Source organism: Zingiber officinale, chromosome 9B (genome assembly GCF_018446385.1).
Source record: "Zingiber officinale cultivar Zhangliang chromosome 9B, Zo_v1.1, whole genome shotgun sequence".
NCBI classification, from domain to species: Eukaryota; Viridiplantae; Streptophyta; class Magnoliopsida; order Zingiberales; family Zingiberaceae; genus Zingiber; species Zingiber officinale.
This window is the reverse complement of record NC_056003.1, coordinates 35,566,022-35,638,110: the sequence shown is the minus strand read 5'-3', so window position 1 is coordinate 35,638,110 and position 72,089 is coordinate 35,566,022. Positions and strand designations below refer to the sequence as shown.

The following is a 72,089-nucleotide window of genomic DNA, read 5'->3' as shown; positions in this document are numbered from 1 at the left end:
TGACAACTGGCATGAAGACCTGGTGGGTCAAGAGGCTAGTCAAATCGACTGTAAGTTGGTAAGTAAAGGTAAGTTACTAGAGGAGAATGACTCGGTGAGGATGCATCCCAGTTGAGGGACAGTAGGCGTCAGTCCAATTTAGGTTTATTTTGAACCCCTAAATTGAGACCTTGACTAGATCCTGGTTTTGGGGAGACATGGTACGAAGTGCACAAAAAGTCTCGGGTGAACAGTACCTGAGGCGCCTTCCATGGGATGGAAGGTGCCTTCATGGAAGACACCTTGGCACTGTTCATAGAAGGCACCTTCAATGCCTTTGAAGGTGTCTTCCATGCGCAATATAAGGGGTGCTCGTCCAAGCCATCAAAGACAACACTCATACGAACATCTGTGCTTCCGATCGGACTTCCGAACGCTCTGGCTTCTTGCTACAACTCTGCTGCGAATATGCTACACTTGTGTACTACTAAGAAGCCACCCAAACACCGAGCTCAAGCCGACCATGTTGAAAGAGTGTTTGGTAATCTTTTCATTTGTGTACTTAATTACTGCAAAATGACAAGTGTAGTATGTTGCACTTGTTCCGAATTCTTTTGTACTCGATTCCCTCTTTTAGAGATACCAAAAGAGGTATTTTAGTGGATTACCATCGATAGGTCCGCGAGACTTAGGTCTGGAGTAGGAGTCGCCAAATGCTCCAAACTAAGTAAAACTGAACGAGTGTTCTTTTACTTGCTTTTCTATTTCTCTTTCTTACTTAGTTTTCCACTGTGCACTTTATTTTTAAAAATGAAAAGATAAGTTTTTCAAAACCACATGATTCACCACCCCCTCTCACGTGTGACTCGATTAAACAAGTGGTATCAGAGTAGGTTCTTCTCTGAATTGGTGCAACTATCAATCAAGCTAGGGGGAATTGATCTATTTTCTTTTGATTTCAGTTTTTCACATTCTATTTGAATCGGTAAAAGTTTACCTCTTCAAATAACTCTTTTTTGTTCAGTTTTTACTCGAAGTTGGTGTAACACCATTCGAATTCCTCGATATATTTTATTTTATTTTCTTAAAACCCTGCTAATCCAAGACCAAGTCTTGGTACCTTTCTCTAACTTTCTATTTCATTGGCAAATGGCTCAAAATGAAGGATATAGCACTGTTCATCTCCCCCTATTCAATGGGGACGATTTCTTATATTGGAAGAAGTAGATGGAAGTCTTACCTGAAGACCGACTTTGACCAGTGGTTCAATGTCACCAAAGGATACAAGGCGCTAGTCGACCACAACACTAGAATTCTAATGGACCCAGAAAATTAGAATCCGGAAATGAAGAAAAAGACCCAAATTGAATTCAAGGCTCTCAACACAATCTAGTATGGACTAACGAAGGAGGAACTGAACCATATCGGCCCACATGAAAATACAAAGAACTATGGGATAAGCTTATAGAACTACACGAGGGAACCAATGACGCTCAGGTAACAAAAAGAGACTTACTTTTAAATAAATTATTTAATATCAAAATGCAAGAAAGTGAATCTGCTAGTTAGCTGCAAATGAGGATAAAAGACATCCTCAACGGGCTTCACACAATTGACCATCAAATGGAGAACCGAGACCTGATAAGGTATGCCCAAAATGCCTTCCCTCGAAATGCATTATAGGCATCCATCATGGATGCCTACAAAATGTTAAGGAATCTATCCAAACTTAAATTAGATGAACTTTTCTATGAATTAGAGCTACATTAACAGATTAATGCCAAAATCGAAAAAGGTATTGCTCTTATTGTAGAACATCTAAAGAAAATTTTAGAACTAAACCAGAACCTGAATTTGAGTCTGACCATGACTTGGAGGATGAAGAATACCTGGTGAACCTGGTAAGAAAGATGTTCACCAGGAGAAAGAAGAACTTCACCAAAAAGGACTTGCAGAAGATCAACTCCACTTCAAATTCCAACAACAACAAGACCAATGTTACATGCTTTGGATGCAACAAGAAGGGACATTATAAGAATGACTACCCAAATCTCAAGAAAAAGAAAGCCCTTAAAGAAACATTGGATGAATCATCCGTAGAGGAATCAGACGGTGATGAACCAAGGCACACCAACTATCTCGCGCTAATGGCGTATGGACCAAAGTCGGAGAGTGAATCAGAAGATGGGTCCAAACTCGAATCAAGCCATGAGTCTGTACTTGTTTTTGAAGGTTCCGATAAGGTACAGTCTATCTTAAGAAAAAAAAGTTCTTTAAAATTATTGCTTGCTTACATAAGAAATTGACTATATCTGAAGAACAAATAAACGAACTAACCAAAGAATATAAAATACTTAATGAACAACTAAATTCAAACTCAACAATTAAGCCAATTTAACTTGAAATTTTGACTCAAGTTGCAAAACTTGAGGAGGATAATTCCATATTGAAATGTGAAGTACTTAAACTAAACAACTATTAGAAAAATTCATAATAAGATATAAGTATTTGGATATGATACTTGGATCACAAAGAGCTGTGTACAATAAGTCCGGACTCGAATACAAGTCTAGCTCAACTAACAAAATATTTATATCTTTAGTCAACCAAAATAAAAATTAAACCAAAGTCTGGGTTTCGAAAGTGTGCCTAACCAAGCAAATAGGAATCAATCAATACTACGTACCTAAAAATAAAATGCACCATCTAAAAACACATAAACAAAATAAGTCAACCTTAATCTCAGAAACCAAACCTTCTAAGCTAAAGTTAACCAAGGTTATAACTAAACCTAAATTAACTAAAAACAAAATTAATCTAAACTCAAACTATAACCAAGTATATTACAACTATAAACGAACTAACATAAACCCAAAACCTAAAACCCAAATCCAATAATTCAAGGGGAGGCTCTATACTAGTTGGCACCTCCAAAATTAATAACTTACCTGGATGGATAATTAGGACTAGTCTAAAAAGGAACAAAAGTTTAACTTGATAAATGGTACTGGTGAAGTTTTGAATGATAGTAGGTTAGGGAAACTCTGCCTATGCATGTCTAAGAAGATATGGCTTCGACCTGGTGCATTTGGCTTAGTGGAACTAACTAAACCTATCTCTTACGAATCCTAACTGGTTAGACCGGAGTTTTATATTAAGTTCAGTAGATAGAACTATTTGAAAAATTTTAAAGGCGTGGTTACTCTAATGATGTCTAAGTGACTCACCACAACTTAGAAGTTTATCCAAAAAATACCTATTTATTGAATCCAATGCTAAACTTGAATCTAACATAAAGTTAAACCCAACCCTAAAATTCAACTTAACTCCTCTCACAAAACTATAGGGTTCCTTGATTGAAAATGTAAATCGGGTGAGATGATTAAGGATCTAAATTAAAAATTAAAATTAAATTAAAACTTAAAAAATTAAAATTAAATTTAAATTAAAACTTAAAAATTAAATTAAAAATTAAATTAAGACTTGAAAATTAAAATTAAATTAAAATTCAAAGTTAAATTAAAATTTAAAATTAAATTAAAACTTAAATTAAAAAGCAAATTAAAAGTTAAAATTGATGAATTAAATTAATAATGACTTCCATCTTTTGTAGGAAACTAAGTGGATATTGAATAGTGATTATTTTAGACACATGATTGGGGATCACACCAAATTCACGTAACTTACTTACAAAAGCTTAGGAACGATTGTCTTTGGAAACAACGACAAACTTAAGGTAATTTAAATAGGTGATATCAAACTCAAAACTGATTTTATTGTTAAAAAAGTATTACTTGTTAATAATTTTAAATATAATTTGCTTAGCATAAGCCAGTTGTATGATTCAAGATATAAGGTTAGATTCCTATCTTCTAAATGCTTAATTAAGCACATAGATAACCCTAGCATAAATCTAAAAGGGTTTAGAAAAGACAATATCTATGCAATTAACCTAACCATATCTTCAATTAAGTGTCACTTGACACAAAAAGAAAAAAAACCTAGTAATGGCATAGAAGAATGTCCCACACAAACTTTAGAAATCTAACAAAATTAAATGGCTTAGTTAGAGGCTTACCAATACTATCTAACTTAGACTCAACAATTTGTAATGCTTGTCAACAAGGGAAGCAATCTAAATCAACTCACAAGTCGACAAATCAAATTCCAACAAACTCAATACTAGAATTGTTGTATCTGGACTTATTTGACTCCCATGGAATCAAGTCAATAAGTGGAAGTCTTTACTGTATAGTAATAATAGATGATTGCTAAAATTTTACCTGGGTAAAATTCCTAAAAAATAAAGATGAAACATTTATAGTGATAATGAAGGTGAATTTAGATATAATAATTTTAATACATTTTGTCTAGAAAATGACTACCATCATGAATTTTTGTGACCTAAAATACCCCAATAAAATGGAATAGTTGAGAGAAAGAATAGAACCCTACTTGAAGCCTCCTGAACAATGTTAAATGAATATAAACTTCCTAAATACTTTTGGGCAGAAGCTGTTAGTACAGCCTGCTATGTACAAAATAGAACTACGATAAATAAAAATGATAATAAGATGTCATTTGAACTCTACTATAATAAAATGCCAAATATCAAATATTTTAAAGTGTTTGGATGCCCAGCCTACATACTAAATACAAGAAAATACTTAAAAAATTTACCTCAAAAGTAGAAGATAGAATCTTTGTAGGGTACTGATTAAACAGTAGAAGTTACAGAGTATATAAAAAAATACACTAAGAATTGAAGAAATCACAAATGTAAAGTTCGAAGAATCTACCCTTAACTTAGAACAAACTCAGATTCAACCAATTAATCTTATTAGAGATAGTACTAGTCAAGGGGAAGCAAATAAAAATCTGAGTCAAGAACACAAAGAAGAACATCAATCACAAGAAAATGAACCAACTAGGACCATAAAGGTTAATCCAAATCATCCACTTGAACAGATAATTGGTGACCTAGACCTAAGAGTCCAAACTAGGTCAGCCTTAAGAAACCTAAGCCAAATTACCTTAATTTCTAACATTGAACCCAAGACAATAGAAGAATCACTAAGTGACCTAGATTGGATCTTAGCCATGCAAGGGAAACTGACTCAATTTGAAAGAAATGAAGTATGAGACCTAGTTCCACTACAAGAACATAAAAAGTTAATAGAAATGATATGGGTTTTTAGAAATAAACTAAATGAAAAGGGGGAAGTTGTTAGAAACAATGCTAGATTGGTAGCAAAAGGATTCAGCCAGATTGAGGAACTTGACTATGATAAAACCTATGCCCTCATTGCTAGATTCGAATCAATTAGAATGTTGTTAAGCTATGCAGCCCATAAGGAATTCAAATTATACCAAATAGATGTAAAGTCAGCCTTTCTCAATGGATTAATTAAAGAGAGGTATATGTAGTGTTGGATCGAGAAGCGCTAGAGGGGGGGGTGAATAGCCCTCGTGGCTTTCACTCGTTTCGGAATCGTAAAACTTGAATAACGCAGTGGAATAAAATAAACGACAAACACAGAAAGACATAGGTCGTTTACTTAGTTTAGAGTCTGTGGCAACTCCTACTCTAAGGCTCACGCTCGTTGAGCGTTTACATTGGGCAATAACTATAATTTCGTTTAAAGTGTTTACAAGATGAAGTGCAATAAAAAGGAAATAACTAAATTATACCAACGACAATAGAAAACTGAAGATTCTGAGCTCCGGGTCGTCGGTGTCAAGTTGTGGCTTCGTCGGAACGTCTCGTTAGCAGCTCATTGCACAAAGATGGCTTAGAAGGTAATATTTTCAGTGTTGGCTCGAGACATCCTTATAAAGGGTGTTCAAGGGTGTTCAAGGCGCCTTCATTAAGCTCCAAGGCGCCTCCAACCCAAAATTTTATCCCGACTCAGCCGTTGTCGATCAGGCTTTTACCGCTGCTTGTTATCCACCTGAAGGCGCCTCTAGCTCCTTCTCGCAGACAACCTTTACCTTGTACCTGAGGCGCGTCCAAGCTCCATGGAGGTGCCTCGGGTACTATTCATCCGAGGTGAAGTGTGCTCTTTTGTCCCTGCACAATGTGTTAGTCCACAAAATACACATATACCCTGCAAGATAAGGTTAGCACACATAAATATGATAAGAAAGATGTTTGACAGTCTCTGGACTGTCTGGGTCTGACTTCGGATTTTCAATCGGAAACCCTAGGTCGACCCGACGCCTACTGCTCCCTCTACGAGGAATGCGTCCTCACTTACTCCTCTCAGGATAGTTACATGTTGCCAGTGCGATCCTCCAGATCGATTGGACTTTTGCTCAGTGCTCGATGCTTCCGGACTTTCTTCTGGACGCCCGCTCCCTGACCCGTCCAGTCTTCCACCTGGTTCGTGACACCAGGACTTTCCACCTAGGGTTACCGCCCCCTAGGATTTTTACCTGAAGCCCTCGACCTACCAAGACTTTCCGCATAGGGTTACCACCCCCTATGACCTAGGGTTACCACCCCATAGGGTTTTCCACCTGCCCAACCTCAGTTAGGACTTTTACCTAAGTACACTTAGGATTTTCCTGCAAGCTCATTCAAACTGTTAGATCACAACATAACCTTAACTTTGAATCCTTTGCCATTATCAAAACACTGGTTCGATCGTCGGATGCTTCCCGCACCAACAATCTCCCCCTTTTTGATTATGGCAACTTAAATTCAAAGTTAAGTAAAACAAGCATAAGTAAACGAATGTATCAATAAACATAAACAAACTTTTTAAGTAAAAAGTTCAAGTAAGAACGTAAGCAAGCTAAATGTCTAAGGCTCCCCCTTAATAAGAGCTCTCCTTTTCTTATCCTTAATTTGAATTTGTCCTACTCTCCCCCTTTGCCATATATCAAAAAAACTTTTGTAGGGAAAAGACAAGATGAAAGGACTAAGTTTTTAAAACCAATAAATTACGTGTTCAAAAAAGTTACACTTTTAAAACAATATTTTAAAACAACTTTGTAAGTGAAATTTGCTAAGTAAAAATTTGTTTTTGAAGTAAACAAATTAAGGAAGAAGAAATATTTTAAACACGAAGTTGGTTTTAAGAAAAGTTTAATAATTTAGCTAAAATGATTTTTCTTTGAACCGAAAGATAGCTAAATTGAAATTTCTTTAGTTTTGAACAACTCCTTTTACTTAGCCAAAATTTGTGCAAATTGAGGTTAAATTTTGAAAAATTAAAACAAATGATTTTCGAGAGGCAAGTTTTGAAAATAGTAAGTTTAAGTTTTGCAATTAAAAATGACTTAGCTAGTTTCGAAAGGCTTTGTTGAAAAAATTTTCGTTAAAATTTTTAAAGTCTTTTAAAAGACATTAATTTTGAAAAGCTTTTTGAATAATTTTTAAAAGCGTAAAAAATAAACTGAGACTTTTTGTAAAATGCTTGAACAGAATATTTTAAAAAATTAAAACAAAGGAGGAGGAATAATTTAAGAACCTAATGTCCAAGCATGAGTTAAGTTAAATGGATTTTCAAATTAACCAATTTCCTTTAGTGAGGTATCAGAGCCCTAAGGTGCAAGCATGAGTCAACTTGAAATTTTAATATTCTTAACCAACTGTCTAACCTTTAGTTACTGGCTGAATACCTAGAGGGCAACAATTTTCACTTGGTTAGTCAAGTTAAGTTAGTAATCCAGTTAGATTTGACTAGGACTGGATCATTTAACTTGATTAATGTAAAGTTAGTTTTTAACGCACAGACTCACTATGATGCACAGAAATAAATATTCTGGAGTCCAGGCTGTACCCTATGCATCTCATGCCGTTCTAAGTTTCTTTCAAACACAAACAAGTTATGCCTAGTGTGTTTGTGAGATGCTCTGGCTGAAACTAGGGGAACATGATTTCTAGGGGGAAGATCCTAGGCTGAGTCCAAATTTTGAAAAACTAATAAGATTGGGATTTTGAAAACATTATTTTTCCTAGAATTTTAAAATATAATTTTAAGATTAAGCAATTTTGAAGACAAAAAAAAATTTAAAAATAAATATAAGAAATTGGTTTGAAAGTCAAGATCTATTCTACCCAACACATTCCTATGTGTGCAGAATAAAAAACTGGTAAGCAAAAATAAGCAGATTAACTGACTTCTACTAAGCACAAGTTCAACTAGACTAGGAAATGAAAGTGTCTATGTCCAAAATCCAAGGTACAAAAGATAGCATCAATGAGTAGGAGCATCAGCTGGAGGGTCGTTAGTTGGTGGTGGTGTAAGGGGCTGCTCGGGCGCAGGCTATCCCTGCCGACATATCTCATCTCGGAGAGAGGCAAATCCGGTAGCTATCTTGGATCGGAGGGAGCGATAGCTATCTAGAACAACCCGTCATGTCTGAATGGACTAAACCTCGAGACGAGCGAGTTTGTCCTCGACGGAGAGTAGTGCCGAAGTCGAAGGCCCGGCTGAAGTGGAAGGCCCGGCGGAGGTGGAAGGTAATGGATCTCCGAATAACTCCTCGGCTAAGAAGTCGGTCCACTCCTCTCCCTCGCCTGGGACAATGTTGGGAGGTGCATCCTCGGCCTCTGGATCAATCGAAGCAGCGACTGGCTGTGGTCGACGCCTCTAGGCTAGAATCCCCTCAGCAGTGACGTTAACACGGGCTAATCTAAGATTGCGCTGCTCAAACTCGTCATATGGGGTAAGAGGGATAACTGTCCCTCTGGTCGTGTCTATCCTAAGGGTCGAAAAGATGTAGGTCAAAACATGGCAGTAGGGCATATGGACTACATGGGATGTGGCTGTACTAGATGCATAAATAATGTTCTGGAACATATGTAATGTTATGTCTATGTCTAAACGGTGACTCAAGGCATATAAAAGGAATGAATGCCAGGGTCGCATCTTCGGGACGTCCCGAGATGAGATCGGCAAAATACATGCTGTTAGGACTCGATACATAACATAGTCCTAAACCCTAAGAGAGATTGACTTGAACTCAGTCAAGCCAAGTGGTCTCTCCCCCCCGAAATGGTATCTAATGTAATATGGTAGTAGGGATTGCCAAATGGCAGATCCCTACTAGGGTAGCATAGAAAGGGATATGTAGATGCCCTAAGCTCTAAACTAGTACGGATGAGTGAGGGGGTAAACTGGATGTATGTCCCACCAACTCTGGTAGAATAGGTACTATCATCAACCCTCTCGAGATTGTGATAGAACTATGCACATAAATCATGATTTACTGCATTATTGCAGTAAACCAGTCTACCTAGTTGGTAGTACTCTATCATCTGGACTGATGGGTGACAAAACTGAGCAAAAAATGACCTTCTTAGATACCAAGGTTTAATGGGTTCAAATGTGTATCTAGAAAAGTTAATCCTATGCTGTTTTGAGGGAAATTTGAGATCCGTGAATGGGGTTCTAGCCGGAGTAGGATCAACATTGCGACGTTTCCTATTTTTGACAATATACAAAAAAAAAAATAGCAAAACTAGCACTAAAATCATGTAAGAGATGGTTAAGAATAGTTTAGAGTATACCTAGGAGGCATTGCTAGGAGTAGAAAGGGAAGAGTTGGGTTGAAGGTGCCTTAGCTAAAGGATTAGAGGCGAAATCGGCACGGGAAACTTGTGGAGAATTTCAGCAGAAGACGAATAGAAGTCTTTCTGTTTGTGGCAAAAACTTTGGGTTTAAGGCGCCTTATATGCGTGTTAAGGCGCCTTAAACAGGCTCTTCGAGGCACCTCGGAGATGATCCGAGGTGCCTTCGACAGAGTTGGCGGGAGTTTTCCCGCCACTGTCGAGGGCGCCTCCCTTGTGTGGGAGGCGCCTCAGATAGGCTTTTTTTTTTAGGTTAAGTTTTGATTAATAAGTTGATTGCGTTTTGTACCTTAATTTTGAAATATGATTTTAATTTCTCGAGAATCATTAAGTTAAGTTTAAAAGATAATTTTCATTTTGAAAATAGTTAAGTAATTTAAAAGCTCAATTTAATTTTTGAAAACTAATTAAGTAGAATTGATTAATTCGATTAAGTTGTAAAACTAATTTTTGAAAAAATGTTAAGTTATTTTGAAAAAAAAAATGTAAGTTAATCAAATTTAAAAAGTTTAAGTTAATTAATTTTGAAAGAGTTTTTAAGTTAATTAAAAAAGTTAGATTTAAGTTAATTAATTTTGAAAGAGTTTTTAAGTTAAGTAAATTTAAAAAGTTAAATTTAAGTTAATTAATTTTGAAAAGATTTTAAGTTAATTAAATTTAAAAAGTTAAATTTAAGTTAATTAATTTTGAAAAAGTTTTTTAAAAAATTTATATTTAAGTTAATTAATTTTGAAAAAGTTTTTAAGTTAAAAAAGTTAAATTTAAGTTAATTAATTTTGAAAAAGTTTTTAAGTTAATTAAATTTAAAAGAGTATTAATAAAAAATATTAAATTAATTTAAAATAGTATTAATTTAAACGATTTTCAATTTAATTGAATTGAATTAATTTATTTTCAATTTAATTTTAATTTAATCATCTCACCCGATCTAAACTTTTCAATCAGGGGATCCTATAATTTTGTGAGATGAATTAGGTTCAATTTTCGAGTTTGGTTTAACTTTATGTTAGATTCAGGTTTAACTTTGGGCTCAACAAATAGGCATTGTTTGGATAAACTTCTGGGCTATGGTGAGTCACTTGGACATCATTAAAGTAACCATGCCTTCGAGGTTTTCCAAATAGTCATATCCACTGAACTTAGTACAAAACCTTGGTCTAACTAGTTAGGATCCATAAAGGGTAGCTTCGATCAGTTCCACTTTGCCAAATGTACCATGTCGAAGCCATATCATCCTAGACATGCATAGACTAAGTTTTCCTAACGTACTATCATCCAATATTTCACCAGTACCGTGGGTCAAGTTAAACTTAGCCCTTTTTATTCTAACCCTAATTACCTTACCGGGTAGGTTGCGTTTGGTTACCCTGTCGGGTAGATTCATTTTGGAGATGTCAGCTATTCTGGAGCCTCCATTATTGATTTTCCTTTTAACTTGTTTTTAAAGTTTTAATTATATTCCTTTAATTTTATTTGTTAAGATAATTTTTATTTATTTATTTATTTATTTGTTAAGATAATTTTTATTTAATTATTTATTTGTTAAAATAATTTTTCTTTTTGCTCCCCTTGGATCATAGCCTTGATAAGGTTTATCAAGGTAATGTACTTTATCCTTGGGGACCCAATACTTACCAAGTCCAACTTGATTGACCAAGTTGGACTTGGGTACTCATGCTTAGACTAGTTTCCTATTTGGTCTGTTGACTAAGGATAGATAGGATCGATATTTCTTCTTGGTTTTGAAACCTAGCCCAGTTCTATTGTAAACGGCTCTTTGTGTCCCAAGAATTAGGTCAAGGTTCTTGGACCCCAAAGAAAACCGTTCTAAGATTTTCTCCAAATCCTTGACCTGAGTTTTCAGACTAGAATTTTCTTCCTCAAGCTTTTGGACTTGAGTTGAATTCCCAATCTGAACTGGGTCAGACAAGGTTTTGGAGTTAGTCACTTCTTTAAGGATCGTTATTTCCTTTAGAAGTGATTTGACCCGAATGTTTGATTTTGCTAATTTGCGTAATAAATAATTAACTAAATTATTTAATCGAGGAATACTTACAGTGGGGTCAGGCCCTTCGAAAACGGATATGGATCCGTGGCTTCTTTTCGATTCAGCTTCTGATTCACTCTCGCTCTTGGACACGTTGATTTGATCCCGGGCCATCAGTGCGAGGAGGCTTGTCTGGTTGAGCTCGTTGTTGGTATCTTCTTCTAAAGATTCCTCAAAAGTTGCTTTCAGTTCCTTCTTCTTTCTCTGCTTCTTTGCTTCCTTTTGATTTGGGCAGTTGGCCTTGATGTGCCCCTTCTGATTGCACCCGTAGCAAATTACCTCGAACTTGACTTTTGAGCTTGGTTGACTCTCCTTGGATTGTATTGCTTTCTTTAGGTCTCTCTTGTTGAAACCCTTCTTTTTGTTGTAGAGTTTCTTCACAAGGTTCACAAGTTCTGTTGTTAATTCGTCGTCTTCATCGTCTGAGTCGGGTTCTTCTTCCGACTCTGGTTCGGTTCTTCGCCGTGTTCTTGGTTCACGTGTTCTGCTTGTACCTACAATCAAAGCAATGTCCTTCTCGGTTGGCTGTGCATTAGTCTGCTCATGTAGTTCGAATTCAGAAAACAACTCATCTAGTCTAATGGAAGATAAGTCCTTGGAGACTTTGTAAGCATCTACCATTGATGCCCACAATGTACTCCTCAGAAATGCGTTGAGAGTGTACCTTATTACTTCTCTGTTCTCGACCTTTTGCCCGATCGCATGGAGGGAGTTGAGAATGTCTTGAATCCGTGCGTGGATTTGACTTGCTATCTCTCCTTCCTGCATTTTGAGATTATATAATTTATTAAATAATAGATCTCTTTTGCTTACCTTGGTGTCGGAGGTGCCCTCGTGCAGTTCGATCAGCTTCTCACATAGCTCCTTTGCGGTTAAAAATGGACCAACTCTGTTGAGCTCCTCCTTGGTCAGTCCACACTAGAGGGTGCAGGTCGCTCTGGCATTGGCTTCCACCTTCTTGATTAGAGTTGGTTCCCAGTTCTCGTAGGGTGTAGGCTTGTCGTCTTCGTCAGTTGGCAATTGGAATCCAGTCTTGACGATCATCCACATCTCGAACTGGATCTTTAGGAAGTTTTCCATTCGTCCCTTCCAATACCCAAAATCTTCTCCGGTGAAGAGCGGGGAACGAACGGTGTTGTATCCTTCTTGATGGGTCATTTAGTTAATATGCAAGAAAAAAAATAGAACAAGATGTCCCAAGACTAGGTCTTGGATTAGTAGTGCGGAATAAAGTTAGAATACCGAACTCGAGTGGTGTCGCACCAACTTCGAGCAAAAACTGATTTGAACGAAGAAAACTTGATCATAAAATAGCAATTATGCTAGTTCCAATCGACTCTGAAAAATAGAAAATACCATGAAAGAAATGCGTGATTGGTGGTTGCACCAGATCAACTCTACCCCGCTCTGATACCAATTGTTGGATTGAGAAGCGCTAGAGGGGGATGAATAGCGCTCATGGCTTTCACTAGTTTCGAAATCATAAAACTCGAATAACACAGCGGAATAAAATAAATGACAAACACAGAAAGACACAGGTGGTTTACTTGGTTCGGAGCCTGTGGCGATTCCTACTCCAAGGCCCACGCTCATTAAGCGTTTACGTTGGGTAACAATTATAATTTCGTTTAAAGTGTTTATAAGATGAAGTACAATAAAAAGGAAATAACTAAATTATACCAACGACAATAGAAAACTGAAGATTCTGAGCTCCGGATCGTCGGTGTCAAGTTGTGGCTTCGTCGGGACATCTCATTAGCAGCATGTTGCACAAAGATGGCTTAGAAGGTGATATTTTCAGTGCTGGCTCGAGACATCCTTATAAAGGGTGTTCAAGGCGCCTTCATTAAGCTCCAAGGCGCCTCCAACCCAAGATTTTATCCCGACTCAGCCACTGTCGATCAGGCTTTGACCGCTGCTTGTTATCCACCTGAAGGCGCCTTCAACGCCACTCCAAGGCGCCTCTAAGCCGCGGTCCAAGGCGCCTCCAGCTCCTTCTCGCAGACAGCCTTTACCTTGTACTTGAGGCGCCTCCAAGCTCCATGGAGGCGCCTCGGGTACTATTCATCCAAGGTGAAGTGTGCTCTTTTGTCCCTGCACAATGTGTTAGTCCACAAAATACACATATACCCTGCAAGACAAGGTTAGCACACATAAATATGATAAGAAAGGTGTTTGACAGTCTCTGCACTGTCCGGGTCTGACTTCGAATTTCCAACCGGAAACCCTAGGTCGACCCAACGCCTACTGTTCCCTCTATGGGGAATGCGTCCTCACCTACTCCTCTCAGGAGAGTTACCTGTTGCCAGTGCGATCCTCCAGATCAATTAGACTTTTGCTTAGTGCTCGATGCTTCCGGACTTTCTGCTGGACGCCTGCTCCCTGACCCGTCCGGTCTTCCACCTGGTTCACGACACCAAGACTTTCCACCTAGGGTTACCACCCTCTAGGACTTTTGCCTGAAGCCCTCGACCCACCAAGACTTTCCGCATAGGGTTACCACCCCCTAGGGTTTTCCACCTGCCCAACCTCAGTTAGGACTTTTGCCTAAGAACACTTAGGACTTTCCTACAAGCTCATTCAAACTATTAGATCACAACATAACCTTAACTTTGAATCCTTTTCCATTATCAAAATACTGGTTTGATTGTTGGATGCTTCCCGCACCAACACGTAGGTCAACCCCTAGGATTTGAAAGTTTAGAACACCCTAATCATGTATTCAAACTAAATAAAGCCCTTTATGGATTAAAATAGGCTCCTAGACCTTCGTATGAAAGGTTGACAATATACTTAATCTCAAAAAGCTTCAAACAAGGTCAAGTAGACCCAACTCTTTTGGTAGAAACAATCAATCAACATTTCTTTATAGCTCAAGTCTATGTAGATGATATAATATATGGGTCAACTAACTTAAAACTTCTACAAGACTTTATAACATTAATGGAACAAGAATTTCAAATGAGTCTAGTTGGACAATTAACATTCTTCCTAGGTCTACAAATCAAACAAACAAATGAAAGAACTTATGTTTATCAATAAAAATATACACTTGAATTACTCAAGAAATTTAGAATGGAAAACTCTAAACATATTAAAACTTCATTGGCCACCAATGTAACCCTAGACAATGACCCAAATGGAAAACTTGTAGACCTCAAATACTACATATATGCCATAGGAAGCCTACTATACTTAACAACCAGTCGACCTGATATTCTATTTGCAGTCAGTATGTGTGTTAGGTATCAAACTTGTCCCAAGGAATCACACTTGACAAATATTAAAAGAATCTTTAGATACTTAAAAGGTACATCCAACGTAGGAATGTGGTACACTAGAATAACCAGTTTTGAACTTATAGGGTACTCTGACTCAGATTTTGCCGACTGTAAACTAGATAGGAAAAGTACAACTGTCGGTTGTCAACTACTTGGATCATCACTTGTCAACTGGTTTAGTAGAAAGTAACACTGTGTTGCGCTATCTATTACTGAAGCAGAGTATATAACGATAGGAGAATGTGTTGCACAACTACTATGGATGATGCACACCCTAAAAGACTTCAATATGAACTTTAAAATCACAAAAGTGTTAATTGATAATATTAGCTCAATCAACTTAATAAAAAATCTAATACATCATTTAAGAACTAAATACATTAAAATTAAGCATCAGTTTATCAGGGATTATGTCTCTAAAGGAGATATTGAACTCAATTACATTGAATTCAAATCAAACTTAATTGATATATTTACCAAACTACTCCCTAAAAATGAATTTAGCAATTTACGTCGACAACTAGGATTATGTCTCATAGACAAGGCCTTCTATTTTCATAATATTTTCTAAATAATTTGTAAATTCTAGGCAAAATGTCTTACTTTCTAAAAATTCCCCAATTTCTTAGATTTTAAAAAATAATTTTATCCTTAGTCTAGATCAAATCTATAGAAAGCATGATCCTATAAACCCAGGACTTGAGAATCTCACAAACACACTACGACTCTAGCAAAGGATTAGTTATATTATTTGCCTCCTGGATACATTATATCTTGGATTGATATAAAGAAGGATTTTTTGGAGAAATTTTTTCTAGCATCAAGGACTATAACTATCAGGAAGAGTATCTATGGGATTCAGCAAGTGACGGGAGAGACACTTTATGACTATTGAGAGAGATTCAAAAAGTTATGTTCAAGTTATCCTCAGCATCAAATCAGTGAGCAGTTACTTGTCCAATACTTCTATGGGGGTTTTGTTACCTATGGACAGGAGTATGATATATACAGCAACTAGAGGAGCTTTAGTGAACAAGACTTCAAAACAAGCTAGAGAGCTTATTTCTAACATGGCAGAGAATTCACAGCAATTTAGAAGTAGGTCATTAACTACTAGAGGAGTTAGAGAGGTTCAAATGGTTTCTAATGAACAAAAGGAGATAAGGAATATATTGTTGGAATTAACATTTTTGGTGAAGCAATTGGCACTGAATATTGCTAATCAAACTTCTACTTTTCCGAATGCCCATTTTCCATGTCAATCAAGGGTAGTTTGCAGTATTTGTTCAAGTCAAGATCATATTTTAGAATTATGTCCAAATCTTCATCAAGATGCATTATTGGCAGCATTTTCGAGAGCTCAATTCTAACAAAAATATGACCCTTATTCTTCTACATACAACCAAGGTTGGAGAGATCATCCAAATTTTAAGTATGACAACTCATTTTATCAACAACCATACTCAAATCAGAATTTCCAACAAAATCAGAGTTTCCAGCCACCTCAACAAGGATTCCAATAGCAATCACAACCTTTTCAGCATCATTATCATCCTATAAATCAATTTCTACAATCATTTCAGCTTTATCAACAGAATTTTCGAATTTCCAGAATCTACAAAACTAGAATGCACTTCCAGCACCTTCGAGACTAAATTTATCTCAAGAAAGCTCCAGCAATACTTCTAATTTAGATGCACAACAAGTTAGATTGGAGGAGTTGATGCAGCATATGTTGCAGCAGCAACAAAATAAATAAAAAAAATTATGTCATTTTTTTAAAAAAAAAATGTTTTGTGTTTTTGTAAAATTTATTTTTATAATTTATTAAAATTTTATTTCTTTTGCTATTTTAATTTTTATTTAAATTTCAAATTAGTTGGATGGTTCATCATTTTCTTGGAAGTTGGATGGTTCTATTTTAATGTTACCTAAATAACCAAATAGATCCATGAGATAAAAGAACATTTTCAATGGAAGTTGATAACTATGATAATTTCGTATGTAATCTTATAAATTAATTATATTTCCTTATGTATAGTAGTTGATGATGCTAAAATGTTGGATTAAGACAGATAAGAGCACTGAATGGAAGTAATCAACTTAACACGTACTCAGTCATGATACAAGAATATATATATATATATATATATATATATTTTAATTTAGAGACCCAAAATATATATATATATATATATTTTTTAATTTAGATACGTGAGTCTTCGATCCAACTAGTCGATCCGGCCTTGGAGATCAATCACAAAATAAATCTTACGTACTAGCGGCTCCTCGTCTAGCTGTTAACATCCCAAATTTTTTGTTCCATTTAAAAAATATATCCTATAATATATTATACTTGGGATTTATATGTTTAAAAAATTGCTCAATCGCTTTGCCATTGTGTCAGGGAAAAAAACATAGATATACATTCAGTTGGCTTGACCAAAGTAACTCCCATGATGGTACGGCACCTGAATAGATAAATCAGAGACGATCATGTCCAATCGTGTACCATAGGTCTGCTTCATCTGCAGAACCAGAAACTTTTGGAAAGGAGAAATGGACTCAAACCACAACATTATCTTCCATAAATGACCCTTCTTGATAAGAGTTTCTAGGATGTCATCAATTGATGAAGCTAAGTTCAAGCTTATGCTCTCTCAGAGATGATTCTTAAGTGGACGACCAAACCCCGTGATCCTCTACCTCTAAGGACTTTGACTAAGTATTCACTAAAACTCCCTCCTTTCCACTACTCTAATTTCTTATCTCATGGGAATGATGTTCTTTGGAAGGATGTCAACGACACTAGCACCTCCTTAATTCACTACGTGAGGGACGAATTGTGTGAACGATGTAGAGGTTGAACACTTGGATGAGTTTGACCTACGAGGAATTCTTCTAACTTGTTATCTGATCTACAAGGTGACTTGTTTTCCTGATAGGCCACTCTCACAAGTAGTATCACTCTGCAACTTGTTCGCATTAATTGATAGCTTTCACCATCTCACCAGTTACCAGTACTCCACCCGGCCTTAATTTAACATGTATCTACTCGACTCTCAACAATAGCGAAATTATAGATATTGATTTATCACCATCACTTCAATGTGGAGATCGATCGCAAGAGCTTCCACTTATGAAGCACCATTTTGATCTTCACCATTGTTTGTTGCCCGCCATCAATAGGATGAAAAGAAGAAACAGCATCATGACGACGATGAACATCCTCACGGTATAAATTGATGTCAAAAAAAAGTAGTCATCTTTATTGATGAATCCAAAAAAAGGATTGTAAGAAAATAAAGAGTACAAAGTGTTATATAGTGAATTATCAGAAAATCTAAACCCTAAATTTAAAAGGTAAAAGATTAAATTACCCTCAAGGCTATAAACAAATAATTCTAATTATATAATCTAACATCCCCCCTCAAACTCACGATGCTACAGCAAGAAGCATTGAGAATTTGTTATATAAAAATCGGAAGCGCGAAGCCGAATGAGACTTGGTAAACATATCAGCTATATGTAGTGAAGAAGGAACAAAAGGTAATGTGATAGTGTCAATCTTTAGATGATGACGAGTGAAATGACAATCTATCTCAATATGTTTTGTTCTCTCATGAAAAATTGTATTGCGCAATTTGAATGACACTCTGATTATCACAATGAAGAGCAGTAGGTTTCTGAAGCAAAATTCTCATATCTACAAGCAACTAACGTAGTCAAACAATCTCACAAGTAATGGTAGCCATGGCACGATACTCAGCTTCTGTGGAGGATCTCGAAATTGTTAGTTAGAGCCCTAGAGGCAATCATATGATGATTGTTGTATGGACTCGATGTATCATATTCCTATATATTTATAAAGACATTTCTTTATGGTTATTATACTTATTGTTAGCTAGAGCCCTAGAGCCAATCATTTGATGATTGTATTTTGGACTTGTTGTATCATATTCTATATAAATAAAGGCATTTGGTTTATGGCTATTATACTTACTTGTATTGGTGCCAAATAAACTACGTATAATAACGTCCTTGAGTAGACGGTTCTCGCCTATATCAATCGGTTAGTTGAACCGATAGTGAGATGATATAGGGAACACTACTCTTAATCATTCCTAGTCGTGTATTAACATTCAGGGACAATGTTAATGCAATAAGACTAGCATGTAGGTCAACTCGATGACTTGATCTCACAAGTCATAGATATAGAGATATCAAGTTGACACATGGGTATGCATTGGAGAATGTATACTGAATGACCCGCCATGAGAAAGTATCATGGATCGTTATATGAGTGTCATATACTTTCTCATGTGGCTATTAGTATGACTACTAGTCCTTAGACCTGAAGTCACCATGGATCCCTACATAAGCAGTTATGTACTTTGGTTTCGTCAAACGTCACCCGTAACTGGGTGGACTATAAAGGCGATTACTGGGTATGTAACGAATTATGCAGAGGGATGTGAGTGATGTAGATGGGATATATCCCTCCTATATGACGGGAGCGACATCGATATTCTTGATAGAGTGAGACCACGAAGTGCATGGTCATGCCCAAATGAGTCAATATAGGATATTGAGCTCATTTGATTGAGTGAGTCTACTTAGAGTTCAAGATTTAGATTGATTAGAGGATGACACGGTCTATGCCTCACATTGATCAATCTAGATGTCTAGGATAGAAGGACACTTGTCATATTTTGTGAGGAGTCACAATTAGTAGTCACAAGGTGATGTTGGATCTCAACATTCTTGTAACTTGGGTAGTAATGATGTGTTGCTAGATACCGCTCATTACTTATGCTCCTAAATGGGTTTAGGATCATTGCCAACGTTACAAGAACCTATAGGGTCACACACTAAGGGCAATTAGATGGAGATTAGGTTTATTAGATGAACCTAAATGATTACGTTCATATGATGAACCAAATCGGATTAAAAGTAATCCAAAGTAGGCTAATTGAGTTGGACTCAATTTGCTTCATGTGTTAAGTGAGTCTAATTTGGACTTAGACTCATTTAATTAATTTAATTCAATGAATAGAGATTCATTAAATTAAAATTGACTTGAACCAATGGTTAGATTATATCAACCAAGGGAGAGAAGTGGTCAAGTTTGACTTGACTTAAGTAGGAAGATGAAGAGTCAAGTTTTGACTTGACTTTGACTTGACCAATGCCACATCATCAAGGCTTCTTCATTTGGTCAAGTTTGATTTGACCAAATGTCATCTCATGGAGGAGATCAAGAGACTTGACTCTTGATATTCCATGGGGGTTACATGCCTTGAAGTGGCCGGCCACTTTTAGGGGGAATGAAAATTGATTTTTTCATTCAAGTGGTTGTAACAACATCTTCTTCTTCCTCTTGAGTTTTTCTTCTTGCTCTCCCTCTCCTCCCTACTGATCTCTAAGGTTGCTAGCACATCCTTAGAGATTTTTCTCCATCTCTTGCTTGTGTGGATACACATAGAGAAGTGTCTACTTGGACACTTTCGAGATCCGGCGAACCGAGGACAAGCGGGATTGTGAAGGGCTTCGCTCGAACGTATAAATCTTTCTTCATGTAGGTCTAGGAGTAGATCTAAGTTGTAAACTCGTATTCGTAAATTTTTTTCTATATTCTTCGCACGAGATCCGTTGGCTAGGGTGATTCGGGGTTTCCGCGACGCGAAAAAGCGGTTTTTGCGGCCCAAAAAACCCAACAGTGGTATCAGAGCCACGTGCGAAGCGAGTACGAGTTTAGATTCGTATTTTTATGAAAAATATAGATCTGTAAACTTTCTGTAAATTCATGTTTTTATAGTTTTTATTGGTATTTTTCTCGTAGAAGCGAAGCATAAGTATTTCGGCACTTGTAGGCTTCGACTACCGAGAAGAATTTTTCAAAACGGCAAAGTTTCACCCCAAATATTTTTGGGACAGCGGGCTAAGGTGCTCTTGGATCGCTTAGGAGCAACTCGCGATGGTTTGATCACGGGTAGGGATACTGCCCCTAACCCCGCAAGAGGATTTGCTCCGCGATTGCGCCCGAAATCGCTAATCGGGACTACCGGGAAAAATTTACTCATAAAATCTGTAAAATTATAAAAAAAAATTACAGAAAATTATAGAAATATATAATTTTGAATTATATATTAATTTTGTGATAGTCATGGCCCAAACGACCCAAATTGGATTTGAAAATGTGTTGTAATTCATAATACGACCTGCGTGCCGTTATGTGATGTGCGTGCTATATTTATTTTATTTTTATTTTATTTTTACGGCCTGCGCGTCGTGCCTTTCTCTTATATTCTGGTTGTAAATTAGATTTAGACTCGAATGTAACTCGAGTTTCAAAATTGTAATGTAATTTTGAAGCGGTGGAAGGTCCACACGAGACGGAGTTACGAGGAGGGCGCGAGCAACACGAGGTGGTCATGGGAAGGAGCTTGAGAAGCTGTTGACCTTAGGTTGACCATCCGATCTTCTCATAGGCTTGAGAAGATCATAGTAGGGCCATGACACAATTACAAAATAATTTAATTAATTACTTATATGTATGTGATGCATGTTTAATTAAGTAGTTAATTAGTGCCTAGCGATTAGATTAGATCTAAATCGTGCACATGATGCACCCCACGATTAGATTAGATCTAAATCAAGTATTTGATACGCATAATCATTTAGATTAGATCTAAATCACGTCAACTCGTAATACCTACCATGCCGTGATACCTACCACTACCTCGATCGCATGTTGTTGTTGAATCTGCCAAAGCAGAGCAACACATACTATCTTGGTAGGGTACGGAGGGACAATCTTGGTCCCGCCTATCAACGCATGGGTGAGTATAACTCAATTAGATTGAGTAACTAGTTAACTCAATTGGATCGAGTTTAACTATAGGCATTATCCAATGGTTGGTAGATAGGTCAAAATCACGTTTATATTAACTCTCGGGAGTATTAGCCAAAGCTAACTCGAGTTTTAATATGAATGCGGATCTTGATCCTCTAAACAAGAGTTGCATAGAGATGTAATTGGTAATCGTTACCTACCGATCATACTAAGTCTTGGGCGTATTAGCCAAAGCTAACTCAAGGGTTAGTATGATGTGGATCTTATCCCACATGAATTATAGAATTCAGTGGGAGCATCATTTAGTTAAAGGCCTAATTAAATGATTAAGAATATGATACTTATTTCTGCATTTATTTCTGTTGTAGAATTGTCATGACGTCGAACACGAACACCTTCTCCCTGCGATCTGTCCTCGAGAAGGACAAGCTCAACGGAGCAAACTTCCTGGACTGGTACAGGAACCTGAGAATAGTTCTCACCCAAGAACGTAAACTGTACGTTCTGGAGCAGCCCATTCCGGAGGCTCCTCCTGCCAATGCCCCGCGAGCTGACAAAGATGCTTACAAGAAGCATCAAGATGACGCATTAGATGTGTCCTGTCTAATGCTCGCGACCATGAACTCTGAGCTTCAGAAGCAACACGAGTTAATGGGCGCTTACGATATGGTTGAACATCTTCGTCAGCTGTATCAAGGACAAGAGAGGCATGAGAGATTTGAGATCTCAAGGGCATTGTTTCAGTGCAAGATGTCAGACGGGGCTCCTGTAGGCCCATATGTACTCAAAATGATTGGGTACATAGAGAACCTACAAAGGTTGGGGTTCCCACTTGGCCAAGAGCTGGCTACTGACCTGATCTTGCAATCCTTGCCAGATAGCTACAGTCAATTCGTTCTAAACTACAATATGAACGAGATTGACAAGCCACTGCCCGAGCTGCTTAGCATGTTAAGAACTGTTGAGCTAAACCTTAAGAAGGCTAAGCCCAACACTGTTCTGATGGTTCAGAAACATAAGGGCAAGGGCAAGCCCAAAGGTAAAGGAAAGTCCCAAGTCAAGGGCAAAGGCAAGGCACTGAAGCCTAAAGAAGGGGTCGCCAAGGATGCTACCTGCTTCCACTGCGGTCAGACCGGACACTGGAAGAGAAACTGCAAGGTATACTTGGAGGATCTTAAGAAGAAGCGAAGTGAGACTTCCACTTCAGGTATATATGTTATAGAAGTCAATCTATCTATTTCTACATCATGAGTATTAGATACTGGATGTGCTTCTCACATTTGTACTGATCTGCATGCGCTGAGAAATAGCAGGGCATTGACAAAGGGCGAGGTGGACCTACGAGTAGGCAATGGAGCACGGGTTGCTGCTGTTGCTATAGGGACTTACTTTCTATCTCTGCCCTCTGGGCTTGTACTAGAGTTAGTCGATTGTTGTTATGTGCATGCATTAACTAAGAACATTATATCAGTTTCTTGTTTGGACAAGAAAGGTTTCTCGTTTACTATAAAGAACAAATATTGTTCCGTCTATTTAAATGATATGTTCTATTGTAGTGCACCTCTGATAAACGGACTCTATATTCTAGACCTTGAAAGCCCTATCTATAACATAAATACCAAGAGGTTCAAGTCAAATGACCTGAACTAAACCTATCTCTGGCACTGTCGCTTAGGTCATATAAATGACAAGCGCTTATCCCAGCTCCATAAGGATGGTTTATTGGACTCATTTAATTTTGAATCATATGAGATATGCGAGTCATGCCTACGAGGCAAGATGACCAAGACTCCCTTTAGTGGGCACAGCGAGAGAGCAACTGATTTGTTAGGACTCATACATAGTGATGTATGTGGCCCTTTCAATGTTGCTGCTAAAGGCGGTTATAGATACTTCATCACATTTACTGATGACTTCAGTAGATATGGTTATTGTTACGCTCTGCAAGTGTATGGAAATGTCGCAAGTAATATAAAAGATTATCGTATCCACAGGGACTGGAATAAGCACTAGAAATGTCTCAATGCGAATTAGCTAAACAACTATCCAATCGTTTCAAAAGCAAAGTAAAGGTAAGCAAATCTAATATTAAAGATCAACAAACAAGAGTTTAGTGTTTTGGGTTATGATAAAGGGAGATTCTAGGAGTTTCGGTTTCTTTGTAAGATTTCTTGGATGTAAATGGTTCACCAATTCTTATTCCTCAATTGCCAAGAATGTAGAAAGTTGCCGGTTCCCTCTTGCAATAGACAACCGGCTAAGGACTGAGAAATGTATCTAAATAGGATTAATTAGACATGAACCTACGTTGTCCTTACACAGAAGCGCACCTATTACTATGCCTTCCTCGGATATCAACATAGAAGCCCACACCTTATTAATCTATAAAGATACAAGAAGTTAATTATAGAATCCATCCTACTCTCTTGAATATCCATATTTCCTCTTCAAGATTATCTCTCAAACGTCCTTACACGGGCTTGCACCTGTCACGTGGATCCCTCGGATGATCGAGTGAGAGTTTATCCTTACCAAGTCCATAAGATATCCAAACAATCAATCAAGAATGAGAATTAAGCACAAACCACCATCAATCATTCAAGATCTAATTGATACAAGCAAGATAATGTCATTGAAACAAGAAAATGGCAAATCCATAAGAGATTACATCAATCCATCTTACAAATACTCCCTTAATCCTAGAACACAAGATCTACTCCATGAATCGAGGAAGAAAATCCAAAGAAATAGAAATTACAAGTATTCTTTGAATCCCCAATCCAAGAAAACAAGAAGAGGGGGAAAGAGAAAGCTTATCTACAAAGAAGCCTTGTCTTCGGATCCAATCCTCGCTCCGGAGTCGAAATCGTCAAGATCTCCCTTAGAATCGCCCAGAAATCCTCCCAAGAATGGGAGGAAACCACCAAATCTTGCTTTCTCCCAAAGGGGGAGAGATCCCCTTTCAATTCATGAAGAAGGGTTTAAATAGAGGAGGGAATCGGGCGCCACACGGCCCCGTGACACGGCCGTGTGAGATTCACACGGCCATGTCCAGTTCCCTCTCTGCCAAACCTGCACGGCCGTGTGACTCCACACGGCCAGAACCCTTCTGCTCTCTGGAAATGCTACACGGCCGTGTGGTGCACACGGCCACAGCCTACTTGGTCTCTGGAAATGCTGCACAGCCGTGTGGTGCACACGGCCACAGCTTGCTTGGTCTCTGGAAGTCTCACACGGCCGTGTAGATCCACACGGCCATGTAAGGCTTCTGCTCTGGTTGACTTCAAATCTTGACACGGCCGTGTGAGGTTCACACGGCCATGTCATCTTTCTCTTCTGCTGGTGCCAAACCCCACACGGCCCGAGCTCCATACCAATGCAGGGCCGTGTGAGGTACACGGCCTGGTGCTTTCTCCCTTTGTTTCCTCCAAGGCTTGCCCAAAGATATAAATTCTTCACCAAATCGACTCCTGCGTACAGTAAATGCACAAAAAGCAGTAAATATGCTAAAAGGAAAGCTGGAAGTATAAAAATGCATAGATCAAGCATGCTCAAAGTATGTAAATGTGCGTAAAAACATGCATAAAAGAGTATATAATCTACGCACATCACACCCCCAGACTTAAACCTTTGCTTGTCCTCAAGCAAAATGCTGCAGTCTAAATTCATATGTTCTACAACACATTCATAAAACCCAGTGCACTTTCCTAACTCTATCAAAAAGTTTCATTAACAAGCTTGATCATGGAAACAAGTAAAGTATGGTTCAAGCATAAGAATCCTGTGCGCAGTGTAAAAGTAACTCAACACCCTTCAAGTTTCAATCCATGTCCTAGTCAAGTCGTCATCAAATTTGAATTCCTAGTGTTCCCAGTGAAAGACAAGTAACCAGTGATAGGCACTTACTCACCATTCACTTGGTTCATATTTCTCAACTAACCCAAGGTCTCAAAGGTGTGCTCAATCTCAAGGGAAGCTAAGCAGTCATTTCCCCAGTAACCTAACTCGGTCTCAAAGGGGTGACTTGCTAGATTCCACTCATGACAACTGTTTTTTTATATCCCTTATTGTTCATTTTTTTTCATTTTTTTTTTTTTAATAAGTGTTTGCATTGTGCAAAACTTATTCACAAATGTACTTTTAGCACACATGTTGGGATATTCTGATTTTTCCAAATGAGCTTTAATGATTTGAGCCTCATCCAGTAACCAAAATGAAAGTTGAGAAATCACCATGGAAACCAAGTACTAAGCAAACAAGATGAATCATGACTATTTCAATGACATCAACTATTCAAGCATCAAGCACAAGTGTAGAGTAAGTAAGATTCTTAAGGTCAAGCCAAGACTAAAATTCATCTCCATATGATTCTTAGCTTGTTTCATGCTACCCAAGATAGAGAAAAGAACTACATAAAGTTTACTACTCGCATCATTCGAACATCATGAATCAAGACAATAATCGTGCTAACATTTCACTTGAATCCAAGAAAGCATATAAGTGAAGATTTGATGTTCTCAAAAAATTTTTTGCCATGATTATTTCAAAAACAAGCAAAATAAAGCAACAAGCAATGAAAATAAGAACCAACATGAAAAACTAATCAAAAACTAAAAACTGAAAACCAAACTAAACAATACATGACACCCCCCCAGACTTAAACTTTTCATCGTCTCGATGAAATCAGTATGGTGGAGGAGGTGGAGATGGACGAGGGAAAGGAGGTCTACGACGTGGTTGGCCAATAGGAAAACTAGGAAAACTTGGAATCTCACCCAAGGATCTATGATACTCATATAAAGCATCAACTTGTTGGCTAGTAAGCGTCATACTCTGCATAAAATCTCTCATCCTAGCCTGATCAGTATCATAATCCTGCACAAACTCGGCCACTTGACCTTGAAAATTCCTCGTAAACTGAAAATAATTTTGTACCTCCCTAAACTGATCATCAGATAAAGAGAAGCGCCCCTCCAACATTTTTCGTTGGGAATCTTGCTTCTCATGAAGTGATTCTAGAGACGTACGAAAATCTGAAAAATCGAACCTAGAAGATCCCGTGCCATATGCAAAAGAATGTCTAGCAGGCTCCATAAAACTAGAAGGCTGCATATGTCCAGATGACGAGGGTTCATAATGTGGCTCAGTGTCTCCAGGTATAGAAGGGTTATCCTCAAAATCTAACTCAGAAATTACCCAATTAGCCCGGTTGCGAATAGTAGTTCGTTCAGGAAAAGGAAGGGGTAAAGGAGAACCACTCCTCCTAGGAAACGCGAAACCATTCTCATCCCGAACGATCATTTTCATAGCAAGACATGTATCGATGTCAATCATGTCATTACCATGAATTATTTCCAACCCATCAACATCAAGATTTAAATTACAAGCTATTCGGGTAATCAAACCACCAAAAACGATTGATCCCGATGATGCCCTAGCTGATCGCAATAAGGTTTGAACAAAATGAAATGTAAAGCCCGAAAAATTCTAGAATTTGTTTTAGAAATATAGTATGATTTTTCTGGAATTTTTAGATATTTTTCCGGAATTTTCCGTGTAGCGGAAGCAGCAAAAATAATTGGAACCGTAAAATAGCTTAGGCGGGAATCGAACCCGAGACCTATGGTTTACGGATAAGTTTAGTAACCGGTGAACCCAGCAGGGCCGTGCTGAAAGGAAGGAGAACCAAATATATTTATATTAGAGTTGGGTTCATTAAACCACTTAAAATAAATATAAACTTAAGTTGGGATTTGGGTTATTTTATATTGGTTTTACCGTGACCTATTCCTCACCCTAGCCCTCACGCCGACTCCTCCTTCTCCTCTCCCTCACGCACGGTACACCAAGCCCCAAGGGCCAAGGGAACATCTCCCGGCGACGACTCCAACACAAAAAGGGTCCTTCTCCGCGAGAGGAACGCGAGGACGGAAGCGGTTCGTCGAGCGGACAGTTTTCCGGAAACACCTAGCGAATAGAATCGTAAGAAAACCTTACGATTGAGGTAAGAAACCCCTCACCTGCAGTATAATTGCTCTCGCTTGTTAGTTTTGGCGTTAGTTCAGTAATTTTACAGTTCTCAGTTTTAGGGTGTGTTTTTAGCGCACACCAAGCATTCGGTAGAATGCCCAGTTCAGAAGGATGCACCAATAGGCGTCCTAACAGCATGTAAAATATATTAGAAACATTTTATTCAGTTGGTTATCAGTTATCACAGCTATATGGATCAGATATCCATTGGGTAGGCTCCCACAGTAGCCTCTAGGTTCAGATAACCTAGCTCTAGGTTCAGATAACCTAGAACAGCAAAGTAAAATAAAACAGTATTCAGTATTTTACTTTTATTCAGTTGGCACTGTACTTGGATCAGATATCCATGGGCTGGACTCCCACAGTCGTCCCTAGGTTCAGATAACCTAGTAACCCCGCTGGATTCGAACTTGCAATCCCGGGTCTCGTAGGGATGCGCGCATAGTAAGTACAGTTGCAGGGCCCAACAGATGTTTAGTATTTTCATCTACTATATGTATAGTTTTCAAATTTGAAACCAATGATGAGAACACAAATTTAGCGTTCATTCATTCAGGTTCAGTTTACATGATTTGAGTTCGTGTAGATATATGCATGACTAGTTAGTTCCATGCTCAGTTATAAATATGTCATGTTCGGTTTATATGTTATGCCATGCTTTGTGTGATACCATGCCATGCCATGCTTGCATGCTCAGTTTAGTTTCAAACTGCATGTTTTAAAAACATAATCGCATCGTTGCATGTTTTTGTGAGGTAGATGGTTTCTTACTAAGCTTATTGGCTTACAGATACTACTTTTCTTATACTGCAGATACCGGTAAGAGAAAAGTGGATTAGCGGAGGCTGGAGGGCGATGCTATGATGATGTGTGTGTGCAAGGGGTCTGGAATAAAGATCCTTGGGATCTATACGTTTTTATTTCAGTTTAGCACTTATCATGTCTAGTTTGATACTTAGTCTTGTTACTAATTGTTCTAGCTTAATAACTATGTTTTGTTAGCTTATCATGTTTAGAACATTAGTACTTATATGCTAGAATGTATCTTCATTGTTTTAGAACTATTGTGTGATGTTTTGCACGCCAAAGTCAAATCGTAACTCTCGAGTGAAATCGACATCGATCGGTGCCCTGACCGATCGTGGTCTCGAAGTCAGGATCGGCCACCGACCGATCCGAGATAAGATGTTATCAGATCCTCCCGGATCGGCCACCGACCGATCGATACAAGAGCCTGAGGAAATTTAGTGCATGGATCGGTCACCGACCGATCCAAAGATTGAACAAGAGGCATCTCGGCGCCTCAGTGCCCGGATCGGTCTGCACCGATCCAGACACACCGATCGGATCGCCGATCCGACCCTCCGGATCGTTCCAGACCGATCAGGCATGTAATCGCAGTAAGATTGATCGATCCGTGGATCGATCAGCAGCTAGCTGGGAAGTTAGTTTGAGTTCCTAGCTCCGATGGGAGGTCAAGCATTCTCCTTAGCACATGTACACCAACCGGAAAGGGTCTTGAATCCTTCCTTATAACAGCATGGGTGCATCAGTTATCAGATTAATAGAGTCAGTTAGTGAAATTTTTATTTTACCTAGTTTTCCGCACAGTACGGCACAGTAGTTCCAGTAGTTAATGTAGCGATCCGGCTCACAGCCTAGTACCCAGGAGTTGGGTCGTTACATGAAAACCAGAGTCAAATTCAACCTTATAAAGCATAGCCCATAAAGCATAAAGCTCTATCTTCTTAACCACTCCATCACTCTCTCCCCTACCAAAAATAGTTTTACTCATGACTCTATGTAGATACCTAAAGATGAGGTTTTGCATATGGGAGGTTTTAGCTCTTGAAGGCTCATAAGGTTGATCTAACCCAGTTATTGCATTCCAAAAATGATTCCAATTAAACCTTGGATCAAACCTACGAGGGCTTCCGGTGGTTATTCCAAAACAAGAATCAAAGTCACTAAATGCCCATAGAAATTCTTAATTCATTAATCTAAAAGAGATTTTTCCAAAATAATCATCTTCATTAGTAAAATGGACATCCAATGAACTTAAAAATTCCAAAACAAGACGAGGATATGTAGGCAAATGTGTGTACATAATATCACTCCAATCCAAAAACCCAATCATCAAATCTACATCTTCCCTAATTCCAAGCATATCAAGAACAGTTGGGTCCATATATCTAGTACACACTATCTTTCTATTGACAAGAATTGCAAATCTAGTTATTTGATCATCATTTCTGAACACAATATTGAATTCATTGTCATTACCTTCGTTGCGTGAAGTCCTTTTGCCTTTGCCCTTCACTGGTTGTTTTCCTTTGTCTCTTGATGGCTCCTTCTCTTTGTCTCCACTAGATCCACCACCTCCTTTGCGTAATCTCTTCAAAATATTGGACATCTTGATGAGTTTAGATAGGGGAAGAATTATTTAGAGTTGTGGAACTTCAAAGAACAAAACTTCAAAGAACAAAAGATCTTAGGTTAAGAGAATAAAAAGTCCAAGTCTTAGAGAGGAGGAGAATCGGATCTAAGAGATCTTGAGAGATTAGAGAGGAGTTTTTAAGAAATTGGGAGAGAAAGATATGTTTTGGAGAGTTGGGGGTGTGCGGAACACGGCCAAGATCTGGCCGTGTGAGGTAGGAGGTAAACTTTAATAGTTCTCCTACACGGGCCGTGTAGATCTACACGGGCCGTGTAGATCTACACGGGCCGTGTAGATCTACACGGCCTCCCCATCTTTCCTCTCGGGATTCTTTGCACGGGCCGTGTAGATCCACACGGCCTCCCCCTCCTCCTTCTCTGGATTCCTCGCACGGCCGTGTCTGGGACACGGCCTCTCCATCTTTCCTCTCGGGATTCTTTGCACGGCCGTGTCTATGACACGGCCTATTCCTTTTTCCTCTCGGGAGATCCCACACGGCCGTGTCTGGATGACACGGCCCAAACACTTTCCTTCTCTGCAACCTTTGCCTGGCCGTGTATAGCACACGGCCCGACTCTGTTTTGCACCTAACCTGAAAACAGAATCAAAAGAATGCATCAAACTAAAAGAAATTACAACACAAATCAAAACTAACTAAAAGAACCCTTGGGTTGCCTCCCAAGAAGCGCTTGTTTAAGGTCTTTAGCTCGACCAAACTTAATCATTCGCTCCTTTTCCTCGCCCTTGGAGGACAGATATACTTTTCGTTTCCGTTGGGAGATCTTCTCCCAACATCTTCCACCACATTGTCTCCTTCATTTGGTGGCCTTCCATGAGGATGGAAATTCCATTCCTCAAGTTTATAAATGCTTGTCCTGCTACAAGCATTTAAAAGAGACGAGACATGGTTAGAGATATTAGATAAATCATATTCCAACTTTTCCTTACCAATTACCAAAGAAAGCTTATGATTTTTGACATCAATTATAGCTCCAGCTGTAGCAAGGAAAGGTCTTCCTAATATGATAGGAATCCTAGGGTCCTCTTCCATGTCCAACACGACAAAATCTGTGGGAATTACATTCCCATCCACCTCTACCGGCACATCCTCTATAATACCCAAAGGGTACCTGCAGGAATGATCGGCAAGTTGAAGTGTCATGGTAGTAAGTTTAATGTTTTTGAGACCTAATTTATTACAAATTGAATAGGGAATGAGGCTAACACTCGCCCCCAAATCACAAAAAGCTTTTTCAAAAAATTCCTTCCCTATGTTGCAAGGAATATAAAAGCTCCCTGGGTCCTTCAGTTTTGGAGAAGTGTTCTTCTCAAAAATAGCACTACATTCCTCACTAAGCGCAATGGTCTCGACCTCTCCTCTTCTTCTCTTATTTGACATGAGATCCTTCAGGAATTTGGCAAATCTAGGCATTTGTAGAATGGCGTCAATAAGAGGTACCTCTACACAAATTTCCTTAACTTTTTCTAGGAACTTGCCAAATTCTTCATCCTTCTTAAGCATTGTAAGTCTCTGAGGAAAAGGGACAGCTTTGCTCTGATGGTTCAGTGGAAGAGTCTCTTCAACCTCAATGGTACTCTCCTCATTAGCTTGAATCTGATTTGGTATAGGAGGAGAGAGCTCTTCTTCTTTTTGTTTCCCTTTTGAAGCAGTCACTTGGGAGTCTCCCAAGGTCCGTCCGTTCCTAAGCTCAATCCTATTACAATGCTCCATAGGATTCACATCAGGTTTTCCTGGAAGCTGTCCTGGTGCTCTGGATGATGAGGAAGCTAGTTGGGCAATTTGACTGTCCTGGATCTTTTGATGCTTTTCAGAATTATCCATTCTCTGAATGAGCTTTGCTAAATCTCGCTTCATTTCATTCTGATTTGAGATAATTTCTTCAAGCATCTTTTCAACATTTGACTTTGGTAAGCCTTGAGAAGATAAATGTTGAAAATTTTGTTGCCCAGCTTGAAAATTTGGTCTTGCCCCCATAGATGGTCCTTGATCTTGATTGTTTCTGTAAGAAAAATTTGGATGACTCTTCCATCCAGGGTTATAAGTATTTGAGTATGGGTTGTTCTGCCTTTGATTGTAGCTCATGATTGCATCGCATTGTTCTAGTTGATTGATTTGTGCAGTGATAGCTCCCAATGGACATGAGTCATTTGAATGCTTTGAACTCCCACATACTTCACAAGATGTACTAATAGCATTGACCATATTAGCACTAGTCCCCATGTTCTCAAATTTCTTTGTAAGAGCATCCAATTTTGCAGACAAAAGAGTAACTGCATCTACATCAAACTTCCCTGATGCTTTAATTGTTGGGTTTACAGAGGAGTAGCCACCACTTCTTTCATTTGCCCATTGATGATGATTTTGTGCTACACTTTCAATGATTTCTTCGGCTTCATCTAAACTTTTATTCATAAGTGCCCCTCCAGCAGCTGAATCAAGGGACACTTTGGTATGATAATTGATACCATTATAAAAAGTGTGCAACACTAACCATCTTTCCAACCCATGATGTGGGCATTGTCTGAGCATACTATTATATCTATCCCATGCTTCAAAAAGAGATTCTGAGTCAGTTTGCTTGAAGCTTGCAATTAAATTCCTCATATGAGCTGTTTTGCTTGGTGGGTAGAACTTATCAAGAAATTGTTGCTCGCACTGCTCCCAAGTGGTGATGCTATTAGGGGCCAAAGAATTCAGCCATTGCTTTGCCCTATCTCTTAGAGAAAACCCAAATAACAGTAATCTAACTACATCTGAAGGAACTCCATTCATTTTCATGGTCCCACATATTTCATAAAAGACCTCTAAATGTTGATTGGGGTCTTCATGAGGTCCTCCACCAAATTGGTTCTGCTGCACCATAGATATGATTGCGGGTTTGATCTCAAAGTTATTAGCCTCCACTGAAGGTCTTGAAATACTAGATCAGAAACCTCTTGCATAGGGTGCTGCATAGTCCTTGAGTGGTCTATTTGCCATGTTCAAATGTTCCTGTTCTTCAATTTGCCTTTGCAGAATTCTTCTTTTATGGAAAGTTCTATCAATCTCAGGGTCAAAAGGAAAGAATTCCCCTGCAAAGTTAGATCTTCGCATACACAAGAACAAGATAGCAGATAGCAATTCGACACAAAAAGGAAAATAGAAGAATCAAAAATGCAGAATCGAGTTTGTACACAAAGAATTAGCAAGAAGTAAAAGTTATACAAGAAAGTAAAAAAAAAAACAGAAATCTAATGATTAGTTACAACTATGCAATATGAAAGGAAAACAAATGTTATGTTTAGTCTAGCTCAATTGATAATTCCTAATGTTATAGCGCAGTCCCCGGCAACGGCGCCAAAAACTTGTTACGCTCCACAAGTGTACGGAAATGTCGCAAGTAATATAAAAGATTATCGTATCCACAGGGACTGGAATAAGCACTAGAAATGTCTCAATACGAATTAGCTAAACAACTATCCAATCGTTTCAAAAGCAAAGTAAAGGTAAGCAAATCTAATATTAAAGATCAACAAACAAGAGTTTAGTGTTTTGGGTTATGATAAAGGGAGATTCTAGGAGTTTCGGTTTCTTTGTAAGATTTCTTGGATGTAAATGGTTCACCAATTCTTATTCCTCAATTGCCAAGAATGTAGAAAGTTGTCGGTTCCCTCTTGCAATAGACAACCGGCTAAGGACTGAGAAATGTATCTAAATAGGATTAATTAGACATGAACCTACGTTGTCCTTACACAGAAGCGCACCTATTACTATGTCTTCCTCGGATATCAACATAGAAGCCCACACCTTATTAATCTATAAAGATACAAGAAGCTAATCATAGAATCCATCCTACTCTCTTGAATATCCCTATTTCCTCTTCAAGATTATCTCTCAAACGTCCTTACACGGGCTTGCACCTGTCACGTGGATCCCTCGGATGATCGAGTGAGAGTTTATCCTTACCAAGTCCATAAGATATCCAAACAATCAATCAAGAATGAGAATTAAGCACAAACCACCATCAATCATTCAAGATCTAATTGATACAAGCAAGATAATGTCATTGAAACAAGAAAATGGCAAATCCATAAGAGATTACATCAATCCATCTTACAAATACTCCCTTAATCCTAGAACACAAGATCTACTCCATGAATCGAGGAAGAAAATCCGAAGAAATAGAAATTACAAGCATTCTTTGAATCCCCAATCCAAGAAAACAAGAAGAGGGGGAAAGAGAAAGCTTATCTACGAAGAAGTCTTGTCTTCGGATCCAATCCTCGCTCCGGAGTCGAAATCGTCGAGATCTCCCTTAGAATCGCCCAGAAATCCTCCCAAGAATGGGAGGAAACCACCAAATCTTGCTTTCTCCCAAAGGGGGAGAGATCCCTTTTCAATTCATGAAGAAGAGTTTAAATAGAGGAGGGAACCGGGCGCCACACGGCCCCGTGACCCTGTGAGATTCACACGGCCATGTCCAGCCCTCTCCGCCACCGCACTGCAGTGACTCCACACGCCGTAACCTCTCGCTCGAATGCTACTGCAGTGGTGCACACGCCACACCTACTTGGTCTCGGAAATCTGCAGTGGTGCACACGCCACGCCTTGCTTGGTCTCTGGAAGTCTCACACGGCCGTGTAGATCCACACGGCCATGTAAGGCTTCTGCTCTGGTTGACTTCAAATCTTGACACGGCCGTGTGAGGTTCACACGGCCATGTCATCTTTCTCTTCTGCTGGTGCCAAACCCCACACGGCCCGAGCTCCATACCAATGCAGGGCCGTGTGAGGTACACGGCCTGGTGCTTTCTCCCTTTGTTTCCTCCAAGGCTTGCCCAAAGATATAAATTCTTCACCAAATCGACTCCTGCGTACAGTAAATGCACAAAAAGCAGATCTCCGAACCAAAAGAGTAAATATGCTAAAAGGAAAGCTGGAAGTATACAAATGCATAGATCAAGCATGCTCAAAGTATGTAAATATGCGTAAAAACATGCATAAAAGAGTATATAATCTACGCACATCAGTTATGTGTACTTGATGACACATAAGTCTGAATCCTTTGAAAAGTTCAAAGAATTCAAGAATGAAGTACAGAACCAGCTTGGCAAGAGTATTAAGATACTTCGATCCGATCGAGGTGGAGAATATCTTAGCCATGAGTTTCGTGACTACCTAGCTGAGTGTGGGATTCTATCCCAACTCACTCCTCCTGGAACACCACAGTGGAATGGTGTATCCGAAAGGAGGAATCGTACCCTATTAGATATGGTGCGATCTATGATGAGTCACACAGATCTTCCGACATTCCTTTGGGGCTATGCTCTGACACGGCAGCTTTTATACTCAACCGAGTTCCATCCAAGGCTGTGATAAAGACACCATATAGGATATGGACTGGGAGAGATGACCAGGTGTCTTTTATGAGGATTTGGGGTTGTGAGGCTTACGTTCGACGTCAAGTCTCAGACAAATTAGGACCCAAATCTGACAAGTACTTTTTCATTGGATATCCCAAGGAAACTAAGGGATATTACTTCTACATTCCCAGTCAACACAAGGTAGTTGTGGCAAAGGCTGGCGTCTTTCTAGAAAGGGACTTTATTTCTAAAAAGACTAGTGGGAGCGCGTTCGATCTTGAAGAAGTTCAAGATGCGAACAATAGCACTGATGCCTCGATGGAAATTGAACTGGAACCACAAAGTGTTGTGGATGATGTTGTTCCACAAGGAGTTGAGGAACAACAACCAGTTCAAGTAGACATACCTCTTCGCAGGTCTGATAGGGTACGTCGTCAGCCTGAGAGATACTCATTTCTCTTGTCTGACCATGATGACGTTATGCTCATAGAGGATGAGCCTACCACCTATCAGGAAGCTGTGATGAGACCAGATTCCGAGAAATGGCTAGAAGCCATGAGATCCGAAATGGAATCCATGTACACCAACCAAGTATGGACTTTGGTTGATCCACCTGAAGGGGTAAAACCCATTGGGTGTAAGTGGGTCTTTAAGAGAAAGACTGACATGGATGGACTTATCTATAAGGGTCGCTTGGTAGCTAAAGGTTTCAAGCAGATTCATGGTATTGACTATGATGAAACCTTTTCTCCAGTAGCGATGTTTAAGTCCATTCGGATCATGCTTGCTATTGCATCCTACCATGACTATGAGATATGGCATATGGATGTCAAAACCGCGTTTCTGAATGGAAACCTACTCGAGGATGTGTACATGACACAACCTGAGGGTTTTGTAGATCCACAGCATACTAGCAGAGTATGCAAGCTGCATAGGTCCATTTATGGACTAAAGCAAGCTTCTCGGAGCTGGAATCTTCGATTCGATGATGCAATCAAACAGTTTGGTTTCATCAAGAAGGAAGATGAGCCTTGTGTCTACAAGAAGGTTGTAGGGGATATAGTTGTCTTCCTCATATTGTATGTGGATGACATACTACTCATTGGGAAGGACATCCCTATGCTTCAGTCTGTCAAGACCTGGCTAGAGAGTTGCTTCTCAATGAAGGACTTAGGTGAGGCATCCCGCATTCTAGGGATACAGATCTATAGAGATAGATCTAAGAGATTGCTTGGCCTAAGTCAGAGTACATACATTGACAAGGTACTCCTACGGTTTGTCATGCAGAACTCCAAAAAGGGATTTCTGCCGATGTCACATGGCGTGAGTCTTTCGAAGACTCAAGGTCCCTCTTCTAGAGAGGAGAGAGACCGCATGGATCAGATCCCTTATGCCTCAGCCATAGGATCGATCATGTACGCCATGCTATGTACGCGACCTGATATCTCGTATGCTTTGAGCATGACGAGCAAATACCAGTCAGATCTAGGTGAAAGTCACTGGATAGCGGTCAAGAATATTCTTAAGTACTTAAGAAGGACTAAAGAATATTTCTTGATATATGGAGGCGATGATGAGCTAGCTGTAAAGGGTTACAGTGATGCTAGCTTCCAGACCGACCAAGATAACTATAGATCGCAGTCGGGGTTCGTATTTTGCATTAATGGTTGTGCTGTCAGCTGGAAGAGTTTGAAGCAGGATACAGTAGCTGATTCTACAACAGAAGCCGAGTACATTGCTGCATCAGAGGCAGCAAAGGAGGCAGTTTGGATCCGCAAGTTCATCACTGAACTTGGGGTGGTTCCTAGCATTGCTGACCCCATTGAGCTCTATTGTGACAACAATGGAGCTATAGCACAGGCGAAGGAACCTCGCTCACACCAGCGGACCAAACACATACTACGGCGCTTCCATCTCATTCGAGAGATCATCGAGAGAGGAGATGTGAAGATTTGCAGAGTACCTACAGAGGCTAACATCGCAGATCCCTTGACCAAGGCTTTGGCACAGAGGAAGCATGATGGTCACACTAGGTCATTGGGGCTTAGAGCCTACACTGATTGGCACTAGTGCTAGTGGGAGATTGTTAGCTAGAGCCCTAGAGTCAATCATTTGATGATTATATTTTAGACTTGTTGTATCATATTCTATATAAATAAAGGCATTTGGTTTTTGGTTATTATACTTGCTTGTATTGGTGCCAAATAAACTAAGTATAATAACGTCCTTGAGCAGACGGTTCTCGCCTATATCAATCGGTTAGTTGAACCGATAGTGAGATGATATAGGGAACACTACTCTTAATCATTCCTAGTCATGTATTAACATTCAGGGATAATGTTAATGCAATAAGACTAGCATGTAGGTCAACTCGATGACTTGATCTCACAAGTCATGGATATAGAGATATCAAGTTGACACATGGGTATGCATTGGAGAATGTATACTGAATGACCCGCCATGAGAAAGTATCATGGATCGTTATATGAGTGTCATATACTTTCTCATGTGGCTATTAGTATGACTACTAGTCCTTAGACCTGAAGTCACCATGGATCACTACATAAGGAGTTATGTACTTTGGTTTCGTCAAACGTCACCCGTAACTGGGTGGACTATAAAGGCGATTACTGGGTATGTAACGAATTATGCAGAGGATGTGAGTGATATAGATGTGATCTATCCCTCCTATATGACGGGAGCGACATTGATATTCTTGATAGAGTGAGACCACGAAGTGCATGGCCATGCCCAAATGAGTCAATATAGGATATTGAGCTCATTTGATTGAGTGAGTCTACTTGGAGTTCAAGATTTAGATTGATTAGAGGATGACACGGTCTATGCCTCACATTGATCAATCTAAATGTCTAGGATAGAAGGACACTTGTCATATTTTGTGAGGAGTCACAATTAGTAGTCACAAGGTGATGTTGGATCTCAACATTCTTATAACTTGGGTAGTAATGATGTGTTGCTAGATACCGCTCATTACTTATGCTCCTAAATGGGTTTAGGAGCATTGCCAACGTTACAAGAACCTATAGGCTCACACACTAAGGACAATTAGATGGAGATTAGGTTCATTAGATGAACCTAAATGATTACGTTCATATGATGAACCAAATCGGATTAAAAGTAATCCAAAGTAGGCTAATTGAGTTGGACTCAATTTGGTTCATGTGTTAAGTGAGTCTAATTTGGACTTAGACTCATTTAATTAATTTAATTCAATGAATAGAGATTCATTAAATTAAAATTGACTTGAACCAATGGTTAGATTAGATCAACCAAGGGAGAGAAGTGGTCAAGTTTGACTTGACTTAAGTAGGAAGATGAAGAGTCAAGTTTTGACTTGACTTTGACTTGACCAATGCCACATCATCAAGGCTTCTTCATTTGGTCAAGTTTGATTTGACCAAATGTCATCTCATGGAGGAGATCAAGAGGCTTGACTCTTGATATTCCATGGGGGTTACATGCCTTGAAGTGGCCGGCCACTTTTAGGGGGAATGAAAATTGATTTTTTCATTCAAGTGGTTGTAACTCCATCTTCTTCTTCCTCTTGAGTTTTTCTTCTTGCTCTCCCTCTCCTCCCTACTGATCTCTAAGGTTGCTAGCACATCCTTAGAGATTTTTCTCCATCTCTTGCTTGTGTGGATACACATAGAGAAGTGTCTACTTTGACACTTTCGAGATCCGGCGAACCGAGGACAAGCGGGATTGCGAAGGGCTTCGCATCGAAGGTATAAATCTTTCTTCATGTAGGTCTCGGAGTAGATCTAAGTTGTAAACTCGTATTCGTAAATTTTGTTCTATATTCTTCGCACGAGATCCGTTGGCTAGGGTGATTCGGGGTTTCCGCGACTCGAAAAAGCGGTTTTCGCGGCCCGAAAAACCCAACACTTACTTATATTGGTGCCAAATAACTAAGTATAATAGCGTCCTTGAGTAGAAGGTTCTTATCTATATCAATCGATTGGTTGAATCGATAGTGAGATGATATAGAGAACACTACTCTTAATCATTCCTAGTCAAGTATTAACATTCAGGGACAATTTTAATGCGATGAGACTAGCATGTAGGTCAACTCGATGACTTGATCTCACAAGTCATGGATATAGAGATATCAAGTTGACACATGGGTATGCATTGGAGAATGTATACTGAATGGCCCGCCATGAGAAAGTATCATGGATCGTTATATGAGCGTCATATACTTTCTCATGTGACTATTAGTATGACTATCAGTCCTTGGACCTGAAGTCACCATGGTTCCCTACATAAGGAGTTGCATACTTTGGCTTCGTCAAATGTCACCCGTAACTGGGTGGACTATAAAGGCGATTACTGGGTATGTAACAAATTATGCGGAGGGATATAAGTGATGTACATAGGATCTATGCCTCCTATATGACGGGAGAGACATCATGATTCTTGATAGAGTGAGATCACTAAGTGCATGACCATGCCCAAATAAGTCAATATGAGATATTGAGCTCATTTGATTAGAGTGAGTCTACTTGGAGTTCAAGATATAAATTGATTAGAGGATGACACGGTCTATGCCTCATTTGATCAATTTAGATGTCAAGGATAGAAGGACATTGTCACATATTGTGAGAGTCACAATTAGTAGTCACAAGGTGATGTTAGATCTCAACATTTTTGTAACTTGGATAGTAATGATGTGTTGTTAGATACCGCTCATTACTTATGCTCTTAATGGGCTTAGGAGCATTGCCAACGTTACAAGAACCTATAGGGTCACACACAAAGGGCAATTAGATGGAGAATAGGTTCATATGATGGACCAAGAGGATTAGGTTCATATGATGAACCAAATTGGATTAAGAGTAATCCAAATTAGACTAATTGAGTTGGACTCAATTTGATTCATGTATTGAATGAGTCTAATTTACATTATGACTCATTGAATCAATTTAATTTAATGAATAGAGATTCATTAAATCAAATTGACTTGAATTAATGGTTAGATTTGATCAACCATGGGAGATAAATGGGTCAAGTTTGACTTGACTTGAGAGGGAAGATGAAGAGTCAAGTTTGACTTGACCAAATGTCACCTCATTTGTGACTTGGCATGGGCCGGTCAATGATGGTGTTCCACATCATCAAGAGCTACCTCATTGTGTGCCACCTCATGAGGAAGACCAAGAGCCATGACTCTTGGTATTACATGGAGGTATATATCACTCAATGTGTGGCCAGCCAAATTAAGTGTTGCATTAACTCTTTCTTCTTCCTCCTCTCTTCTTTCTTGATCTCCCTCTCCTCCATTTTCGTGACTCCTTTGGGGTGCTAGCACACTCTAAGATGTTTTCTCCATTTTCTTGTCCGTGTGGATACGTATAGAGGAGTGTACACTTGACACTCTCAAGATCCGGTAACCTTTTGGACGAGCGGGATATACAAAGGGCTTCGCAACAAGGGTAACACTTCTTGTTCATGTAGATCTAAGGTAGATCTAGGTTAGAAACATGTACATGATTTATTTTATATATCTTCGCACGGATCCGTGGCAAGACTTCGAGGTTTCCACAACGCAAAAAGCAGTTTTTGCGGCTCGAAAGTTCCAACAGAAATAACATCTTGTTTCTTACTGTTCTAAGAGATAAGAGAATCTCTAAGAAAAATAAAGAAGCCAGTGGTTAACTTACGATCCATAAGATCACCAGCCCAATCAACATCAGAGTATGCACAGAGCTCTAATAAGGAAGTAGAAGGGAATAAGAGGTTATGAAACTGAGTTCCCCGAAGAATGCGAAGAACAACAACCCAATGAACTATGGTGGGTGCAGTGACAAACTCACTAATTACATGTAGAACATACACAATATCAGGATGAGCTATAGTGAGATAAACCAAGCTTCCCACAACTGTACAGTAGAGGTTAGGATCTGGTGAAGGAGAATCATCTGATGGAGAGTACCTAACATTAGTCTCAAGGGGAATATCAACTACCCTGTTGTCAGTGAGACGTGCACACTCAAATATATCAGCTATGTACTTTGACTGAGACAAGAGATAACCTTTAAGTGAAGAAGCGATCTCAATCCCCAGAAAATAGCGCAGTAAACCCAAGTCTTTCATAGCGAAACAACGAGCTAATTCAAACTTCAAAGGCTCAATTCCATCAAAATCATCATCAATAATTATCATATCATCCACATATAAAGATAAAAGTATACGACCTGCACATGTACACTTGACAAATAAAGCTGAATCATGATTACTGGGATGAAAACCAAGCAAGGTAACCACCATGGAGAACTTGGAAAACCAAGCACGTGGTGCTTATTTGAGTCCATAGAGAGCTTTACGAAGCCTGCAAACTTCACCAGCAACTCCAGGAGGAGGCACCATATACACTTCTTCTTGAAGATCAACATTCAAAAAAGTATTTTTTTTTACATCCATCTGAGATATCTTCCATTGGCGAACAGAGGCAACAACAATTAACATACAAATAGTGGTCATTTTAGCAACATGGGCAAAAGTTTCCTCATAATCCATGTCATACTCTTGAGAGTAACCTTTAGCAATAAGATGAGTTTTGTACCGTTTGATAGAACCATCATATTTAGTTTTGGCCTTATAAATCCAACAAAAACCAATGACACGTTTCCCTGGTGGCAAAGGTACCAAATCTTAAGTATGAGTATGATGTAGAGCAGTTAATTCCTCGTCCATAGCAATCTGCCAAAGAGAATTACCAACAACTTCTCTATAAGACAAAGGCTCGTAAAGATGATGAACAGAGGCAACAAAAGAGGCAAAGGAAGTAAAATAACAAGAATAAGCAAAATCAGGTAGTTTAGTAGACTTACGAGGACGTGTAGACCGACGAATAGGATTGTCCACAATCTCTGGAGGTGAAGGAATAGTCATAGGAGGGGGAGGCGGAGATGGAGGAGATGTCTCGAGAATACCAGATTCAGTGAAGTCATCATATGGAAGAGTAGCCGTGAGGGAGGCTTTGTCGGTGTCGGTACTGAAGGCATTAATGCGAATAAGATCTGCATAAGTCATGTCATGTGATAGAAGAGGTATGGAGAAGAAAGGAATATGCTCAAGAAACACAATATGATGAGATATATATATTTTTTTACTAACTGGATCAAAACAACGATATCCCTTTTGACCAACACCATAACAAGGAAGACACACAAAGCAGACTTAAAGGATAACTTATCACGCTCAACATGTGGTCGGAGAACAAAACAGGTACAACCAAAAATATGTAAAGAGGAATAATCAGGAACATGACCATATAGTTTTTGAAAATGAGACAAACCAGAATTATGAGAAGTTGGAATCCTATTAATTACACGAGTAGCAGTAAGAACTGCTTCTCCCCAAAAAATACTAGGAACATTTACAGGCAATAAGAATGAATGGGCTGTCTCAACAAGATGTCTATGTTTTCTTTCTACAATCCCATTTTTTTCAGGTGTTTCTCGACACGAGGTTTGATGTATAGTACCTTCTGATGCAAGTAAATGAGAAAAATTATTGGAAGTGTAATGAAAATATTTGATAACTGTTGAATGTTGAGTTTTGACAAGAGCTTTAAAGTTATTGAAAATGGTAAGATAATAAGATCTATGTTTCATAAGATAAACCCAAGTATAATGAGTGCAATCATCAATAAAAGAAACATAATATCTTGATCCCCCTTTTGTAGTAACAGGAGAAGACCCTCATATATCAGAATGAACAAGATCAAAATGATTAGGAGAAAAAAATAGACTTTTATTAAAAGGTAATGAAGAAAATGTTACTAGTTTACAACCACTACAATCTGAAATATCATGACTTTTTAAAGTTCCTAATACTCTAGACGAAGCTAAAAATTGTAAACGAGAGGCTGAAATATGAACTAGACGAGTATGCCACAAGTAAAAATCAAAAGAAGAACGACTCAATCAGAAAGATGACAAATCGACACTAGAAGCTGCAGCATCTGGTACTTGAAGCTTATCCAAAACATAGAGTCCCCCTTGTCTACGGCCTATCCCAATCACCTTCTGAGATCGCGGGTCTTGTACATAACAATTGGACAAAGAAAAATATATTAAATATCCAGACTTAGACAATTGACTAACATAAATAAGATTAAGTGTTAGACTAGGAATATAATAGACATCAGGAAGAGACAAGCAAGTTGTAACAACAAAACCAACACCTAATAATGACATTGGAGTACCATCAGCCGTCATAACTGATAAAGATGAATTAGAAGATAAGGAGATAAAAGATGATAAGTTAGGTGACATATGATGAGAGGCTCTATAATCTAAGATCCATAAAAAGGAAGATATACTTGATGTACTGGAGGATGACAAACCTATATGAGAAGAAGCAGACATGGCAGAGGACTGTGAAGCAAGGAATTGTTGAAACTACTCAAGCATATAAGGATCTAAAGAGGGGGCAACAACTACATTACTAAACTGAGATAGTTCATTTGGCAACTGTTGTGGTTGATTTCTAGATTTCCATGAAGCATTCTGATGTAGCAATGGTGGCTGTTGAGGTCGTTGCTACTGATATTGCTGTTGTGATGATCGTTTTTGTTGCTACGGTAGTTTACCTTTGTTCAACAATAATGGACACTGAGACTTCCAATGCCCTTTTTCTTTGCAATAAGCACACTCATCACTAGAAACCTTCGAAGTTGGCCTACTTTGATTATGCGGCATAGACTGCTGTGGTGCTGCAAAAACAGATGGCGTAAATGGTGTAACAGTCCTCTTATCAACCTGAGACTTAAGACGAATCTCCTCAACTAGCAATTCATGTACTATTGAATTAACGGAAGGGAGAGGACTATAATGTAAAATTATTTCACGCAATTCTTCAAAGTCATCACGAAGAGCCATCAAGAATTGGACCAGACGTTACTCTTCTCTACGAGTGACATAAGCTGGGAATGCTCGTAATTCTGAGGATTCTGTGAGTGCTAACTGGTCCCATAGTTTCAACATGACAGAATAAAAATCTTGGATCCCCATATCTTGCTGCTGAAGTGCACGTATATCTGCTTCTAATTGATATTGTTTAGCAAAGTTAGACTGCGTATATAATCTTGCCAGATGATCCCAAACCTCTTTGACTGTCTCGTACTTGGCCAACTGAGCACCAATGGAGTATGTAACAGAATTATTGATCCATGTAATAATCTTCGCATTATCGGTGTCCCAAGCATTCAACAACTTTGCATAATGATCAGCATTAATGTCCGTAGGTTGAACTCGCACACCTAAAACATATTCCCACATAGATTTTCCTCACAAAATTTTTTTCATAACTTATCCTCAATATGAATAATTTTTTCCATCCAATCGGGCACTGATCAATTGAAGCAAATCTTCTATGTGATCACTCATGATGATAGAACAAATTATGTTCACGAAAAACCGAACACCAAACAAAACCAAGTATTGCGAAAACAAAAAAAAAAAAACTCAATCAAAACTGTACGATTGATGAATCTAATATATTGAATTAATAGTTCTTCAATCTAATTATCAAAAACATAGAGATGAAGGCTCTGATACCATGTAGAAATTGATGCCAAAGAAAAGTAGTCATCTTTATTAATGAATCCAAAAAAAGGTTGTAAGAAAATAAAGAGTACAAAGTCTTATATAATAAATTATTAGAAAACCTAAACTCTAAATTAAAAAGGTAAAAGATTAAATTGCCCTCAAGGCTATAAATAAATAATTCTAATTATATAATCTAACACTCGATTCATTGCTTGGAATTGTTCTATCAATCGAGAGCTCTTTCATTTAGCAAGTGTCTTCTAAAATGTATTTGCAAACATTTTTAGACATATGTTTAGACCCACATAATAAGACAGTAAAAGAGAACATAAGAGTGTAAGGTTGCTCACTATATAGAACTAGGAACATAGTTTTTCTACAAAATTCACATATACTAAACCTGAAGAGTCTAAAACATTTACATTTCATACTACTAAAATGTATTTCATTCTATCGACCTTGTGGCATTGTCATAGAAGCATAGTTGAGTGACAAATCTTCTTCTCTTATTGATGAATTAGTCTGATCAAGGGGGCCTCTAAAGTCGATGAATCCAGGTTGACTAGGTTCAATTTCTACAATATTATCATTATCTAACATTTTCAATACTAAATACATTGTCGGTCTATCTCCGGGTCGCTCTTGAACACATAAAAGAGCAATTTTTATGCAATGAAGAATCTCAGCTGCCGACGATGAATGATCAATAGATTGGTTAACTAATTCCATAACTTTACCTTCTTTCCATAAACTCCATATCTGAAGGGAAAAAAACGAAGTTAGACTTATATGTATTGATCAAACAACGAATTCTAGCTACTTGAGAAAATATTTGCAACACATACATGGCCAAGAAGATTTAATTGTAGGGTAGAGTGATAAACTCCTCGATTCTTCCTACCGGTTATGATCTCAAGTAGCAAAACTCCGAAACTAAATACATCCGACTTAACCGAAAAGATTCCATCCATTGCATATTCAGGTGACATGTAACCACTATATCAATCAATGCAAAAATAATTAATAAATGTTCAAATGATCTAGACAATGATCAAAGTGAAAGAACTTACTATGTTCCAACAACTCTCCTCGTGTTTGCTTCTGTATCCTCTCCTCCAAAAATCCTCGCCATACCAAAATCTGATATTTTGGGCATCATTTCTTTGTCAAGAAGAACATTACTAGCTTTTAGGTCTCTATGAATAATTCTAAGTCTAGAATCTTGATGAAGGTAAAGAAGTCCTCGAGCAATCCCAAGTATAATGTTTCGACACTTTTTCCAATCCAACAATGCCCTTTTAGCTTCATCTGCATACAAATTCGGAATAACATTAATATGAACCAAATAGGAGAGGGGGAAAAACAGAAGGTATAATCCAACCAAATAGAAAAGCATCCAAGCTTCCATTGGGCATGTACTCATAGACCAAGATCCTTTCTCCTCCTTGAATGCAGCAACCAAGAAGTCGAACGAGATTTCGATGTTGCAACTTAGCAATCAGCATGACCTCATTCTTAAACTCGTTGACGCCTTGCGATGATGTTTTGGATAGCCTTTTCACAGCTATTTCTTGTCCTTCAACCAGCCTCCCCTGTAATCCATGTCAATCAAATTGATGCTCAATTCATACAGTTGTTCAACTACATGATACCTTATATACAGGCCCAAACCCCCCTTGGCCAAGCTTATTGTTCACCGAGAAGTTGTTAGTCGCTTCAGCAATCGTGTTCAAATCAAATAACGGCAAATCCAAGTCCTTTCCTTCAGTCTCTTCCTCATCACAATACAGACCTATCATAATGTAAAATATGAAATAAGTGTTATCTTCGCATCCTGAAAGACTGAAATAAAACCAATTAAACAAGAACAAGTGGTCATGTTTACTTCTCTTCTTCCTTCTCCAAATCCAGCACGACAAAAGTGAAAGGAGAAAAGCCACAAGAACTACTGAAACAATGATCAATGCTGATGCTCTCCGGAGGAGAGAATTGGTCGATAATCCTGAAAAAACTAGAGATAAAAGACTGAAAGGAACAGTGGAAGGTAAGCAATGGAGGGACTGAAGAAATACCTTTGTTCAAAGGTCTTGATTCTACTTGTCGAACATAGAGATCCTGTCCTGGATCTTCGTTGTCGTATAGCGTGAGATCGTAGAGGTCCGATGTCCAGATCAGGCATCCACTGACATTGCTGCTGAGGTTAGAAGCGGCATAAGCAGTGCAAGAGCAGTTCCTCAAGCACCAGTCCCTGCACATGTCCAGACTCGCCGTGCTCCGGTTTGCCGTCGCCTTTGACGTGTCCGGAAGCTTGGTGTTGTTCATCATGACAAAGGTGTCGGTCCTGCTCCGGCAGTCGGCCTCCGGGAGCTCTCTCTCGCACCCGTCTTCCCAGGTTCGCCGATTCTTGGGGCGAAACCCCTGGAGGCACGTGCAGGTCGGCGCATGGGGGCTGCAGACGCCGTTGGCGCCGCAGGAGGACACTCGCTTGTTGCACGAGTTCCTGCTGGCGTTGGGCGAGGCGCCGAGGGACACCCAGAGTTGTCCGATGTCGTACCAGAGGAATCGCTCGAGGAGGCCCCTTTCGTTGAGGACTAATCTCGACAAGAGGGTGGAGCTTTCCAGGTAGAACCAGTAGACGGTCTCGTCGGAGTTTGATGTGAACTGGTAATGCAGAGTTAGGGCGTTGTCCGGCCTCATCGCCGGGCTGCCGCTGAAGCGGATGCCGTTCCACGGGCCGCCGCGCCAGATCTGCTGCGTCCCGGACCACACCCACAGCTGGGGTACGCCGGCCACGTCGATGCCCGCCACGTAGTCTCCTGGAGACGGATCGCTGGAGGTCGCCCACGAGGTGAGGTTGCGGTTCAGTCCGGTGCTGAGGTTCCACCCAAGCTTCATCCCTGGGAGGAGCGTGTCAGTAGGGTGGTCGAAGCTCTGCCACGCGGCTGAGCTGCTGGGGTCGCTTCCGTTCTCCATGACGACGAAGTTGCCGCTGTCCAGGAGTCGCGCTTCGGGTTCCACCAAAGCCGGCGAGCTCGAGGACCAGTAGATGGTGGAGCTTCTTCCGTCGGTGAGGAGGAGACTTCCGTTTTCCGACATGGAGAGGTGTCCGGAGCGGCCGGTGATCGGTCTGCCGCGGTTGGCGACCCATACGACGGTGCGGGCGGAGATGTTGTACCAAATGCCGATGTAGCGGTCGGGGGAACCGGCGACGGGGCTAAAGAAGCCCAATTGGAATCTGCCGCCGTCCGAGGTCAAGGTACTTCCATCGTCGGAGATGGGCCGTCGTGGCGTTAACGTGTCGCCGGCGTTGGAGGGGGAAGTAAACGCAGTAGAGAGTAGCAAGCAGAGGAAGCAAACAATAACGGCGCTCTTCATCGTGATCGATTTCCGAGGGAGATGCTGCAATGTGTGAGCTCATTTATAGCATGGTTACTGAGATGGACTCATTTGCGTAGATCTTCAGTTGTTGACTTTTGTTTGGACAGTATAGTCAAAGGGATTAATTAATAGATGCTGCAAGTAGGAGTTCATCTATAGCATATTTACTGAGATTGACTCATTTGCGTGGATCTTCAGTCGTTGACTTTGTTTAGATAGGAAAGTCAAAAGGATTAATTAATGGATAAGGCCGCAGCCGGAAGCCGGCGGCCTCCAGGTTGATGATCCGGTGAGTATGAAGAAAGTATAAGTTGAAAAGAAAAATGAAACTGATGTTGACTTGAAAATTTTAATTAGGATGATCCTTCCCTTACAAAAATCTTTTCGCTGACAAAATCTAAGGAAAATCTCCCTATTTTTACATTATCATGGTTCGACAAATAAAAGTTTTAGGGTGAATCAGAATCTAAATAATTGACCCGGCGTACCGAAAAAGTAGACGTGTTTGGATTGAGAGTAGATTTTCTGGTCCGTAAATTATGAATCAGAGGATGATCCATTACATAAGGACTCTTGATTTGAATGGACCTCATCTTTAAATAGGTGGGGTCCATCTAAATCAAGGGTCCACATCAATGGACCATCCCCTGGTCCACAATTTGTGGACCCGAGAATCTTTACTGGTTTAGATTGGTTGAAAAAGTAATTTTATAACTTTATGCAAGTTAGTCGATTTAAATGAGTTAGTCGATCCAAAGTAGTCTTTGAATCGAACAAATAAAATGATTAATAAATCAAGTAATTCTAGATAGGTGGAATAATTAATCCATACAAATGAACCAAATAAGTAACTCCATTTGGATGGTTCTAACAAAGCCAATCCATCCTAACAATATGAATTAGTTTATCCAGATGAACCAAATAATCATTCAATTAGATGATCTAACTAAGTCAAATGAGAGCACAATAAATTAATATATCTGAATTACTCAAATGAGTCAATTTGTGGAGACATATACACCAAGTTACTTTATTGGGCCAACTAGGCCATCCCCAATATGACCCAATATAAATCATACCAAGTCTAGCTTGACACATGGTACAAATTGGCTTATTAGTTCGCTTATTTACCACTTCTATTTCAAGAATTATATATATATAAAATATTTAGAGAGTTCTAACATAAATTGCTCCTAAATTTCTAAAATTTATATTTTTATCATCTTTTAAATTGCTCCACGATAACCACTGTGACTATAACTTCAACAATGTCGAAGCAATTTCGATAAACTTAAAATGATTTTAATAAAATTTGGGTAATTTTAACTGTAGTAATTTATCAAGTTAGAATATTCTTTCTAGCAACATCATTGCAATACTAATGTTATAATAGGGATAATAGAATAGGCATAATAGAATATATAGAGGATTGTTATCTTACACATTCAATAGTGCACATCTTGTGAATATTAAGTTTTTTTTTTTAATTTCTTAAAATTTATATAGTTTTAGTACTATAACTTAACCTCTAAATCCTAAAAAAAAAATAAACCCTCTAAAAAAAATAAAATAAAATAAATAAAATACACTTGGTGCACACAAAAGGGGCACATGGGTGTGTAGACTAATAATAATAATAATAATAATAATAATAATAATAGAGTGCCTTGTTGGTAATAATGAAAATGAGGTGCTTTTAAATTTTTTTTTTTTTGCCTTCTTATAAATTGATTAAGGGTGTAATCGAGTCGAGCTCAGCTGAATTCTTGAATGTTTAAGTTTGATTTGTTTATAATCGAGCCGAGTTTAAGCTTTATTTAACGAATATATTCATGGCTCACGAGCTTATTTTAACTTTTATCGAGTCTAAATAAACTTAATAAATATAAATTATAAATTTAAATATTTATTAAAAATTAAATTATATATTTAGAGAAAATTATAATATTTTTCTTAAAATTTATAATTTTATTCTAATAAATAAATTTAATATATTTGTCTATATTTTTCATAAGTAAAACATAAAATCTATAATTCAATATCTAAATTATTATTTTTCATTTAAAATTTAATTCATGAGCTTACTAATGAACATGTTCACGAACTAATGAGTCTGAGTATTGTGAAACTTGAACTTGATTTATTTATTTTAACGAGTCTTATTAAACAATTTCAAACGAACTTTTATTAAATCAAACTTCAAATATCTCACGAACGACTTAATTTATTTACACCCCTAAAATTGATTAGATGAGATATTAAGTATTTGGGTCGTTACTAAGACAAATCTAGCCCAGTCATCCACTGCATGTTGGCTGCTATTGGGCAGTGTTGTACCTTAAACAATTAATACTTTAGATAAAAATGATTATATATATTTTGTTTGCTTTGTCAAATTGTTAAATTAAATTAAATTTAAAATTTCCCTAACATTTTCTAATTTTCTGGCAATTTAGTAAACGGCACAAATAGATTTCTAAATTAACTAAAATGTGCATACTATTTTATCATTTATCAAAGTGGGTACTTAATTATATAATTCTACTCCTCCTATCAAAATTATTTTTTTTTTCTCTTTCTTTTTTCTCTTTTATCTTTTCTCTTTTCTCTTTTCTCTTTCTTCTCTCTCATACCTGCAAACTTTTTTACCTTTCTTCTCCTCTCGTCTCTTTCTTCTCTTTTTGCATGCATAATGTGAATCTGATATGCAAATCAACTTCGGACAAGTCAAAATAAATAATGAAGGGTATCGTTGGATTTCTTACAACCTCAGTATAATTGATAGGACTTGAAATGATCTAATTGGATATGTCTAGGTCAATTAGTGAATTTTGGTCAAAATTTATTTATCAACATATATAGAGATCTCATGTTGTAATAATTTCATGTCCTATGGATTTTTGAAGTTGCAAGGCGTCCAACGGTGCCCTCCATTATTTATTTCAACTTTCCAGAGGTGTTAAAAATATAATAAGGAAGAATCGACATCCCCGTCCCCCCTTCCCCTTATTTGGCCGGATGCGAATCATATCAGGCCAAACGTGAAAATTTTTGTCGATTTTTCCTTATTATATTTTAACACTTCCGGAGAAGTCAAAATAAACCGTTGAACTCTTTGCAATCTCAAAAATTCGTAGAACTTGAAATGTGTCCAATCGAATTTGTTTAGGTCAATCAGTGTGTTTAGATCAAAATCCACTGATCGATCTAGAGACCTTATATTGCAACCATTTCAGGTCCTATAAATTTCTGAGACTGTAAAAGAATTCAACGATGTCCTTCATTACTTATTTCATTTTATTCAAAAATATTAAAATATTATCGAATGAATCAGCTAAATCTTAAATACTGAGAGCCTATAATATGATTTATATGTTAGACTCACGTTTTGCATGTAAAAGAAAGTAAAAAGAATAAAGGAAAATAAAGAGAAAAGAGTTTGACATAGAAGGGAGGAAAGATAAAAAGAAAAAATGAAAAAATGAAAAAAAAAAATCACATAATGCGTCCCCTCATAACATATCAAAACTATATGTTAATCAATCCAACCACGATAGAGAAATCGAGATTATGTAACATAAGCAAGTCATGTGTCCTGTGAGGAATATCCCCTTAATCCAAATGTAAAGGGAGCCTTCACACAGATTATATCACTTGACACTTTACAAACAAACGTGCACCATTCTCCTGTTTTTTTTCTTCGTGTCATTAGAAAGTAGCGATTGAATTTTATATATGAAAAATGCTCATTTATTCTTCGTCGTAACTAGTAGACATCCAAGTGGAGGATATATATGCCACAAATTTTCAATCGTATAAAATATCAACTCTAATATTAAATACAACAAAGTATATTCATCATGAAGAGATTTATCCATGTAAATTTTATGCATGTATTGCTCAGTTTATTGATCTGGATTAGGTCTGTTTTTATTTCACTACAATAATTAACATAGAGAAACACAAACTAATTAATATAACAATATACTTGCCTTTGCTCCAATCGAATACATTAAGCTCATCATATTGCCTTCAAGTCCATATACTAGAGCTCAAAGCCATCAAAGCGAACTAGTAAAGATGCTTGATCACTACACATAAAGATCACTTCCTTAATCGTTTTCAACAAAACCTAATGAATACGATAATACACACATGATATGAATAAAAAAATTAAAAGTGTTTTTTATTCTCTCTAATCTTAAACAGTCAGTTAGTAAAAAATGTTAAGAGAGCAAACTAATAAAAAGTTATAGAAATATCAATCAATCAACCAACCTATCAAACCACTATTTTACATCCCTCCGCAACTAGTTTTGGCCAGAGCTAGCTGTTGAAGATCTTGAAGTGACATATTGGTATCAATACATGAACTTTTCAAATGTCATCCTTGCAAAACTTTAAAAAAATGATAATTTATCAAAGGTGCAAATTTTTAAATGGACTAAAAGATATGTATTATTTAATATTTATGAAAGGACGCATTTAATTATCTGATTTTTTTTCCTCTTTTATTTTTCTTCTTTTTATCTTTCCTCTCTTCTATGTAAAACTCTTCTCTCTTTATTTTCCTTTCCTCTTTTTCTTTTCTTTTCATTTACATCTTTTCTTTTCTTTTACATACATAGCGTGAGTCTAATGTATAAATCATATTAAGCCCTCAACATTTAGGATTTAACTGATTCATTTGATAATATTTGAATACCTCCGAATAAAATGAAATAAGTAATGAAGGACACTGTTGAACTCTTTTGCAGCCTCAAAAATTTACAGGACTTAAAATGGTTGCAATATAAGGTCTCTAGGTCGATCAGTGGATTTTGACCAAAACACACTGATTGACCTAAACAAGTTCGATTGGACTCATTTCAAGTCCTATGGATTTCTGAGGTTGTAAGGAGTTCAACGGCGCCCTCCAATATTTATTTTAACTTATCTGAAAGTGTTAAAATATAATAAGAAAAAATCGACAAAAACTTTCACGTTTGACCTGATATGATTCGCATCCGGCCAAATAGGGGGGAAGGGGGGACGGGGTTGTCGATTCTTCCTTATTATGTTTTTAACACCTCCGGAAAGATGAATTAAATAATAGAGGGTACCATTGGACGCCTTGCAACGTCAAAAATCCATAGGACCTGAAATTATTATAATATGAGATCTCTATGTCGATAAATAAGTTTTGACCGAAATTCACTAATTGAGCTAGACATATCCAATTAGATCATTTCAAGTCCTATCGATTACTGAGGTTGTAAGGAGTCCAACGATGCCCTTCATTGTTTATTTTAGTTTGTCCGGAGATGATTTGCATATCATATTCACATTATGCATGCAAAAAGAGAAGAAAGAGATGAGAGGAGAAGAAAGATAAAAGAGTTTTGCATGTATTGTGGTAAAAGATGAAACGTTCGTCCCAGCGTCCTCGTCGTACCTGACCCAAGGTCATCATGAGGGAGATAAATCGTAGCATCCGAGCGAGTATGTGACGGACAGGGTGTAATATGGGGATAAAGAATTTATTCTCCAGCTGTCTCGAGGATCGACCCTGTGACCTCATTGTGATAACACCTGCCACATACCAATTCGGATGACTTGTAGGGTCAAAGAGTTTTGCATGGATGGGAGAGAAGAAAGAAGAAAGAAGAAAGAAGAAAGAGAAAGAGAAAAAATTAATTTTGATAGGTGGAGTAGAATTATATAATTAAGTACCCACCACTTTGTTAAATGATAAAATAGTATGCACATTTTAGTTAATTTAGAAATCTATTTGTGCCCTTTACTAAATTGCCAGAAAACTAGAAAATGTTTGGGAAATTTTAAATTTAATTTAATTTAACAATTTGACAAAGTAAACAAAATATATATAATCATTTTTATCTAAAGTATTAATTGTTTAAGGTACAATAACACTGCCCAAGAGTAGCCAACATGCAGTGGATGACTGGGCTAGATTTGTCTTAGTAACGGCCCAAATACCTAATATCTCATCTAATCAATTTTAGGGACTTAAATAAATTAAGTCGTTCGTGAGATATTTGAAACTCGATTCAATAAAAATTTATTTGAATTCATTTAATGAGGTTTGTTAAAATAAATAAATCAAACTCAAGTTTTACAATACTCGACTCATTAGTTCGTGAACATGTTCATTATTAAACTCATGAATCAATTTGTAAATAAATAATAATAATTTTGATATTGAATTATAGATTTTATATTCTACTTATGAAAAATATAGATAAATATATTAAATTTATTTATTAGAATAAAATTATAAATTTTAAGAAGAATATTATGATTTTCTCTAAATATATAATTTATTTTTTAATAAATATTTAAATTTATAATTTATATTTATTAATCTCATTTAGGCTCGATAAAAGCTCAAATAAATTCATGAGCCATGAATATATTCGTTAAATAAAACTCAAACTCAGCTCGATTATAAACAAGCCAAACTTAACATTCAAGAATTCGGCTCAGTTCGGTTCGATTCGGTTCGGCTCAACTCGATTACACCTTTAATCAATTTATAAGAGGGCAAAAAAAAATTAAAAAGCACCTCATTTTCATTATTACCAACAAGGAACTCTATTATTATTATTATTATTATTATTATTATTATTCTACACACACCTTTTGTTAGCACCAAGTGTATTTTATTTTTTTATTTTATTTTTTCTAGAGGGTTTACTTTTTAAGGTTTAGAGGTTAAGTTATAGTACTAAAACTATATAAATTTTAAAAAACTAAAAAAAAAACTTAATATTCACAAGATGGGCACTATTGAATGTGTAAGATAACAATCCTCTATATATTGTATTATTCCTATTCTATTGTCCCTATTATAACATTAGTATTGCAATGATGTTGCTAGAAAGAATATTCTAACTTGATAAATTACTACAGTTAAAATTACTCAAATTTTATTAAAATCATTTTAAGTTTATCGAAATTGCTTCGACATTGTTGAAGTTATAGTCACAGTGGTTATCGTGGATCAATTTAAAAGATGATAAAAATATAAATTTTAGAAATTAAGGAGCCATTTATGTGAGAACTCTCTAAATATTTTATACATATATAATTCCTGAAATAGAAGTGGTAAATAAGCGAACTAATTAGCCAATTTGTATCATGTGTCAAGTTAGACTTGGTTTGATTTATATTGGTCATATTGGGGATGGCCTAGTTGGCCCAATAAAATAACTTGGTGTATATGTCTCCACAAATTGACTCATTTGAGTAATTTAGATATATTAATTTATTGGGCTCTCATTTCACTTAGTTAAATCATCTAATTGAATGATTATTTGGTTCATCTGGATAAACTAATTCATATTGTTAGGATGGATTAGTTTTGTTAGAGCATCCATATCAATTATCTTATCCAGAAATTTTATCTTAAATTTTGGATCTGCATCAGTTACCATATCCATTCCCTAAATTTAGATTTGATGAATAATGATTCTCTAAATTTAGGGAATGAAATCTTTATCATAAAAATAAAATAATATTTTTTTAATCTCTCTCCTTCCACTCAATCTCTCATTCCACTCATTTCATAAATATAATAATAAAAAATAGAAGAAAGAGAAGAAAATAATAAAAAAATTAAGGATAATGAAAATTTTAGGGTATTTGATATAATGTGTAGTGAAAAATGATTATCTAAATTTAATAAAATGGATCATTTATCCTAAATTTTAAATATAATAATAGAGAAATTGATATGAATATTCTTAAAACCATCCAAATGGAGTTACTTATTTGATTCATTTGTATGGATTAATTATTCAGCCTATCTAGAATTACTTGATTTATTAATCATTTTGTTTGTTTGATTCAAAGACTACTTTCGATCGACTAACTCATTTAAATCGACTAACTTACATAAAGTTATAAAATTACCTTTTCAATCAATCCAAACACGTCTATTTTTTCGGTACGTCGGGTCAATTATTTAGATTCTGATTCACCCTAATTTTTTTTTTTTTTTTGTCCTTTTGGGGCGGTGCGATGGTTAAGACATGGAGTGTTACCATACGAGATTTTAGGATCGAAACTCGGCGTAAACAAGTATAACCTCCCTCATGTCTTAGCTATTTGCACTAATAACTAGTAGTCATCCCCTCGGGGTGAGCGAATCACCTTTTTATCACATGATAATGTAAAAATAGGGAGATTTTCCTTAGATTTTGTCAGCGAAAAGATTTTTGTAAGGGAAGGATCATCCTAATTAAAATTTTCAAGTCAACATCAGTTTCATTTTTCTTTTCAACTTATACTCTCTTCATACTCACCGGACCATCAACCTGGAGGCCGCCGGCTTCCGGCTGCGGCCTTATCCATTAATTAATCCTTTTGACTTTCCTATCTAAACAAAAGTCAACGACTGAAGATCCACGCAAATGAGTCAATCTCAGTAAATATGCTATGGATGAGCTCTTACCTTGCAGCATCTATTAATTAATCCCTTTGACTATACTGTCCAAACAAAAGTCAACAACTGAAGATCTACGCAAATGAGTCCATCTCAGTAAACATGCTATAAATAAGCTCCCACATTGCAGCATCTCCCTCGGAAATCGATCACGATGAAGAGCGCCGTTATTGCTTCCTTCCTCTGCTTGCTACTCTCTACTGCGTTTACTTCCCCCTCCAACGCCGGCGACACGTTAACGCCACGACGGCCCATCTCCGACGATGGAAGTACCTTGACCTCGGACGGCGGCAGATTCCAATTGGGCTTCTTTAGCCCCGTTGCCGGTTCCCTCGACCGCTACATCGGCATTTGGTACAACATCTCCGCCCGCACCGTCGTTTGGGTCGCCAACCGCGGCAGACCGATCACCGGCCGCTCCGGGCACCTCTCCATGTCGGAAAACGGAAGTCTCCTCCTCACCGACGGAAGAAGCTCCACCATCTACTGGTCCTCGAGCTCGCCGGCTTTGGCGGAACCCGAAGCGCGACTCCTGGAGAGCGGCAACTTCGTCGTCATGGAGAACGGAAGCGACCCCAGCAGCTCAGCCGCGTGGCAGAGCTTCGACCACCCTACTGACACCCTCCTCCCAGGGATGAAGCTTGGGTGGAACCTCAGCACCGGACTGAACCGCAACCTCACCTCGTGGGCGACCTCCAGCGATCCGTCTCCAGGAGACTACGTGGCGGGCATCGACGTGGCCGGCGTACCCCAGCTGGTTGCTTTCTCTTATTAGAATTATCAACTCAAGTTGAAAAATTATTTTTCATATTTATTGCCTTTTATGCTGTTTATATATGCTGTGTGTGTGCATGTTAAAATTCCTCGTTTTAAATAACTAAGTGGGAGAGAAATTATTTAAATTCCACGGTCTCCATTACTGGTTTGTAAGTGATGCATTCAAATATGTGCATTGGCTTCGAGTGCCTTCCTTCACATCGGATGAGTTTATTTGTGGATCACTAGATCAAACTCCCTTTATGGATGATTATAGGAAATTATTTAGGTTTGTGTGATCTTCTCCATCTGAAAGGACACAATCCTATTTAATGGACTAAGTATCAAGTAATGGTATACACTTAGGCACATTTAATAGTATCCTCCCCATCGGAATCACTGCTATTATTTGTGTGACCGAAGAAAAATCAACTATTAATTTTATTTGTCATAAAATTATGTTGACAATATAATAAAATTAATGGGTAAAACCTCCTCTTACAAATGTTTGAATTTGTATACGTTCACACTATCTTGACATACAAAATTCATGATGTTTTGAGGTGTTGGTGAATTTAAATGATATTATTTGAGGAATCAATATTATTTTAAATTCTAAAGTTTTGACCAAATATTTTGTGATTATTAGGATTTCAAATGACTTTCAATCCTCTTGCTATTATATTGAAAGAAAATAAACTTACTGGTCCCAATTACATTGATTGGAAACGAAACTTAGACATTGTCTTAACTGCTGAAGGTTACAAGTTCGTACTTTTTGAGATCTGTCCAAAGCCTGCCTAATAGCGATTCTAGTGAAGAGGAGATTGAGTATTGATACGGTTAGTGATGGAGGGGCCCAAGAGAAAAGGATTATAAAAGTCAAGGCCCTGTGGCGGTCAAAAGTCAAGAGGAAGTGGCAGTCAATAGTCATGGTGACTTGGCGGTCAAAAAGTCAAGCTGACGGAGGCCAGTCACGATTGGCAGAGCTGAGCGGAGTCAGCTCGATCCACAGGCCTGCAGTAGGGGCCGGGAAATACAAAGCGCAGAAGCAGGTTGTGATCGACAGAGCTGAGCAGAATCAGCTCGATCTGCAGGTCTACGCTGAAGGGCCAGGAAGTACAAAGCACAGACGCAGGTTGGGATCGGCAGAGCTGAGCGGAGTCAGCTTGATCCATAGGCCTGCAGTAGAGGGCCAGGAAATACAGAGCACAGAGGCCGGTCAGGATCGGCAGAGCTGAGCGGAGTCAGCTCGATCCACAGACCTGCGGTTAAGGGCCAGGAAGTACAAAGCGCAGGATGCAAGTCAGGATCGGCAGAGCTAAGCAGAGGCCAAGAACTGGAAGTATAGGCCAATGGGTCGGAAGCGGCAGAGCTGATCAGAAGTAGCCCGAGCTACAGACCTGCGGTTGAGGGCCAGGAAGTACAAAGCGCAGGATGCAAGTCGGGATCGGCAGAGCTAAGCAGAGGCCAAGAACTGGAAGTATAGGCCAATGGGTCGGAAGCGGCAGAGCTGATCAGAAGCAGCCCGAGCTACAGACCTGCGGTTGAGGGCCAGGAAGTACAAAGCGCAGGATGCAAGTCAGTATCAGCAGAGCTAAGCAGAGGCCAAGAACTGGAAGTATAGGCCAATGGGTCGGAAGCGGCAGAGCTGAGCGGAGTCAGCTCGAGCTACAGACCTGCGGTTGAGGGCCAGGAAGTACAAAGCGCAGGATGCAAGTCGGTATCGGCAGAGCTAAGCAGAGGTCCAGAACTGGAAGTATAGGCCAATGGGTCGGAAGCGGCAGAGCTGATCAGAAGCAGCCCGAGCTACAGACCTGCGGTTGAGGGCCAGGAAGTACAAAGCGCAGGATGCAGGTTGAAGATCAGCGTAGCTATGTCTAGACAGTTAGGGCTGCAGGTCTGCGAGTTGGAGGCCTGGAAATGCGAACCACAGGTGCAGGCTGGTGCGGGGACACAATGGATCGGAGGAGCTAAGTAATACGGGAGCGGAGAATCTCAACGGTCCGTCAGGGGTAATCATTACATACCAACGATGCGGGCGAAGGCGAAGGTTCCTGAAACGAAAAGATGCCCTCATAGCCAGTAGTAGCCTGCCAGCTGTCCCTCATTACAAGACAAAACCCAAGTGCGAAGGCGGAGGTTCCTAAACAGAAAGATGCTTTCACAACAAATAGCAGCGCGACAGGTGTCCAGGACTAGAGGACAAAGCCGGGCGTCTAACGTTTTCTGACAAGGGGGCAGGTTCTAGCAGGAGGACACATAAAAGGGGAGAAATCCCTCGTACGCAGGTACGCGCACACACTCCCTCGTCATTTTTTTCCACAACTGTTTTCCTTTTCTCCTTCTGTCTGCTTTTTTCTGGGGAAAAAGGACCTGACTTGAGCGTCGGAGGGCCTGATCCGGGGACTTTTTCCCTGGGTTTTGGTCTCTAACGTGAGAGGGGGGATCGTCTGAGTGTGCGCAGGGTCCTGCAGCCGCATCAGCCACCCGTGGGGAGCCTGCACCGCCCGCGACTTTCCGTCAACGCCCAGTCCACCGCGACCGGCCTCCGTCCGACTCAGCTTCCGGACGGGATCAAATTTGGCGCCGTCTGTGGGAACACAAGAACCTGTTCCGGAGCGTGAAGATGGAGGACTCCGGTCGAAGCTCTAGCCGGAGGATCAACGTAACTATGACTGCGGGGGAGTACGAGCTTTTCAAGGAGGTTAGGAAGCAGGCCGCCTCCGAAAGACAAGGCACAGTTTCACGACCTCGCCTAGCCCCTGAGGCATCCAAAGAACTAGCTCCCGCTTCCGACAGGAGCTCAAAGAGGAAGCAGCCGGAAGAACTTCCGCGTGCTTCATTCCGAGAGCCCCGCCGCGATTATCATCGGTCCGGACCTCGCGGGCGTAGTCCAAAGAAGGAGGAGCCGCCAGCCTCAGTGGCGGAAAGCTCTCTACACCCGCCTCGGGATTCAGGAAAGGGGAAGGCCGTGATCCTGGCTGAAGATCTGCCCGAAGATCCTGACGATAAGGTACCTTTCTCTGCCCAGATCTTGAAAGAAAGCCTCCCGCGAGGTTCCCGAGCCCCAAACATTGGAGAATATGCTGGGAGCAAGGACCCAGAAGAGCACCTGAGAAAGTTCAAGAACGCGGCTATATTGTATCAATATAGCGATGCCGTCAAATGCCGAGTCTTCCTGCACACTCTGTCTGGATCGGCGCAAAAGTGGTTCGATGGATTGCCCCCAGAATCCATCAGCCGCTTCAGGGACTTCAAAACGGCCTTCCTGCGCCGTTTCGCCAGCAGTCGTAAGTACCAAAAAATCAACTGAGCCCCTGCGAAGCTACATCAATCGATTCAGTCAGGTAGCCAACGCCGTCCCCTCTGCCACCTCTGAGATACTGATGAGCGCCTTCTCCCACGGATTGCGAGAAGGGGAATTCTTCAGGGATCTCATCAAAAACCCCGCCCGGAGTTTTGACGATATGGTAGAGAAAGCTTCGTGCTCCATCAAAGTGGAAGAAGCGCAGGCCGCCAGGCGGAAAGCCGAGAAGACGGTGGCACCAGGCAACCGACCTGAAAGAAGAGCACCACAGCCAGCCCAGCCCTTCCAGCGCATTCAACCCAGGCCTGCCCCCCAGCCCGCTCAGGGAGCCAGGCCAGCTCCGTTAGTCGTCGCCATACAAGCGCCCAGGCCTGGACCAAGGGGAGCACCATATTGCACATATCATCGGTCCAGGACGCACGATCTCAGCAACTGCTTCCAATTCGCCCGGGATTCCAGGCGAGCTGCGGAGCAAGGGAAGAACGGGCTGCAGCTGGACGTGCTCGGCAGGCCCGGCCCGACCTAGCTGGCCCATCTAACCAAGCTGGCCTCGGCGAAGACCGAAGAGACGCCGGAGAACTCGATAATCGGGGCAACGCGGCTGTGCGAGAGATTGGTATGATTTCAGGAGGGCCCACTGATGGGGACTCAGGTCGAGCACGTAAAGCACATAGCCGGCGACAATATGTGGGGGCCGTGGGATGCAGCTACGAGCAGGCATCTGGCCCTGTCCTCAGCTTCGGGCCCCAAGACTTGGAGGGTTTAGAGCTGCCCCACGATGATGCCCTCATAATCAGGGCCGTTATTGCTAATAGCCGAGTGGCTCGGGTCTTTGTGGATACCGGGAGCTCGGTCAACATTTTATTCAGGGCTGCGTTTGAGGAGATGCAGATCGACGCCGCTGAGCTCCAACCTGTAACCATTCCTTGTACGGATTTACAAGTAATGAAGTCAAACCCATGGGTCAGATCAAGCTGGCCATTTCCATGGGCACTGAGCCATTGGTGCGCACGCGGAGGAGCACTTTCATTGTGGTGGATTCGCCTTCCTCCTACAACGTTATCCTGGGAAGGCCAGCCCTGCATGAGTTCCGGGCTGCCGTCTCCACCTTTCACCAGAAGATCAAGTTCCCGGTCGGCGAGCAGGTCGGAGAGGTCAAGGGGGAGCAGAAAGCGTCTCGTAGCTGCTACATAGACATGGTCTGAGTAGAGGCGCGCAAAAGCCGGAGGACGCAAGATGGGGGAGTACACGCTATCCAAGAGGAACCGCTACCTATTACTGAAGAACCGATCTCTTGGGAGGAGGTCCAGCTACACCCCGACAGATCGGAGAGCATCACTCGCATCGCCAGTGACTTACCTCCGGAGCTTAAAGCGGAGCTGATACAGTGTCTGAGCCGCAACTGAGACGTCTTTGCTTGGTCGCCAGAGGAGTTGCCCGGGGTCAGACCAGAAGTAGCCGAGCACAAATTGCATATTATACCCGACGTTAAGCCAGTCAAGCAGAAGAAGAGAAACTTCCCTGCCGAGCAGAATAAAATTATCCGAGCTGAAGTAGAACAGCTCCTGAAGGACACGTCCGGGAGGTGCAATTCCCGTCTTGGCTCTCTAACGTCGTGTTGGTAAAGAAGCCAAACAACAAGTGGAGGGTGTGCATAGACTTTCGCGACCTCAACAAAGTCACTCCCAAAGACTGTTATCCTCTCCCGCGTATCGATCAGGTGGTGAACTCAACGGCTGGTTGTGAAAGGATATCCATGATGGACGCTTATCAGGGATATCATCAAATACCCTTAGCCCAGGAAGACCAGGAGAATGTCAGCTTCATAACGGTTGACGGTACTTTCTGCTATACCGTCATGTCATTCGGACTCAAGAACGCTGGAGCTACCTACCAAAGGATGATGGACAAAGTCTTTCGGGCTCAGATCGGGCGGAACGTAGAGGTTTATGTTGATGACATCCTGATCAAGTCCCCTTTGGCGTCCAGTCTGATAAAAGATGTAGAAGAAACCTGTGGGGCTCTGAGGCAATATGGGGTGAAGCTGAATCCCTTGAAATGTCTGTTCGGGGCCAAAGGAGGGAAGTTTCTGGGCTATCTGGTGACCGAACGAGGGATAGAGGCCAACCCTGAGAAGGTGCAAGCACTTCGGAACATGCAGATCCCTCAGAATCTGAAGGAGACGCAGAAGCTGGTCGGCAGGATAACAGCCCTGTCCCGATTTATCTCCAAATCTGCAGATAGAGCGGCGCCCTTCTTCAAAGTGCTCAGGAAAGCGGCCAAGTTTCAGTGGACGGAAGAATGCACACAGGCCTTTGAAGAGCTGAAGCAGTACCTGGAGTCTTTGCCATCACTGTTCAAGCCTGTTGTGGGAGAGCCCCTTTGGGTCTACTTGTCAGCCACCCCCGAGGCCGTGGGGGCCGTGCTAGTTAAGGAGCAGGATAATGTACAACGGCCGGTGTATTTTTTCAGTCATCTATTGAAGGGGGCCGAGTCTCGGTATACGGCCCTGGAAAAGTTGGTCTATGGACTTGTTCTCATGGCTCGGCGTCTCCGACCGTATTTCTTGGCGCACCCCATTACCGTCTTGACGAACAGTACAATGGGCCGAGCTCTCACCAAGGTGGAAGTGGCGGGTCGGCTTATCAAGTGGGCAACTGAGCTAGGGGAGTATGACATACAATATCAGCCTCGAACCGCAATCAAAGCACAGGCTCTGGCAGATTTCCTGACAGAAGTATACCCAGCGGACTCAGAAGAGGTCTGGAAAATCTACGTGGACGGGTCGGCTACCCATCGGGGGAGTGGTGTAGGAGCACTGCTCATATCCCCACAGGGAGATATCATGCAGTTGGTCGTGCGGTTAAATTTCAGAGCTACCAACAATGAGGCAGAATATGAAGCTCTACTAACAGGCCTGCAAGCAGCTCGGCATGTGGGGGCGAGCCGAGTCATCATATATTCCGATTCCCAGCTGGTAACGCAGCAGACAACCGGGCAATTTGGGGTGAATAGCGAGAGGATGCAAGTTTATAAGGAGGCTTATGAAAAGATGAAGGGAGAATTCAAGGAGGTCACAGTCACGAAAATCCCTAGAGCGAAAAATGAAAGAGCGGATGAGTTGGCTAAAATGGCTAGTTCCCTGAGTACTTGGACGCTCGACCGATCTATAGCGCAGACCTTCCTTGTAGCCCAGATAGATTTACAGAATAACGCGGGAGAAGTAATTGATTGGAGAGCGCCCATAATGAGCTTTCTTCAGCAAGGAGTCATACCCACCAGCCCTGAGGAAGCGCGTATGATCAGGAGGCAAGCCCACTCTTATGCAATGATTGGGGATCAACTGTACAAAAGGTCTTTCTCCAGACCTCTGCTCAAGTGCCTGAATATGGAGGAAGCGGACCAGGCCTTGCGAGAGATACATTCGGGGTGCTGTGGTAATCACGCTGGGGGAAGAACGCTGGCTCGGAAGGTATTGCTGGCTGGTTATTCCTGGCCTACCTTGCAGAAGGACGCACAGAGGTTGGTGAATACTTGTCTATCATGCCAGAAGTACCAGAGCCTGACGCACAGACCTACAGAGTTGCTGAGAACTTCTATAGTATCCTGCCCTTTCGACCAATGGGGTATGGATATCGTGGGGCCTTTCCCGATGGCTACCGGGCAGAGGCGCTTCTTGTTGGTAGCAGTAGACTACTTCTCCAAGTGGGTAGAAGCAGAAGCCCTAGCCAGAATCACTGAAGATGCGGTGATCCAGTTCCTATGGAAAAATATCTTTTGCAGATTTGGCTTACCCCATAAGTTAGTGTCAGACAATGGTAGACAATTCCAGGGGCACAGGATACAGAATTGGTGCAAGGGGTTCGGCATACCCAAGCCTTCACCTCAGTGGCTCATCCTCAAAGTAATGGTCAGACCGAGGTAGTCAATCGGGAGATAGTACGCGGGCTTAAAGTCAAGCTGGATCACATGGGGGGCAGCTGGGTGGACGAGCTCCCAGGCATTTTGTGGGCCTGCCGTACGACGCCCCGAGAGAGCACAGGTCTGACACCCTTCCATTTGGTCTATGGTAATGAAGCGGTGGTTCCTCTGGAGGTCGGGATACCTTCTGTAAGAAGGATGATGTACGACGGAGAGAACACCGAGCGGCGGCTGGCTGAACTGGATTTCATCAGCGAAATTCGTGAGCAAACAGCTACCAGGTTGGAAGCCTACAGACAGAGGATGAGACAGAACTATAATAGGAAGGTGATCCCTCGGTTCTTCGGAGAAGGTGACCTGGTCTGGAAGCAGATAAAGCCCTTAGGGAAAGTGACGAAGTTGGCTCCTCAATGGGATGGACCGTACAAGGTTATCAAGAGATTGACATCGGGAGCCTATTATTTACAAGACGCTCAAGGAAGGAAGTTGGATCGACCTTGGAGTGCCAACTACCTACGGCCCTATCGAGTTTGAGGGGGCTGGCTCTGTGGACGTAGGCTGGATCAGACAAGGAGCGTGGAGGCAGTAGGATAGTCAAGTGAAAACTCGAAAAGACATATGTACATGTAACGATTTCCCAGTTTAAGTGGCTAGTACAGATCATTTGAAAGGAGCAAAAATCTCATCCGGAAAGCCTTGAATGATTAGGTTGTGATTCAAGAAGTCTGCTGCGGGAATGGAGCTCAAGAAGCCCTGCGCGTTCAGTTGCCTGATAACTCCAGCCGCCGTATATGGCACGGTCATAGCAAAGCGTGCTCCAGCCTGGGATAGAAATTCAGGAGAAGTCAGATAAGACATTCGGCTTCGCAGGCAACGAGCTTCTTCTCCCTCTTGATAGGCTGACAAGGCGGTAGACACTCCCGTCAGAGCCACCCGAGATTGAGACAGTTCCTCCCTCAAGGCCTGCAGCTCTGCTTCTTGGGCTACCAACTTAGCTGCCTGAACCTCCAGCTTATTGTCCTTCTCCCGTAGCAGGGTATCTCTGGACTGAGTCTCCCCAACCTGATGGGCGAGCTGTTGCTGATGTCCCGCCTCTTGTGCGACTCTTTTTTCACGCACAGCTCGGAGCTCGTCTCTGACCTGCGTCAGAGACCTTTTTTGCCGCTCAGTCTGGTTGGTTAGAGCTCAAATCTCGGCTCACAAGGCGTGGCTGGCTTGATCGGGATCATTCAGTTGTAGCTCTAGTTCAGAGACTTTGTCCCGGAGGTCTTTGCTTTCATGATGGAGGGTGTGGAAGGATTGGTTCAGCACCAGGGACTCTGCGTGAGTCTGGACCAAGAATAACATCCCTCAGTTAAAGCAAACTCGCATTCAGGAGAAGGAACAAGGTACTTACTTTAGCCCAAGACTTCGAGAACCTATCCATTTGAGCTAAGGGCGACAAGCTACCCATTTGATTCATGCTCTCTGCCCACAAGCTGCCAAGGCAGCCTTTCATCGCCAAGAAGCTAGTAGAGACATCATGTCGTCGAGCCTGAGCTGCTTCAGAGGGGATAGTGGTCCTATAACAATGGCGGGCAGGTTGAGAAGGGCCGGCGGGTTGAGAAGGGCCTGCGTCCGAGCCGGGAGGAGCAGGAGGCGACTCGGGAGTGGGCTCGCCTGATGCCGTGCCACGTTGCTCACCGGGGCTGTCCTCCTCCTGAGGAAGGGGGGCAGAACGAGATGCAGAGGGTCTTCCCCTGTAGGGGTTGGGGGAGGCTGCCAGGGAAATAACGCAACAATAACAAGAGGAAATAATGTTAGAGCCAGCCATGATGACGGCAGGGAACACTGCGGTGATAAGGGAACAACATCGAGTCTGCGAGAAGTCAGACCTGGTCTTCGGCGCCGTCTTTGAAGTTGGGGCTGACCATCAGAGCCAGAATCGTTAGAACGAGGTAGACCCTGGGAGGGGGTCGTGGCATCGCCACCCGCAGCGCCTTGACCAGACAAGTTTCGACCCGCGCGATGAAGAGCCGCGCGACCCCGTCGGGAGGCCCGGGGGTTCCTCGGAAGACCCGCCTAGCTCGATGGCTAGCCTGAGCGTGACCCCGATCCCCGCTGGGGGCGACCTGTGGAGAAGGAGCTTCATGCGCAATGGGGTCGGAAACGGGTTGGACTGCTGCCCCGGGGGAAACGGGGCCGGGATAAGGGAGTAACCTCCTCTCCAAGATTACTCGACCACGTCGCATTATTTCCAGATCGTCTAGGGGCAGGGGCAGAACCTCTGTGGCACGATGCAAGGCCTCCGCTGTAGGCGTCGACACGGAAGGTTATCCTTGTAGAGAAAACAAGCGTAAGCAGGAGAGAAGAGCCAAGCGCGGATTTACCTAATGAGCGCGGCGCCCCGGAGAAGGAGGGATTCAGCCGGAAAAAAGAAAGCATGTCTTCAGATAGCAGTCTCGTCAGATCCAGGCACCAAAGCTCCATTCTTGTCGCCGCTACAGCATAGGAGAGGTCCATGTGAAACTCTTCTAACGCCGGGGCGGAGGAAGTTCAGGTTGCCAACGCATAGGCCAACCTGTCTCTTCGGGAAACCGGAGAAAAAAGAATTTTTTCCTCCAGTTGGCGTGAGGAGAAGGAAGACGGGAGAAAAAGGCAGTTTGACTGCGAGCTTGAAAGTCAAAAAGACCATCGGCACGCCGAGCGAGGGCGAAGAAGCAGTGAAAGAGGGGAGCGGACCAGGAAACTTCGCAAACCTCACAGAGTATCACGAAGCCACATAAAATCTTTATGGAGTCGGGAGTTAACTGACCTAAGGGGATGTTGAAGTAGCGGCACACTCCAGATAGGAAAGGATGTGGAGGTAGACGAAGGCCAGACACAAATTGCTCAGTGAAGAAAGTACACGAACCCGGCGGAGGATCGAAGTAAAGGTTTGCAACAGTAGGGATGATAGGGCGGAAGCTAACAGGGATTTCATAAGTGTACCGTAGGTCATCCCAATCTAACTCGGCAAAGTTCAAAACGCCTGGAAAATGCTACGCCAACAGAGAGACCCAGGAAGGAGAGGCCATGGCAGAAGATAGCGCCTTAGAGGGTGGAGAGGACAACCGCAAAGAAGTGCCGAAGGGGAAGGGACTGATCGCCGCAGGGTTTCAGAGGAAATTAGTCGGCGGCAGCGACGTTTGAGTGCTCTACTGTGATGGTGAAAGAAAGAGTCAGATGATACTTATAGGTATGGTGGGCGGAGGACATTTTCGTAAGTTAACAATGGACGGTAGATGTCGGGTCTGGAGTAGACGAGGAACGCTCTGTGATGAGCTTCGAGAAGATAGCCAGGGTGCATTAAGGGAAAGACAAGGGCTCGATATACGAAGCACCCCCCTAGGAAATTGTTTCAAACAGGACAAAAGTGTACGGAGGGGTCACCAGAAGGCGGATAAGTCAAATCAGCGAGCCGCACGGACACGCGAGGTAGCCTTTGGCCCAGGCCGGCTCAGTAGAAGGGCAGCGATGGGGGGAGAAGCCACGTAGCGAAGGAAAGTAGACAAGGGAAATCTGATCATCAGAGCTCGGCCGAAACCAACGAACAACTGCCCAAAGAAAACAAGCTACAAGTACGCGGGGGGAACGCGGCACAGTTGTCGGATCGTAGGGGAAATCGGAGATAAGCAGGCCGAGGTCAGTACGAGTACACAAATACCACCAAAGAAGAGCCGGTAGCAACGCATCAAAAAGCAAGCGGCATAACATAGTTCTAGTTACACTACATTCGGAGAAGGAGGAGACAGGTTATCAGGAGCCGACCGAGGGAAAGCCGGGTCGGCTGGTTCAGCAGGAGGAGGGGCAAGGGCTTCAGAAGCTTCGGGGATGGCGGCAAGAAGATCCTGGGGAGACACCTCTACGGGGGTTGGAGCGGCAGCAGGAGGAGGAGCAGCCTGGAAGAAGAGCCCGTCATCCACCTCGAAGGAGGGGAAGGTGTCCTGCGGCAATTCCCGGGCCAGGCGAGCAGTATCCAAGAAAGTGGCGGGGGGCGCTGCGCGCAAATAACCTTGCTCGAAGGCTTGTCTCACCCCGCCAGCAGCCCCGTAACTCAGCAGCACGACCATCCAGCGCCCCAGCTTCTGAAGGAAAAAGGAAGAACGAACATAGGCCAAGCGGTAGGCCTTCAGCTGCCCGAGCTCTCCCGCCATGTACTTTGCCATGGCGTCCTTGTCCTGGGTAGCCTCCGCGCGAGCTGCAGCCAGGTCACTCTGGCCCTGAGACACTGCCTCCTGGGCCCGCGAAAGCTCCGCCTGCAAAGATTGAAGTTGGGCCTGGAAAGCTTCCCACTGAGCTCGCAGGGTGGTTTCTCGACCCACAGCAGCATTGGCCATGGTTTGGGCTTCAGCCAGCCCCGTTTGTAGGAGATCCGGACCTTGCTTCAACAGGGCCAATTCCCTAGACTAGGCAAGCAACTCTGCCTCTCGGTTTTTCAGTTCAGAGGTCGCCGCTTGACGACATTCCACTTCAGAGGCCAGAGAGGACTCACTCGCCTTTAAGGCCGCCTCCAATGCCCACAGTTTGTTGAATGTGGCGTCAGAAAGGGCCCGGGCGGAGGCCGCTGATTCCCCGGCGGCATGCAGACAGGAGTCTAGGCCTTCCAGGGAGGGCTCAGAAGGAGCTGTGGAAGATGAAGGGGGTTCCAGTTCCCGGAGATGGGCCTTGAGTGCCACATTCTCCCGTTCTAGCTCGGCCGCTCGTTGGACTACGCTCAGACTCGCTGAGCAGGTGGGGAAAGGAGGTTATGGAAACACACACGCACGCCCAGAAGAAGGAAAGAAGGGAAGAAGGGACTCACCGCGACCAGAGAACAAGCAACCTGATCGAGCTCTTCCAGAGGGTATTCGCTTTCCCAGAACTGCCGATGAGCCGATTGCCAGGAGTTGGCCAAGGCCCCGTGGAAGTCGACCCTGCCAAAAAAAGGGGATGAAGTAGCAGCCGGCACGTTCGCCGGGTCAGTCGCCGAAGGAAGCCTCCAGAGGGCCCTAAAGGCCCAGTCCGGGGAGGGCGGTTCAGAAATAGGCACGGCCGAGCTCGTTGGTATCAAAGGGGAGGAGGCTGGAGGAGTCAACGAATCCAGGGGTTGGCCACCAGAAGGTGAAGGCGGGGCAGGTAGCACGCTCTGGAGTGGCGCCGTAGTAAGTCGGTCTGACGGCGGGCCTGCCACCTCCAGGTCATAGGCCTGTTCCTAGCCCAAACTTGTCTCCTGAGCCGAGCTCGTGCCCGAATACTTGGAGGGGGAAGAAAGAACCACCACGCGTTGGCGCTGTGAAGGTGGAGGAGAAGTGGCAGTGACCGGGGCCGTCCGTTTGCTATTTCGCGTCACACGCAGCCGCAGAGTAGGACGGAGAGGAGGAGCCTGTCTAGTGGGCGAAGAAGCAGTCGCAGGTTGATCGGAGGTGTGGGACAATGCTGGGTCTGCAGCGCTGGGAGAAGGTAGCACTGCGAACGGCGGGGCAATCACAACATCAGAGGTCCGAAGGCAGCAGCTGGATCAGAAGGTAGGCCTGGTGTCAGCTCCTGATGCAGGGCTTCCAGGACAGCAACTGCGGGCGTCTCTTGGCAGGCGAAGGAACGGAGGATAGCAGCCGCTACAAGAATAAAAAAGAAAAGGCACCTCAGTTAGCGAAGAGCGGCGTGCAAGAATAGACAACTTACCAAAGGGAGCTCCGATTTCTGCAGGGACGGGACTAAGACCGAAGGTGTATAAAATGCCTTCCAGCATCAACACAGACAAGCGAACAAGAACACCGGTCAACTTGTCCGTAGCTACAAAGCAGGCAGATTCATGAACATGTGGGGGGAAAGCCGAAGCCGGGAGGGGGCGCCACTGAGAAGACCCGGCTAAGGGGGAAGGCGGTTTAAGAAAGAAAAAGCGGGACCTCCAGCCCTTATTGGAAGAAGGTAGGCCGTCAAAGAACTTAAAGCCCGGCTTGGCCTGAACGTGAATATCCCCGCCTCGGCTCACCGGAAAGAATAGAAGTGCTGGAATAGGTGAGGCGTCAAGGAAATTCGATAGATACGGCATAAGATGACGGTTTCACAGATAGCTCGAAATACATTGGGAGCAAACTGGGAGACGCCGATGCCGCAATATTGGCACAAGTTTGAAATAAAGGGGTGCAAAGGAAAGTGAAGATCGCCCATAATCTGATCTCTAAAGACAGTGATACAGCCTTCAGGAGGAGACGAAGGATGTTCATTGGGTGATGGGAGTCGAAGCTCATATGAGGAATCCAATTGCAGAAGGGATTGTAATACCGATAGGTCACGGTGGTCCAAATCCGAAAGATAGCATGAATACCAGGGGAGGTCCTTACCATCCATCGTCGCGAGGAAGAAGCAAGCAAGAAGGTTGGAGGCGAGAAGGATCACAGGCCAGGAACGATCAGAAGGGCAGAGGGGTCGCGAGCTCAGGCCGGAAGATGGCAAGTTACACTAACAAGGATGAGCACGGAGGAGGAGAGGAGGAGAACGAAGCGTTGGAAAGAAAGCGGCAGATGACCTTTAGGGTTTATAAAGCCCATTCATGCCTGAGAAGCATCGAGAATCGGGCCGAGTATCTTTTTGGGTAACCCGCCCCGCGCTATCTAAAGGGAAGTAAGCACGGAGGCGTGCGAAAAAGGTATGGAAACTGACGTCAGGAAGCGTGGACCATAAATGCAACGGACAGGTGTCAGCTAGGGATGGCAATGGGGCGGGGCGGGGGCGGGTTTGCCATTCCCATCCCCGCCCCGTTCTTATTTTTTCGGGTTCGGGGATTCCCCGAACCCGAACCCACGGGTTCGGGGATTCCCCATCCCCGCCCCATGTCATTAGTCGAAACTTGCGTGTTAGAGGTCCAAAGTAATTTTGTCCTAGTTAACAATATATACTCCATCTGACCTTCACTGTGGCCTCCTTCAAGAGGGATATTGTATAACTATAGTTCTTTTTCATGAACACACAAGTTTGAAGAAAGTATGTTGACAAGAATTGGCAAAATTACATCATTGCATCTCCCATCATCACAAGTATTCGGGGCGGGTTCGGGGATGGGGATAGTATTCCCATACCCGCCCCAAACCCGCCCCATCCCTGAAAAATCGGGGATCCCCATCCCCATT

The 72,089-nt window shown here is 41.1% G+C and overlaps 2 protein-coding genes and 1 non-coding gene across 3 annotated transcripts; 2 read left to right on the top strand and 1 right to left on the bottom strand.

Moving 5' to 3' along the window:
- Positions 1 to 32,732: 32,732 nt before the first annotated feature.
- On the top strand, positions 32,733 to 32,838 carry LOC122025931. The gene has a single exon (XR_006123935.1). It is a non-coding gene; the product is annotated as a small nucleolar RNA R71 (small nucleolar RNA).
- A 12,760-nt stretch (positions 32,839 to 45,598) lies between these two features.
- On the bottom strand, positions 45,599 to 48,523 carry LOC122022931 (G-type lectin S-receptor-like serine/threonine-protein kinase At4g27290). The gene is made up of 7 exons (XM_042581035.1): positions 47,221 to 48,523; positions 47,034 to 47,150; positions 46,801 to 46,940; positions 46,530 to 46,740; positions 46,219 to 46,456; positions 45,994 to 46,144; positions 45,599 to 45,907 (listed from the first exon to the last, which is right to left on the bottom strand). The coding sequence occupies exons 1-7, from the start codon at positions 48,521 to 48,523 to the stop codon at positions 45,599 to 45,601; spliced, it is 2,469 nt and encodes an 822-aa protein (XP_042436969.1).
- Positions 48,524 to 57,126: 8,603 nt separating this feature from the next.
- Positions 57,127 to 57,747, top strand: LOC122022930 (G-type lectin S-receptor-like serine/threonine-protein kinase At4g27290). The gene has a single exon (XM_042581034.1). It carries the CDS (start codon positions 57,127 to 57,129, stop codon positions 57,745 to 57,747), a length of 621 nt encoding a protein of 206 aa, XP_042436968.1.
- Positions 57,748 to 72,089: the final 14,342 nt, after the last annotated feature.

Coding starts and splice junctions, on each gene's coding strand:
- LOC122022931 (XM_042581035.1), bottom strand. CDS start 48,523: ATGAAGAGCGCCGTTATTGTTTGCTTCCTCTGCTTGCTACTCTCTACT. Junction 46,741..46,800: donor GGTTTGGGCCTGTATATAAG/GTATCATGTAGT, acceptor CATGGATTACAG/GGGAGGCTGGTTGAAGGACA. Junction 46,145..46,218: donor AGGAGAGTTGTTGGAACATA/GTAAGTTCTTTC, acceptor TGATTGATATAG/TGGTTACATGTCACCTGAAT.
- LOC122022930 (XM_042581034.1), top strand. CDS start 57,127: ATGAAGAGCGCCGTTATTGCTTCCTTCCTCTGCTTGCTACTCTCTACT.